This window comes from Halichoerus grypus, chromosome 3, assembly GCF_964656455.1.
Source record: "Halichoerus grypus chromosome 3, mHalGry1.hap1.1, whole genome shotgun sequence".
Taxonomy (NCBI): Eukaryota; Metazoa; Chordata; class Mammalia; order Carnivora; family Phocidae; genus Halichoerus; species Halichoerus grypus.
Genome location: NC_135714.1, coordinates 132,499,768 through 132,571,856, shown reverse-complemented (window position 1 = coordinate 132,571,856; position 72,089 = coordinate 132,499,768). Strand labels below are relative to the sequence as shown.

Sequence of the window (72,089 nt, the reverse complement as noted above, 5' to 3'; positions counted from 1 at the left end):
ATGGTCACATTTATATGGCACATCTACGAGAGGTGTATTAAACTGCTTCTGCTGCCATAACAAAATAGCATAGACTGGGTGACTTAAACAACAGAAATTTATTTCTCATGGTTCTGAAGGCTGGAAAGTCTAAGATCAAAGTGTCTGGTAAGAACTCTCTTCCTGGCTTATAGATGGTCACCCTCTCATTGTGTCATCACATGGGTAAGAAGGAGGGGGTAGGAAGAGAGGGGGGGAGGGGAGAAGTAAGAGAAGAGTCTTCTCGTGAGGCCACAATCTGATCAGAATAGAGCGCAGCTGTTATGACCTCACTTAATCTTAATTACCTCCTAAAGACCCTATCTCTATATACAGTCACTTTGGGGGTTAGGGCTTCAGTGTATGAATCTGAGGTCACAACTCAATCTGTATCTGATCTAACTGTATTCCCAGGAAGAAGAGGAAATGGGTTTGGTAAAAGGCTAGGCAGACTCTACCACAGTTCACCCTTCTGCTCATCAAATATCCTTTCCACCCTTCTTTCCCACACTAAGAACACCCCTACCTTCTCCCTAAGGGATAGAAGCCAAAGTCCCTCCCAGTAACTGCATCCAGCAAAAAGTCCAGAGTCCTGGATGATGCATGTTTCTCTCAAGTATAAAAATGTCTTTTCATGGTCCAGGGACTTATAACCTAAAAATATATAAGTTGTCTGCCTCCCCGATCTCCCCTTCCACACATGCACATAGACTCACTCACATCTAATATATAAGTTCTAGCAAGGACAAGATAGCCACAATACATTTTGATTATAAAAAGGAAAGAATTGGAAAAATAGTCACTGATCCATAGCAATGACGAAATTCTTCCAGACAGGAATTGAGAAATCTCTGTCCTGTCCTGGCAGTGGGGGGTGGCGTGGGGGATTTCCCTGCTTCTGCTCTCTGGAGGGAATTCCCTTGTCCATGGTCTCTGTATTCCCTGGGCCTCATCAAAACTAAAACGTGTACTCTATGAAAACTCAATGAAAAGGACAAAAAAGACAAGTCACAGTTTGGGAGAAAATTATTAACAAACCACCTATCTAAATGTATAAAGTTCTCTCAATCCTGTTCAACAATGAAAAAGATCAAACAGTAAAATTAGAAAATGGGCAGAAGACATGAACAGACATTTCACCAAAGAGGAGCTACAGATAGCAAATAAGAGAATGAAAAAATGCACACCGTTAGCCATTAAGGAAGTGCAAATTAAAATCCAAATGAGATTATCACTACCCTCCTAGCAGAATGGCTAAGATAAAAAAGAGTGACAACTCCAAATGCTGGTGAGGATGCCCAGAAATTAGATCAAACATACCCTGTTGATGGAAATGTGAAATGGTACAGCCACTCTGGAAAACGGTTGGGCAGTTTCTTTAAAAAACTAAACATACAACTATCATATGACCCAGCAATTACACTCCAGAGTATTTATCCCAAAGAAGTGAAAACTTATGAGGTGCCTGGGTGGCTCAGTTGGTTAAGCATCCGGTTCTTGATTTTGGCTCAGGTCATTCATGATCTCAGGGTCCTGAGATCAAGCCCCACATCAGGTTCCATGCTCAGCGGGGAGTCTGCTTCAGGATTCTCTCTCCTTCTCCTTCTCCTTCTCCCTTTGCCCCTCCCCCTGACTTGGGCACATGCGAACTCTCTCTCTCTCTAAAATAAATATATCTAAAAAAAAGGAAATGAAAACTTATGTTCACAGAAAACCTGCATGTGGATGTTCACAGCAGCTTTATTTGTAATAGCCAAAATCTATACTCAGACCAAATATCATTCAACGGGTGAATGACTGAAGACGGCGGTACCTCCATACTATGGATACTACTCAGCAATTAAAGGAACTATCGATAACACAACAGCTTTGATAAATCTCTGGGAAATTATTTTGAGTGAAAAACGTCAATCCCAATAAGTTAGAAAAACTGCAGCAATGGAAGACAGATTAGTATTTGCCAGGAATTGGGGGAAGAGAGCAGAAGAGAATGGGTTTAATTATAAAAGCTACATAAGAGATGCTTGTGGCATTGTACAGTCCAGGATCTTTACTGTGGTCACACAAACACACACAGGTGAAAAACTTAATACACACATGCAAAAGAATGAATAATACTGGAGAAATCTGAATGAGTGAATTGTATCAATGTCAATATCCTAGTTGTGATATCTTATAATTTTACAAAATATTAATGATTGGGGGGCAACCGGGCAAAGGGTACAAAAAATTTCTCTGGTATTATTTCTTACAACTGCATGTGGGGATCTACAATTACCTCAATTAAAAAAAAAAAGATTATTAGGTTAAAAAAAGTTTCTCATTACAAATTACTGGGAGTTATAGTGGATAATAACTCTCCAAGATGAATGTGATTCATTTCTTATTTTCAAAATGTTCATAATATATTGCATATTATGGGAAGGAAAGGAGCTAGCCTCCATTCTTAATGAATAAATTCTTAGCATTGCATGCAAGATTCTCCTTACCTGATTCTAAAATACTTTCCCATCCCCTTCTTTTCCTACATTTTCTAATGCCGCCTACATTCCAGCCATGTCTGTTTCACAAACATTCCAAGCACTTTCAAGACCCTGTGCTCATGTCATTCTGTCAAGCTGAAATAAGTTTTCCCATCGTCTATTAAAATTCTTATCCTTTAAGGCCTATTAAGATGCCATGCCGCATCTGAAGCTCTCATTGGTCTGCCTCGTCTGAATCTCTGACTCCTTATTCTACCTTCTTACAGCAGTTCATCTTTTTACTTTGCATCTCCTTTTACACATTATCCGATATTTGATTAACCAGGCAAGCTTCTCTCCCTCCTACTATAAACAATATATTATAAACTCCTTGCAAAAAGAACTGAATCACATTCATCTTTGCAAATTATTACCCTCTATAACTCCCAATGCAGCCCTTTGCATGTAATTTAATATTCACCAAAATTTATTGAGTGCCTGCCATTGCCAAGCACTGTTCTAAATGCTTTCCATACATCAAAGAATGTAATCCTCAACATAAGGGAGGTCTTATCATTTCCATTTATAGGTGATAAAACTGAGGCCCAGAAAGCTTATGTACCTTGCCCAAAGTCATCAGTACTGCTGTGTGCACGTGGTCATGTTCACACTCTTCACCATCATGTGAATGCCACTTCTCATTAGCATTCAGGAATTGATTGATACAATTGAGGAAAGCTCTCTGAATAAGTTCTATCAACTTGTTTCCCGGCAAACTAGTACTGCTGATTGCTGGTTGTGAGCCAGGCACAGCGCTGGTCACTGTCACATCAGCTCGTGGAATCCTGGTGTTCCCGTTTGATAAATGTGGAAAACTAAAACCCAGAGATAGTACATAATTTAGTCTACATCGCCCAGCTGGGAAGTATTAGGGCTTTGTTGGCTTGTTGGTTTGTTTGTTTTTTACTAGATCAAGTGCAAGTAGGAACCACACAATGATTTGTGAAATCAGGTGAAACAAATTAAATGAGCTCTTTCTAATAAAGTAGTTAAACCCATGGTAACCACGACATCTTAGAAAACCTGCCCTCCGTTTGTATTTTTTACAAATTCTATTATCTAAATCTATTATTTGATCTGGCTCTTACATACAGTTTTCTTTCTGTATATTCTCAAGTTCTCAACGTTCTAATGAGCTACTGTCAGGTATAATGCTATAAATTAATCCATCTTATAAAATATTTTGGAGAGTAATTACATATATGAAGTTGATTTCCTCTGTCAGAGAATTTACTTAAAATACTAGATGGACTGTAAATCAACCAACACGTAATACTGGATCTGTTTCCTCCTGCCTCCTCCTACCCTGTGCCTAGGATTGTGTTGAGCAGAAAGAAAATCTAAAAAAGTATTCAACAGGTTCCTCTCCTTCAAGGACTTTTAAAATCCATTGAATAGACGTTATTTCAACTGTTAATGAAATACTTCACCCTGGTATGTGGTCTTTTCTGATGCAATTATATATATTTATATATATAATTATGTAAATAATTATAAATATTATATAAAAGTATAGAATACATAAAATTATATATGGATATGTGTATGTATAAAACCAGGTTCCGAAGAAATCTCAAGTTTTCTTTAAAAATCTGTAAAAACTATTAATTTAAAGAGAAGGGCATGGAGCTACAGAACTTTATACAAAATCGTTTTCCCTACAAGAATTTCGGTAACAAACATGGTTTTTAGAGCAGGACATTCTATATGGTGCATGTTACTGCAAGTTAAAAATAATAAATTGGTGGATTAAAATCTTTCTTCTCTCATCTGGAATCCACATATTCAGGAACCACTTCTCTTGATCACCTTTGGCCTTCACTTTGTCATTTTGCTTCTATCAAAGTCAAACTCCCCAAAGGTAAATAAGAGAACAAAAGAACAATGATAAACAAAACACCCCCAGAGGAAAGGGCTGAGGTGCCTGAGAGCAAAGCAGCAACACTGTCTACTCATTTGCAAAGGAGTGGCTCCCAGTTGCGATTGGCATTATCATCAACTGGGATCCCCTTAATGTGAATCTTGTTACTCAGTTAAGTTGTATCTCAGTCATGTAATGAACACTCTCAGGGAAATTCACATATGATCAAAAGCTTTTTTATGTGTGCTATGCATGAGCGCATTAAGAGCTCAGTGCAATGATGAGAAAGGGTTGAGTCAGCGAAGACTTCATGAGAACGTGGAATTTTTGAGCTGGGCTATGAAATAAAAATAAAAAGATGAAATGTTCTGCGAAATGTGTAGCTGAGAATGAACAGTAACTCAGCAGGAAACTATACTTATGAGAAGAGTTTGAAAAGGAGAAATGAACCTGGAATGGGTGTGGTACCAGACTCATGCAGCCGATATGGCCATTTATAATGAGAATTTTACGGACGATATCTGTAGCCACCAATAGGTAAGGGCAATTAGATGGGAGGCCCTAGGGAGCCTCCACAATCTCACTACCACTTTCCAGAAAAGTAACTCTCAAATGAATTTGTCTATACCTGCAAACATTTATTAGCAAACAAACAAATAAATAGAAACCTGTTTTTTTAATTTTATTTATTTATTTATTTATTTATTTATTTATTTATTTATTATTTATTCGAGAGAGAGAGAGACAGCATGAGTGGGGGAGGGGGAGCAGAGGGAGAGAGACAAGCAGACTCCCTGCTGAGCATGGAGCCCAATTCAAGGCTTGATCTCAAGACCGTGAGATCATGACCTGCGCCGAAATCGAAAGTCAGCTGTGGGCACCTGGGTGGCTCAGTTGGTTAAGCGTCTGCCTTTGGCTCAGGTCATGATCTCAGAGTCCTGGGATTAAGCCCTGCGGTGGGCTCTCTGCTCGGTTGGGAGTCTCTTTCTCCCTTTTACTTTCTCTCTCTCTCTCTCAAATAAGTAAATAAAATCTTTTAAAAAGGGGGAGACAAACCATGAGACTATGGACTCTGAGAAACAAACTGAGGGTTCTACAGGGGAGGGAGGTACGGGGATGGGTTAGCCTGGTGATGGGTATTAAAGAGGGCACGTACTGAATGGAGCACTGGGTGTTATGCACAGTGAATCATGGAACACACCATCAAAAATGAATGATGTAATGCATGGTGATTAACATAACATAATAATAATTAAAAAAAGAGTCAGATGCTTAACCGAAGGGCCCCAAAACCTGTTTTATGAGGTCAGGTCCCCGCTGTCTCTTTAGGTGCTCTAAACAAAACTAACTGACATGAAAGGGTCACTAGAGAGGAAACTAATCATTTTTCAAAGGCGGGGTCAATGAACCTTCTGTTTAGCCTGAGACAACCAGACTTTTCTGAATAGGAAGCTGCCCACAGGCAACATTTGGGAATCAAATGGGCACCATACCAAAGGGTGGAGGCTATTGGGCCTGCTGGATTCTTATCCTCTGTCCATATTATCTGGCTAATTCGCACATCTAGCACACAATTCATTTCGCTAACAAAAACTAATTGCTAACATTCATTTTGCTAATCAACAAAACGCCTAGTGTTGATTAGAGCTAAAGATAATTGGAAGAGCCGCTAGGAGCTCTCTGCTCTGCAAGTGCCCTTTTGATGAAATGCCACCTCGCCGTCGCTGAAGTGTATGCCTCTTCGAGCAACTAAGCGCTGTCCATGTGGCTTAAAGAGAATTGACACACTTCTACATATCGCACAGTCTCTGATGAAGGATTTGAAAAAGTAGGTCACCCCCGACACAGCAGGCGGGAAACAGCAATAAGCCCTTTAGTGAAGCACAGTGTTTGGGAGGCAGAGAGAATGTTGGCTGATGCAGCAGAGGACAGGGCGAAGCCAGAGGATGGAAAGTGCTGACTGGCAAGAGAAGGACATTTCACAGGCTGCAGGGAACCTTTGAACAGGAGACTCAAATCCTCATCTGCTAGGAGGGTAGCATTGGAGAGCACGGGCTCTAGAGGAGGACCACTGCTGAGGATGCGAACTCTGCCATTTACTAGCCACGTGCACTTGGGGAAATTGTCTCTGTGCCTCCATAAAAAAGGGGATCATTAAAATATCTAATTCATCATATTGCTGAGAAGAGTTAATATTATATATATATATATATACATAACATATAAAGTGCTTATAACAGTATCTGACACTAGTGGGTGAACAAATATCAGCTACTCCTAGAAGGACGTAAGGGTGTGAATAGATGGAGGAATGCAAACTAAACAGCACTGAACTGCCCCCAACTGGGAATGTACACGGGGCGTGATTCCCTGCCATCCAGGCAAGAATAGTGGTCACTTGTTTGCTTCCCTCCCCGCTTTTCCCCAATATTCCTGATTCTATGTGAAATCCAATTTGCAGGATTGAATTCACCCCGGGGCCTAGTGGCAGCACAGCAATCCCAGAAACGGAGCCCTCATCATGAGAGGCGATGGCGGACCTGTCAGAACCAGCGGGCGGCAGCTCTGCGGAGTCAACAAAGCACAGAGCGCAAAATCTTCTCTTAGGCACAGAAACGTGGGATGACATGTTCCCATTGTGAGCATAATGTGTGGTGAGATTGTGGGCTGCAATAGCGTGGAATAGTCATTAACCTTGCAAGTGACAATTTCTTTTTTCCTTAGCCAAAGCGAGTAGCAGTTCATACAGGGAAGTAGAAAAGAAATTCGGGCTTCACTCATTTTGCTGTTTGAATACCTTTCCTGAAAAAATATACTCAGGTTTTCAAAATAGAATATACTTTTAGGGTTCCTTGTGTCAAAATGTTCAATTGTTCATCTAAATAGAATTAAATCAAATTATTCTGTAATAACGTGGCAGATTATTCATTTATTTAACCATTATCTACTGAGCCCCCACTGTAGGTACTAAAGCTACTTCAGTTAATAAAACAGACATAAATCCCTACCTGAATGGACCTTCTATTCTAGTGGGAAGAGACAGACATAAACCATAACCGTGATAAGTAACTCACATAGCATGGTGGCAGATGGTAAGTGCAGCGGAAACTAGAGAGAGATAAAGGGGATCAGGCATATGGGGGTGGGAAGAATGTGCGGTTTTAAATGGAATGATCCATCTTCAAGAAGACAGCTTGAGGATTGTGCTGAGGAAGGTGATGAAAGCCACCAGAGACGTTTAAAATTAAGAAAGAACACCTCAGGGAAACTAAAATAAATGATGGAAGACATTGTAATATACAAAATTCTGACCTACAAACAAATTTCAGAATTATCCATTGCAATCAAAGGATATAATGATGCCCAAAGACTGCTTTATGGCTGGAGAGAATAGAATCCAACATACATCAGTGTGAAAAATGAGCCACTTCTTTTTTTTATCTTATTTCATTTAAATTCAATTAATTAACATATAGTGTATCACTAGTTTCAGATGTAGAGTTCAGTGATTCAGCAATTGCCTATAACACCCAGTGCTCATTATATCATGTGCCCTCCTTAATGCCCATCACCCAGTTACCCCATCTCCCCACCCCTTTCTCTCCAGCAACCCTCAGTTTGTTTCCTATAGTCTCTTGTCTCTCTCTCTGATTTTGTCTTATTTTTCCCTCCCTTTCCCTATGATCCTCTGTTTTGTTTCTTAAATTCCACATATGAGTGAAACCATATGATAATTATCTTTCTCTGATTGACTTATTTCGCTTAGCATGATACCTTCCAGTTCCATCCGTGTTGTTGCAAATAGTAAGATTTCATCTTTTTTTATGGCTGAGTAATAGAAAAATGAGCCATTTCTTAATGGCTCAAAGAATGGCTTCAGTCAGGAACTTCAAACTTCAGGCCAAACTTAACATCTTTATCCAAAAATTGAAGAGGGCTCTCTTCTTTCACATTAAGTTTAATTTTTTTAATTCCTTTGAAACACCACAGTATTTGGTCTACTTACATCATTTCTAATCAATCAAAGACTATTTATTTATTGAGCTTCTACAATGTCCCTGGACTTGTTTGTAAAGATATTCTATGAAAAACAATCCACATTGTCTGAGTTAACCATCTGTTGGGATAGGAATTACAAGCTTTAAAGGAATTCATATAAAACCTAGGACCATGGAAAAAATTCAAGTATAAGGCTTTGGATTTGCTAATTCTATTTTTTATTTTTTTAAGCATTTTATTTATTTATCTGAGAGAGAGTGAGAGAAAGCACGAGAAAGGGGAGGGTCAGAGGGAGAAGCAAACTCCCCATTGAGTCGGGAGCCTGATGCAAGACTTGATCCTGGGACTCTGGGATCATGACCTGAGCCGAAGGCAGATGCTTAACCAACTGAGCCACCCAGGTGCCCTGGATTTGCTCATTTTAAAATGATCTCAAGAACTAAAAAGTTATTGCTGAATTCCTTGGGTGGAAAATAACTACGAAAATAACTTTAAATCGCATCCATTGTGAGTATTTGTCAATGGTTATAATTTTGACATGATAGATCAGAGACCCCAACATAGAATGGCTTAAGATAGATTATTATTTCCCTACCAATTATAGTCTAGCTGCTCTGGGCTGGCAAGACCTCTCTGCTCCACATGGGCATTCTGAGATCTATGTGTCTGCCAGGTGCTTGGTCATGCATAAAGGCATTGTCCTTGTCTTCAAGGTCATAGGTCTGGCATGTCTGTGTTCCAGTTCCTGCAGGGGGAAAAAGAACCATTGGGAAAAGTAACTAGTCCTTAAGTTGAAGAAAAGATGTAAGTTGAAAATGTCACTTATTCTTCCTAGATCTCCTTGGTCCAATGTTAGACACATGGCCACAGCTATCTGCAGGAAAGACTGAGAAATGTGGTCTCTATATAAATTACCGCATATCCAGGAAGAAAGAGACAATGTGCATTCAGCTGTGGTCTGCTCCTCTGTCCACCCAAAAATACTACACACACCATTCTACCCACACAGGCAACACACTACCCTTTTCCTAAAATACTCAAAGTCCCATCCAGTTACTGTGGCCAGATCAAAATTCAGGATCCCTGAGTGATGGGCAACTTTTCCATCCGGTCCAGAGTGGCTCCTTATGTCCAGAAAGGTATAAATGAGAAAGCAGCTTATGTATGTTATCTACATCCTTCCCAATATGCACACAATCTACAATGGGGACCAAATTCTAGCCTGAGCATATCTCTTTCTTATAATACTTTGCTAACAGCATCAGAGGGTCATAGGAGTGCATGTCTTCAAATTATGCAAATCTCTGAGCACCTGAGATCACTGATATTGACTTCCTGGGAAGCTGCAGGCTGAGGGAATGGTCATTGGCTTCTTGAAGGTTCCTGCAATTTTCAGCTGCCTACAGGTGAGCTCTGAAGCAGTGCTGGGTTAGATTAGCAATAACAACTTCCCGGCTCTTCACTTCCCTACTCTTCCCAATGGTAGGGAAGCCTCTAATTCTCTGTATTAAAATATTTCATTCTTGGAATACTGATTGACTTTTATTTTCCTGATCAGACCCAAACTGTTACACCATATTTCATCAAACCTAAGTCATCATCAAATGTAAGATCCACCATTAATATAATCAACACAAAAAAGAAAGACTATATAAGCTAAGTAAACTATGACATGGCATTGATGGTGAAAACATCCTGATTTCAGAGAAAGATATTTGAATGTTTCAGATGTGTCTCTTAGAATCGATAAAATATGGGAAGAGGTTAATCCCCTTGGAATTGTTTCTTAAGTATGGGATGAAGTAGGATCAAGTTTCATGTTTTTCCACATGGATACCAAATTGTCTCAGCATCATTTATTATAAACTATGTCCTTTCTCCACTGATCTATAATGCTGCTTCTGTCAAATATCAAATACCCTTCTGTGTGGAGATATGCTTCTGGGCTTTCTAGTCCATTTCACTGATTTGTCTATCTTCATTCTAAACCCATGTTGCCTAAGTTACTATGTTGTCAAAAACAAAAAAAAAGTTTTGGGCTGTAAGCAAATCTTACCAACTTGTTCTTCTTTAGGGCAATCTTGGCCTTTTGTGTACTACATAAATTTTAGACTTAGCTTGCCAAGTTATACACAAAGCCTTCTGCACTTTGTGATTCAGATGGCACTGACCCTCTAAATTAATAGGCATGTCCATATAGTACTGAGTCTTCCAATTTATGAGCATAGTACATAACTCTCCATTTTTATATTATTCTTTCAATAAAGTCTTTTCAGATTATTTGTAGGAGGTTGGCACATAGTTTGTTGGATTTATTGCAAAGTGCTCCATACTTTTGATGTTTTTGTGTATGATATCTGTACAGTTCATTCATGTCTGTTGTTTTTGCAAACACTCACCAAACTCAGAATAATGACAGTTTTGTTTCTTCCTTCTAATCCTTGTACCTTTTATTTCTTTTCTAGTTTTATTGAACTCACTGGGATCTCGAGTAAAGTGTTGAATGGAAGTGGTGAGAGCAGACATGCTTGTCTTCTTGATCACAAAGGGAAAGAATTCAACATTTCACCATCAAGTGTGATGTTAGCTATAGTTATTTTGGAGAATAAGAATGCTACCTTCTCTTTTATTCCTAGTTTTTTTAAAGAGATTTTATTTAAAAATAGGCAGTTTTAGGGGGTGGGAGGGATGGGGTGGCTGGGTGATAGACATTGGGGAAGGTGTGTGCTATGGTGAGTGCTGTGAATTGTGTAAGACTGTTGAATCACAGATCTGTACCTCTGAAACAAATAATACATTATATGTTAAAAAAAAAAAAAGAAGAAGATAGCAGGAAGGGAAAAATGAAGGGGGGGGGAATCGGAGTGGGAGATGAACCATAAGAGACTATGGACTCGGAGAAACAAACTGAGGGTTCTGGAGGGGAGGGAGGTGGGGGGATGGGTTCGCCTGGTGATGGGTATTTAAGAGGGCACGTACTGAATGGAGCACTGGGTGTTATACGCGAACAATGAGTCATGGAACACTACATCAAAAACTAATGATGTAATGTATGGTGATGAACATAACATAATAAAAAAATAAATAAAAATAGGCAGTTTTACCACATGTTTCATTATGTGATGAAAAATGGCCAGTGGCACTCCAGACTACAATACCTATTTCCTCGTCACCTGCCACTCATCTGCTAAGACGTAACATATCATCATTTTTTGTCATGACAATACACCATTCCAAGGTACCTACCTCTAAATTTGTTAAGGTAAAGGCTAAACTAGTCTAACAAAGTTAACCCTTCCCATAGCAGTTCAGATGAAATGTTTTCTTGGGTACCTAGCAGTCTGACCATCTACTCTCACAAGGATGCTCTCTTCAGTGTTGTCATGCACTTGAGATTCTTTTGAATACACTAAAGCTTTACTCCCTAAAGAAAAGAAAACGGTATAGAACTGTGTTGAGGAATTTCAATACGAAAACCACTGATGCTGCTTAAAATGGTCATGCCAAACATATCCCTTCAAAGTCTGTTCTTCCCACACACCTGGCTGCCCAGAAAACGACTGCAATTCTAAGTCTCCATTGCAACCAGGTGTTGACGTGTGACAGCTTGAGCCAATGAGAGGTGAAGGAAAGGGTTCAGCTCCAGCGTCAGCTCCTTTTTCTAGACAAGCTGCCTTTCCAGGACTTTGGCTCTTTTTTCTTTCCCTGCAAACCCGAGAGCAGAGATGCCAGCAGTCCATTTTGAATAAGCAGATAAAGATAAGGGCTTGGAGAGGAGCAGAGTAACTGGCAGAAACTTTACCTATTCTTAAATTGCCTCCTCCACTCCATTAGCATAAACACCTTCTGGAAAAGACATTTTATCATCAATCAGTAAAATCCGATTTAAAAAATTAATTGCAAAGTTTCTTATTTCAGTATCTCCATTAGAAGATAATAAAGTGTTCAATTATCTAGGAAAAGATGGCTAGAAATAGATTTTTTAAAACCAAACCAACTGTTCACACATTTTCTTATTTGACATTCTCAATCACTAACTTCAAGCCTAACAAATATCTATCGAGTGCCTAGACTCTGTTCTAGCATTGTTGGAGGTCCTGGGAAACAATAATCAATAAGACAGCCACTGACTGCATGACAATAACAAATAAAAAGACACTGACACACATTTTTCCCTCTATGTCTCTCTCCACTTTCCCCCTTGCCTGAAATTTGGCTAATGGATGCAGGTAGCCACGAAAGAGTGCATTTTACCCTATTTGGTGGATATGGGACAGAACTCAACTTCAAACTAAATCAAAACCTTTGAGCTGTCTTCAAACAGATACCACATAGTTATTGCTGCAGCACAAAGGAAAATTATCACTGTGGTAGGTTGCCCTGGTTCTACTATTCTGAAGAAACTCGAAAATGAGAGAACAAGCTACACTGTAAAAAGTCAGTTGTCTGCTGATCCTTTTTTTAAGGAGTTGTTAATACTAAACCTTAGTCATATTTGAAGCTTACAACTAAGGAATAATATGACCTAATATTAGTACCTTACATGTATTAAGTGATTCAATCCTCACACAAAAACTCCATGAGATAGCTATTACTAATGTCCTCATTTTACAGATAAGAAAAACAAAAGCCCGGAGGGGTTGAGTAACTTGCTCAACCAACACAGTATTCAAGTGCACGAGGCTTGGATCATTAGTATATTCTCTTTGTTCGAAGTCACTGTCCTGGTGTCATTTGACTTCCTCCTGGCCTTCTCTTCCTTTGCCTCATTTCCTCATCTATTTAAAATGTATTTCATAGGGTCCATTGTATGAATCAATAAGGACTGTCTAAAACTTCTTTAGAACTAAGCAGTGTGTAGAAAAGTTAAATAATCACTCAAGTTCTATACCTCTTTCTGTGATGTAAAGTTTTCTTTTTAATTTTTGGATGATGTTTAATTTATGTGTAATTTACACAATTATTTTATTTAAATGGTTTTAGTTACTATAAAAATATAGTAATAATTTTTAACTTGCTAGAGGACACTGACCAAGTCAAAACAGAAGTTCTCCCTTGTTAGTAATATATTTTATAACCCAATGTATGCAGATATCAATGAGCCACAAATGTTTTCTGTATGTTAAGAATGAGGCAAAATAGCATTTGTCATCATTTTAGGGTTTTTGGGGTACAATCCTGTAGCAGTCTGCAAACCACAAATGCAACTGTGTGTAAAGTCACGTATTTTATGCATCCCAAGAATCAGTCATAAAAACAAGAATCAACCAGGCTAAAAGAAAGATTGAATTTTCTTTCTTATATCTCTATAAAAATTATATTAAATTGTTGTCATATAAACAGGCAATCAAAGATTATACTGCCAGAAACATAGGGAAGATGTCCTACAGATATGTATCAGGTAGTTCATTAATAAAACTATAGTTAACTTCCTAGTTTTGGAGATGATTACAGTATTTATAATCTTTTTAAAGTTTTTAATTTGTTGTGACTTCTTTCCTCATTCCAAATAAATGTTTTCTTACATAATTTGGTTCTTTTTCGTACTGAGTACCCCCAAAATTACATAAGCTTTAGTCTCCATCAGAAAAGCTAGATGGAGGTTTCCTCCTCTGCCTCTATACTTTTTGCTCATATTACATGATTGTCATGAGGATAAAATGAAATAATGCATTTTAAAGACCTTGGAAAAGCAAAAAGTACTATTTTACTGAAAAGTGTTAGTATTATATTGCTTTGGCTATGACTCATTTTCACCTAAATCTTTCACACATGGTAGAGAGACTTCCATAAATGGGTTTTCAGTTCCAGCTCAAAACAGAATGCGGTTTCCTATGTATAATATTCAGGTGTGAAGCACAACTGCTAAATTATGTGATATCTCAGAAATTTAAGATACATTCTCTGCACTGAAGAGGTTTAGAAATTCCTGAGCTACTTCTTCATTTGCTTGTTCAGCCATACCATAAGCCAGACAATATGTTATACAGTAAGATGAGTCAGAAACAGAGCCTGCTTTGAAGATAGTCTCAGTGATGGTGTTAACCCATTGAGAATGCGTGTGGTTTTTGAAAAATCCAAAGGTCATTTGGAGGTAATGGGATGGATGATTTGAACAAATTTGAATAATCATGTTTGAGGCTATAAATAAGAAATGAGTGAAATAATGAGGTTAATTATTCTTGTATGGCTCATAAGTGGATTTGAATACAACTTTTGAACTATTTGTTTATAGAGACACATAGGTGGTTCAATTGGTTGAGTGTTCAACTCTTGATTTCAACTCAGGTCATGATCTCAGGGTCCTGAGATCAAGCCCTATGTCGGGCATCCATGCTGAGTGGGGAGTCTGCTTGAGGATTCTCTCTCACTCTCCCTCTGCCCCTCCCCGCCCCCGCTCGCATGCACTCGCGCTCTCTCTCTCAAATAAATAAATAAATCTTTAAAAAATAAAATGAAATATTTGTTTATAATAATCATTCATGACTTCATTGCCACATTTTGTACACACTGTGATTTGGAGGCCTGCTTGTACACATGCCTTCAGTAAAGAGAAAGCCAATGCAGCTATATGTTTACAAGTTAAACTTCTTCAAGAGTGATTTATTCACTAAAGCAGATTTTACTTAAAAAACAAACCATAAAATTAATCAATTTGTGAAATTACGTATGCACAAACATAAGCCCGCAAGAGCACTACTTTCACTGAGGCAAAGCATCTGCTTGTATTGACATAATTATTAATCGCTATTAAATAATTAAAGCTTCATTCGTGTGTATGAAAAATGGCTGTTGGTTTGGAATTTCAGATCAACTGACAGGATTTCTTTTGCTTTTTGAAGAAAAAATTTAACTTATAAGAAGGTATATAGAAGAAACACATGTTAATCAAATGTCAAATCAATGAATTTTTTTTATCTGCCTACTGGAGCCCAATAACATCACTAAATTTATGTGCAAACTTGAACCTCCTTAAGGATCTATTCCTTTTGCATAGAATGAATTTAATTTTACTTATTATGGAAATCAGTCAAGCTTAATTCCTGCATTGCTCATCTGTAATGGATGTGTGAGTTTCTATCACCCTCACAGCTGTAAGAAGAACGAGGCTCAGGGTGACATATTCAGAAATTTAGCCAGCATGAGTTTGGCTCATTCAGAAACTTGAAAGCAGAGTCCTACACGACGCTGCTAGCACAATCCTTACAGTTTACTGAACTTCATTACCCATACAGCAGGCCTCCCTTTCCTTCTGAAGACTTCTCAAGACACATTCTGAACACTAAGAGTCTATTCCTACAGTTGGGAGAATCTAGTACCAATCATTTTCCTTTATAATTGCCCCCTTTCACAGAGCTCCATATGTAATAGAGAAGTTGTGCATATTCATCATCTATTTTAAGAAGCTACCTTTAAAAATGTATGTGTACCCTGCCTCATTCCACAAAAGTTGAGAAAATTTACCAAAATCAATGTATTACAGCTGGACAAGATAAACATAAAACTAAAACATCAAGGCCACAAGGAAAAGGCAATCATGCAGGTACTAATAATGGACCTTGCAAAACATGCAGAATCATGTATTAGCAAAGACTGCGAAGCACACTGGGAAGGACCAGGACTTCGAGTCTGTTCACAAGTCCACTACGACACCAATTTTTCAGCGGGGGATTTGGGTCACTTTCCAATTAAATAAATAAATCCTTCTTAAGCACTTTCTGGGTATGAGGGGCTGTGCTCAGCAATGGAAGATGCAGAACTTTATGATTCCTGCTTTCAGTTTAGTGAAGACAGTCATGTTCACAGCTGGCTCCATATCGAGGAGGAAGAGTTAAGTAGTAAGATAGACATGCACACAATGAATTGAGGAGAGATACCAATTCCAACTTGGAATCAGGAAGTGTTTTCAGAGAAAGTAATAATTGAGGTGAGCTTTCAGAGATAGAATTTTGACAGGAAGGTAAGGAAGGCCAAGAGTACTCCATGCTGAGGAGGTAACCTGACCCTCTTCTCGCCCACAGTGCTGTGTAATCCCATAATCCCTGCACCACACACCTGATGACCCTTGCTTCTCCCCATGTTCATCCCCAACGCCAAGGCTGGAACCCTGTGCAGTACCCACCTCACCTTGCATCCTTCAACTCTTCCAGCTCCTCTTAATCTACACAATCTCCGGGTCATTATGCCTGTTACCATTTTTGTTTTATTAGCTAAAAACAGAGGCCCAGGCTCAGCTTTAACAATGGTTTCACTGGGCCACAAAGCCTCCCTCACATGGAGGGCAGGGATCTTGTCTGCTATTTTGACAAGCCTCATCCACAATGACTTAACACGGGCTTTCTAGTGAAAAGTTACTTAACTAATAAATGTTAGCAATTTTTTTATTTATAAAAATATAATTTATTATCTATGAAGCACCTACAGCATTGATATATATTTATAATTTTAAATGTTTATTTACTTATATATTTCTTTACTTTAGCAACTATGAAGTAAATGTTAATTTAGGTAAGTTAACGTTAAATAAAATAATAAATAAAAGTTACCTAATAAAATCCTCCCTTTCCAATTATTCTCCAGACTATAGTAAGGAATAATTTGGTGAAAACAAACAAAGCCTTCTTTTGTGTCCCACCCACTTTGGGTGATACCCCAAACTTAGTCTGGTTTAGGAAGCCCTGCGTCATCTACCTGTGTTAGCAATCATGCCCTGTGACTCGTCATCCTACAGTCATACTCTACACTCCAGCTCTCAAGTGCCTCAAACTGTATTTTTTTATCTCCAGGTCTCTTCTGTTTTTAGAGACTGTTCACATTGTCTGAAATCTCCTTCCAGCCTAAAGCCCTTTTCCATTCTCTTACTGAAAAAGTACAGAAATAGAGGTGATAAGAGGTTAATTTTTAAGATAATCATTAGAGGGTAACCCTCTATAGGAAGAGGAGGCAAGTGAACATAATTTGGATGACAATCTTTTGACACTCAGGTCTGAATTCCTCTCAGGGCATCTGCATAGAGGGATCCACAGAGAAATTGACCTTAAAGAGACACCTGACAAGCAAGCCCAAAGCAGATTTATATTGGCTTCTGCCACATTGAAATAAAGCAAGGTTGAGATTTCCAGAGTTAGAAAACCCCTAGAAGTTTCAAGGCCATGCCTTGGTGAGCAGGAGTTTGAGGAGCAGAGTCTCTGAGGGACACAGTGAGGTTTGCAATTATGGTTGAGCAGTGACCTCAATAGCAGTGAGGCCCAGCCCTGCAGCCCAGGAGAAACTTCCTAATACTGCCCTGTCCCTGATTCCACCCACCCCACAACTTCCCTTGCTTGACCACCTGCCACCCCTTCTTCACATTTCAGCTTAAGCCCCATCATCCAGTATCTAGAGACCACCCTAGTAGCAAGTTCACAACATCTTCTGGGTTCCTCGCCAAGGTGTTAAACCTTGTATCATAAAAGAATACCCACACACCAATATACTCTCCACTAATCAAGCACCTCAGAACCCAGTCTCATTCATACTCTCCCAACGCCTGCCAATGTGTGTTGTCACAGCACATCTGAGGTACATTCTCTTTCCTCCTTTACCAGGCCCATCCTGCTGCATGGTGTTGAGACTTAATTCTGGATGCAGGCCCTGTGCCCAGGAGGAGAGACAAGGGAAGAGCCCAAGGGGGTGCCTCTGCATCACCTTCAACAAAGGGAGAACGCTAGCTATTAATAGGGGGAGAGGACAGTTCAGGCTCAGAGAGTTCAGGGGACTCTGGGAACTCAAGAGTTGGGGATCAGGCAAATGGGATTTATTCCCAGGATGCATGGGTGGCTCAATATTCACAAATCAATCAATGCAATACATCACACCAATAAGAGAAAAGATAAAAACCATAATTTCATTTCAACAGATGCAGAAAAAGCATTTGACACAGTACAACATCCATTCATGATAAAAACCCTCAACAAAGTAGGTTTGGAGAGAACATACCTCACCAAAACAAAGGCTATTTATGAAAAACCCACAGCTAACATCATACTCAATTGTGAAAAACTGAGAGCTTTTACCCTATGGTCAGCAATAACACACGGATGTTCACTCTCACCACTTTTATTCAAATAGTAGTAGAATTCCTAGCCACAGCAATCAGACAAGAAAAAGGAATAAAAAGCAGGCAAATTGGTAAGGAAGAAGTAAAACTTTCACTATTTGCAGATGACATGACAGTAGTATATATAGAAAACCCTGAGAACTCCACCATAAAACTACTAAAACTGATAAATGAATTCAGTAAAGTTGCAGGGTACAAAACCAATGTACAGAAATCCACCACATTTCTGTACACTAATAATGAAGCTGCAGAAAGAGAAATTAAGAAAATGATCTCATTTACAATTGCACCAATAATGATAAAATATCCAGGAACAAATTTAACCAAGGAGGTGAAAGACCTGTGCTCTGAAAACTATAAAACATTAATGAAAGAAACTGAAGATGCCAAAAAAAAAAAAAAAAAATGGAAAGATATTCCCCCTCATGGATTGGAAGAAAAAATATTGTTAAAATATCTATAGTCCCCAAAGCAACATATAGATTTAATGCAATCCATATCAAAATACTAATAGCATTTTTCCAGGACTAGAACAAACAATCCTAAAATTTGTATGGACCCACAAAAGACCCCAAATAGCTAAAGCAATCTTGAAAAAGAAAAATAAGGCCAGAGGTATCACAATTCCAGATTTCAAATTATACTAAAAAGCTGCAGTAATCAAAATAGTATGGCACTGACATTAAAATAGACACATAGATAAGAGAACAAGATAGAAAGCCCAGAAACAAACCCATGATTATATGGTCACTTAATATTCGACAAAGGAGACAGGAATATGCAATGGGGAAAAGACAGTCTCTTCAACAAATGGTGTTAGGAAAACTGGACAGCTACATGCAGAAGAATGAAACTGAGCCACTTTCTTACACCATACACATAAATAAACTCAAAATGGATTAAGGACCTAAACATGAGACCTGAAACCATAAAAAGCCTAGAAGAAAGCATAGGCAGTGATTTTTCTGACATTTCTAGATATGTCTCCTGAGGCAAAGGAAACAAAAGTAAAAATAAACTATTGAGACTACATCAAAATAAAAAGCTTCTGCACAGCAAAGGAAACAACCAACAAAACTGAAAGGCAAACTATGGAATGGGAGAAGATATTTGCAAATATGAAAACATGAAAAGATGCTCAATATCACTCATCATCAGGGAAATGCAAATCAAAACCACAATGAGGTATCACCCTGTACCTGTCAGAATGGCTAAAATCAAAAACTCAAAAAAACAACAAGTGTTGGCAGTGAGTGATCTAGCTCCAAAACCCATCCTTTTTATAAAAAGAAACTTTTTCCAGAGGCGGAGTAAGATGGTGAAGGAGTAGGAGACCTGGATTTCGTCTGGTCTCAGGAATTCAGCTGGATAGGGATCAAACCATTCTGAACACCTACAAACCCAACAGAAGATCAAAGAAAAGAATAGCAACAACTCTCTGAACAGAGAAGCAGCCATTTTCTGGAAGGTAGGACGTGTGGAGAAGTGAATCCGAGGCGATATTTGGGAGGATAGATGGCTGGGGAGGGGGCCTCTGTCGGCCGCTTCTGGCAAGTGATAGAGCCGCAGAGCACAAAATCGGAACTTTTAGAAGTCGGCTCCGCTGAGGGACGTCGCTCCAGTGGCTAAGCGGGGGGTGGAACCCTCGCTGGGACAGTGTGGTCTCAGGACCCTCGGGGTCACAGAAAGTATGGGGGTGCCTGAGTGCAGCAGAGCTCCCAGGTATCGGAGCGGGGAAGCCGGCTGCAGAGACGGAGCCAAGGAGTGGGCTCTCAGCTCAGGGTTGCCATAAACTGTGATCCCCGGCACAGTCGGGCCACTGCTCCTCCAGCAGGGACCCAACAAGCGGCAGATCCAGGGACACTCCCCTTCCTCCCCCGGGAGGAGCGGCACGGGAGCGCACCGCAGGGATCTGCTGGGTTTGGAGACTCCACACGGGGTCATGTGCCAGAGATAGAAATGCTCGGTCACAGGCTGGGTGAGCATGGAGTGCGGCTGGAGACTGAGGAGATGGGAGTGATTGACTGCTTTTCTCTGGGGGCACACTGAGGAGCGGGGCCCCAAGTTCTCGGCTCCTCCAGGGCAGAGATTGGGAGGCCGCCATTTTCACTCTCGTCCTCCAAGGCTGTACAGAAAGCTTGCAGGGAACAAAAGCTCCCAAGAGCAAACCCCAGCAGGTTACTTAGCCCAGACTGGGCAAGGGTGGGGCAATTCCGCCTCCGGCAAAGACATTTGGGAACCACAGCAACGGGCCCCTCCCCCAGAAGATCAGCAAGACCAGCCAGCCAAGACCAAGTTTACCGATCAATGAGAACGGCAGAACTCCAGCGCTAGGGGAATACTGCACATAGAATCCGTGGCTTTTTTACCATGATTCTTTAGTCTTTCAAAGTTAATTTTTTTAACTTTTTTTTTTAATTTTCTTTTTCCCTTTTTCAACCAACATCTTATCAATCCCTTTTTTAAAAACACGTTTTTATTTTTCATTTTTAGAGTCATATTCTATCCCTTTATAGTAGTTACCCTTATTTTTGGCATATATATATAAGTTGTTCTCTCTTTAAAATTTTGAGATAGTTTCTTCTAACAGATCAAAATATACCCTAAATCTCTAGTGTATGGTTTTGTTCTACTCTCCTGCCTGATCACATTCTCTCCCTTTGTTTTTCTTTTTTTTTAAATCCTCTTCTTTCTTTTTTCAAACAACTTCTTATCAATTCCTTTTACACAATTTTTTATAATTTTCATCTTTGCAGTCATATTCCATCCCTTCATCATATCAACCCTTATTTTTGTATATATATAAGTTCTTCTTTCTTTAAAATTTTGGGAGGCACTTTCTTCTAACAGACCAAAATACACCCAAAATCTAGTGTGCGGCACTGATCTATGCACCAGCCTGATCATATTTGATCATATTCTGTTTTTTTTTTTGTTTTGTTCTGTTTTTGTTTGTTTTTATCTTTATCTTTTTCTTTTTTCTTTCTTTGCCTTTCTTTTCCCCCGGTTTCAGGTCTTTTCTGATTTGTTTAGAGTATATTTTCTGGGGACATTGTTACCCTGTTAGCATTTTGTTCTCTCAATCTATTCTCCTCTGGACAAAATGACAAGATGGAAAAAATCACCTCAACAAAAAGAACAAGAGGTAGTACCAACTGCCAGGGACCTACTCAAAACGGACATTAGTATGATGTCAGATCTAGAGTTCAGAATCATCACTTTAAAGATACTAGCTGGGCTTGAAAAAAGCATGGAAGTTATTAGAGAAACCCTTTCTGGAGAAATAAAAGAACTAAAATCTAACCCAAGTCAAAATCAAAAAGGCTATTAATGAGGTGCAATAAAAAATGGGGGTGCTAACTGCTAGGATAAATGAGGCAGAAGAGAGAATCAGTGATATAGAAGACCAAATGATGGAAAATAAAGAAGCTGAGAAAAAGAGAGATAAACAACTACTGGATCACCAGGGCAGAATTCAAGAGATAAGTGATACCATAAGACGAAACAACATTAGAATAATTGGGATCCCAGAAGAAGAAGAAAGAGAGAGAGGGGCAGAAGGTATATTGGAGCAAATTATAGCAGAGAACTTCCCTAATTTGGGGAAGGAAACAGGCATCAAAATCCAGGAGGCACAGAGAACCCCTCTCAAAATCAATAAAAATAGGTCAACACCCCGACATCTAATAGTAAAACTTATGAGTCTCAAAGACAAAGAGAAAATCCTGAAAGCAGCTCGGGAGAAGAGATATGTAACCTAAAATGGTAGAAACATTAGATTGGCAGCAGACTTATCCACAGAGACCTGGCAGGCCAGAAAGGACTGGCATGATATATTCAGAGAACTAAATGAGAAATATATGCAGCCAAGAATACTATATCCAGCTAGGCTGTCACTGAAAATAGAAGGAGAGATAAAAAGCTTCCAGGACAAACAAAAACTAAAGGAATTTGCAAACACGAAACCAGCCCTACAAGAAATATTGAAAGGGGTCCTCTAAGCAAAGAGAGAGCCTAAAAGCAACATTGACCAGAAAGGAACAGAGACAATACACAGTAACAGTCACCTTACAGGCAATACAATGGCACTAAATTGATATCTTTCAATAGTGACCCTGAGTGTAAATGGGCTAAATGCCCCAATCAAAAGACACAGGCTATCAGATTGGATTAAAAAACAAGACCCATCGATATGCTGTCTACAAGAGACTCATTTTAGATCCAAAGACACCTCCAGATTGAAAGTGAGGGGGTGGAAAACCATTTACCATGCTAATGGACACCAAAAGAAAGCTGGGGTGGCAATCCTTATATCAGACAAATTAGATTTTAAACCAAAGACTGTAATAAGAGATGAGAAAGGACACTATATCCTACTTAAAGGGTCTATGCAACAAGAAGATCTAACAATTGTAAATATCTATGCCCCTAACATGGGAGCAGCCAATTATATAAGGCAATTAATAACAAAAGCAAAGAAACACATTGACAACAATAGAATAATAGTACAGGACTTTAACACCTCCCTCACTGAAATGGACAGATCATCTAAGCAAAAGATGAACAAGGAAATAAAGACTTTAAATGACACACTGGACCAAATGGACTTCACAGACATATTCAGAACATTCCATCCCAAAGCAATGGAGTACACATTCTTCTCGAGTGCCCATGGAACATTCTCCAGAATCAATCACATCCTAGGTCATAAATCAGGTCTCAACCGGTACCAGAAGATTGGAATCATTCCCTGCCTATTTTCAGACCACAATGCTTTGAAACTAGAACTCAATCACAAGAGGAAAGTCGGAAAGAACTCAAATACATGGAGGCTAAAGAGCATCCTACTAAAGAATGAATGGGTCAACCAGGAAATTAAAGAAGAATTAAAAAAATTCATGGAAACAAATGAAAATGAAAACACAACTGTTCAAAATCTTTAGGATGCAGCAAAAGCAGTCCTAAGAGGCAAGTATATAGCAATACAAGCCTTTCTCAAGAAACAAGAAAGGTCTCAAATACACAACCTAACCCTACACCTAAAGAAGCTGGAGAAAGAACAGCAAATAAAGCCTAAACCCAGCAGGAGAAGAGAAATAATAAAGATCAGAGCAGAAATCAATGAAATAGAAACCAAAAGAACAGTAGAACAGATCAACGAAACTAGGAGCTGGTTTTTGGAAAGGATTAACAAGATTGATAAACCCCTGGCCAGACTTATCAAAAAGAAAAGAGAAATGACCCAAATCAACAAAATCATAAATGAAAGAGGAGAGATCACAACCAACACCAAAGAAATACAAACAATTATAAGAACATATTATGAGCAACTCTATGCCAGTAAATTAGATAACCTGGAAGAAATGGAAGCATTCCTAGAGATGTATCAACAACCAAAACTGAACCAGGAAGAAATAGAAAACCTGAATAGACCTATAACCACTAAGGAAATTGAAGCAGTCATCAAAAATCTCCCAACAAACAAAAGCCCAGGGCCAATGGCTTCCCAGGGGAATTCTACCAAACATTTAAAGAAGAATTAATACCTATTCTTCTCAAACTTCTATTTTCCTTCCAAAAAATAGAAGTGGAAGGAAAACTTCCAAACTCATTTTATGAGGCCACCATTACCTTGATCCCAAAACCAGACAAAGACCCCATCAAAAAGGAGAATTACCAATATCCCTGATGAACATGGATGCAAAAATTCTCACCAAAATACTAGCCAATAGGATCCAACAGCACATTAAAAGGATTATTCACCAGAACCAAGTGGGATTTTTCCCCAGGCTGCAAGGTTGGTTCAACATCCGCAAATCAATCAACATGATACAATACATTAACAAAAGAAAGAACAAGAATCATATGATCCTCTCAATAGATGCAGAAAAAGCATTTGACAAAAGCATCCTTTCTTGATCAAAACTCTTCAGAGTATAGGGATAGAGGGTACATACCTCAATATCATAAAAGCCATCTATGAAAAACCTACAGTGAATATCATTCTCAATGGGGAAAAATTGAGAGCTTTCCCCCTAAGGTCAGGAACATGGCAGGGATGTCCACTATCACCACTGCTATTCAACAGAGTATTAGAAGTCCTAGCCACAGCAATCAGACAACAAAAAGAAATCAAAGGCATCCGAATCGGCAAAGAAGAAGTCAAACTCTCACTCTTTGCAGATGATATGATACTTTATGTGGAAAACCCAAAAGAATCCACCCCAAAACTGCTAGAACTCATACAGGAATTCAGTAAAGCAGCAGGATATAAAATCAATGCACAGAAATCAGTGGCATTCCTATACACCAACAACAAGACAGAAGAAAGAGAAATTAAGGAGTCGATCCCATTTACAATTGCACCCAAAATCATAAGATACCTAGGAATAAATCTAACCAAAGAGGCAAAGGATCTGTACTCAGAAAACTATAAAATACTCATGAAACAAATTGAGGAAGACACAAAGAAATGGAAAAACGTCCCATGCTCATAGATTGGAAGAACGAATATTGTGAAGATGTCAATGCTACCTAGAGCAATCTACACATTCAATGCAATCCCCATCAAAATATCATCCACTTTTTTCAAAGAAATGGAACAAATAATCCTAAAATTTGTATGGAACCAGAAAAGACCCCGAATAGCCAGAGGAATGTTGAAAAAGAAAAGCAAAGCTGGCGGCATCACAATTCTGGACTTCAAGCTCTATTACAAAGCTGTCATCATCAAGACAGTATGGTACTGGCACAATAGATCAATGGAACAGAATAGAGAGCCCAGAAATGGACCCTCAACTCTATGGTCAGCTCATCTTCAACAAAGCAGGAAAGAATGTCCAATGGCAAAAAGACAGTCTCTTCCACAAATGGTTTTGGGAAAATTGGACAGCCACCTGCAGAAGAATGAAACTGGACCATTTCCTTACACCACACACAAAAATAGACTCAAAATGGTTGAAAGACCTAAATGTGAGACAGGAGTCCATCAAAATCCTAGAGGAGAACACAGGCAGCAACCTCTTCAACCTCAGCCGCAGCAACTTCTTCCTAAAAACATCGCCAAAGGCAAGGGAAGCAAGGGCAAAAATGAACTATTGGGACTTCATCAAGATAAAAAGCTTTTGCACAGCAAAGGAAACAGTCAACAAAACCAAAAGACAGCCGACAGAATGGGAGAAGAGATTTGTAAATGACATATCAGATAAAGGGCTAGTATCCGAAATCTATAAAGAACTTATCAAACTCAACACCCAAAGAACAAATGATCCAGTCAAGAAATGGGCAGAAGACATGAACAGACATTTCTGCAGAGAAGACATCCAAATGGCCAATAGACACATGAAAGACTGCTCAACATCACTTGCCATCAGGGAAATACAAATCAAAACCTCAATGAGATACCACCTCACACCAGCCAGAATGGCTAAAATTAACAAGTCAGGAAACGACAGAAGTTCGCGGGGATGCGGAGAAAGGGGAACCCTCCTACACTGTTGGTGGGAATGCAAGCTGGTGCAACCACTCTGGAAAACGGTATGGGGGTTCCTCAAAAAGTTGAAAGTAGAGCTACCATATGATCCAGCAATTGCACTACTGGGTATTTACCCCAAAGATACAAATGTAGGGATCCGAAGGGGTACATACACCCCGATGTTTACAGCAGCAATGTCCACAATAGCCAAACTATGGAAAGAGCCAAGATGTCCATTGACAGATGAATGGATAAAGAAGACGTGGTATATATATACAATGGAATATTATGCAGCCATCAAAAGGAATGAGATCTTGCCATTTGCAACGACGTGGATGGAACTGGAGGATGTTATGCTGAGTGAAATAAGTCAATCAGAGAAAGACATGTATCATATGACCTCACTGATATGAGGAATTCTTAATCTCAGGAAACAAACTGAGGGTTGCTGGAGCGGGGGGTGGGGTGGGAGGGATGGGGTGGCTGGGTGATAGACACTGGGGAGGGTATGTGCTATGGTGAGCGCTGTGAATTGTGCAAGACTGTTGAATCACAGATCTGTACCTCTGAAACAAATAATGCAATATATGTTAAGAAAAAAAAAAAGAAGAAGAAGATAGCAGGAGGGGAAGAATGAAGGGGGAGAAATCGGAGGGGGAGAAGAACCATGAGAGACGATGGACTCTGAAAAACAAACTGAGGGTTCTAGAGGGGAGGGGGGTGGGAGAATGGGTTAGCCTGGTGGTGGGTATTAAAGAGGGCACGTACTGCATGGAGCACTGGGTGTTATGCACAAAGAATGAATCATGGAACACTACATCAAAAACTAATGATGTAATGTATGGTGATTAACATAACAATAAAAAAATTAAAAAAATAAAAAGAAACTTTTTCCAAGTTTTTCAGAAATAATTGACCTACATTGTAAGGTATACAGCACAATGGTTTGATTTACATATAATGGGAAATGATTGCAATAAGTTCAGTGTTCCGTCTATCTTCTCATATAGATGCAATAAAAAGAGAGAAAATAAAAACAAAATTCTCCTTGTGACGAGACTCTTGATTTTGGCTGGGGTTGTGTTCTCAGGGTCTGGGATCAAGCCCCTCGACAGGCTCCACGCTCAGGACAGGGTCTGCCTTCTGGTCCTCCACCGACTTGCGTGCTTTCCCTCTCTCTCTCCCTCATTAAAATAAATAAGTAAATAAATAAATAAATAAATAAATAAATAAAATCTTAAAAAAAAAAAATGGCCTCAAGTGCCACAGGAAAGTCAAAGCAAGGGAGGATCTGGCAAAGGCCTCCCGGGTGCTGCCATTTGGTGGTGGAAAATCAGGTGAAGTATGAGGAGAGTAAAAGTGACCTCTCCTCTCGAGGCCCAAAGATAAAGTGAGAGGACGAGGACAATGATGTGCCCCACTGATCTCTCTGAAAAGCAAATATTTTTAAAATCAGATTGAAAGAAATCTTTAAAATGCTTTTTTGCCAAACATTAATTTCTTTCTCTTTAAACCCAAGGTCAGAAACGTTATTTTTCTCTTCTGTATCCCTAGCACATAGCACAATGCCTCACACATGAGAGGGAGTCAGTAAGTTTTGACTGACGAAATGCACGAGGAATGGTGATCCCCACTATACTCCTTCCGGAATATCTCATTCCTTCTGCCTTTTCCTCTGTCCTCTGTCCTGGTAGCTCTGGAACCAGCTCTTCACACAAACAAATTATAGCAGGTGGTCAGTTATGCTTTTAGATTATGTGGGCCCTCCAAGCACTGTGTGTACAATAAATATTACACATATGGTCAACCGAGATTGACTTAAAAGAACACACATTCTTTTAAAGTCCTTTTTTATTAAAAAAAAAAATGAGGATGTAATTATCCTTCATCCAAGAACTATAGACTAAGAATCAAGCAAATGCATTTGCAACTTTCGATTTTCAAAAAGCACTGGCAATCCTTAGCAAGCCAGAGGGCTGATACTGCACGGTTTCATTCTTCTGTCCTCATAAACTGGAGGATGTTGCCCCCTGCAGGAAACCTTAGGTAAGAAAACTGTTCTAGAAAGATAACCTCCTGAAAGGATCCTTACTTTCGCTGGGGAGAAATCACTGGCCTGGCAAGGGCTTCTGAGAAAAGGCAACTTGGAGACAGTGACCCCTGAAATGCAGTATTTTGCGTAAATTTCGACAAATCTAGGTGAAAAGGAAAAGCTCGTTGTTTTCTCCTTGCCCTAAGCCTCCAACCAAAAGCAGCGAGAAACAGGAAATGTCCTCTTTCTGCTTTGCCACGAGAATAGCCACGGGTTCTCTGACTGTTCCAGAGCAAGAATATGTAAGGAGATGGCTTCCATAGGAGAAGGTAAGGGAGCTTGGACCGTTTCCTATAATGCTCTGACGTTCTGAGGCTCGCTTTATGCCTGGGACTATTCGCCCCTCTCGGGGTGTACATGTGCATGTGTTCAACTTTTAACATTCGTTCATCCGTCTGGGGTTTTCGTTTTGATAATTCATGCAAGGTAAGGATATAATGGTATTTCTTTTCCAAATTTTTAAGCATTTGTCCTAGATATAGTTGACATTTCATCTACATTGAACTACACAGCCTTCGCTCTTACAGCTCACTTTTGCACAAAGGTTTTCAAAATTTCAGACCGCTCGGTGAGTGATGAAGGTTGCCCGCAACTTGGTGGAGATGGCTGCCCCGCACCGAAGACAGGAAGGGAGGTACTTAGAAACAGAAGCCATTCTAGATACTTCCCGCAGAAAGGGAGTTAACACGGGAAACTGAGTGCTTACACGATTTGCTAGACTGAGCTCGAAGTCAGGAGCCACCACGGGACGGTTGAGATTTCCAAGTACCCGCCCCCGCCGCCCCCCGGAGCCGCAGTTCAGCCACCGCGCAGGTGCGGGCGCTACTCGGAGCACAGCCACCGCCTCCACAACTGCGATCTGCAAAGCGGACCGCGACGGGGGCATCTGCACTGGAAACACATACAGCTCCACCGTTCCTCCCCAGCACGCCGAACGGCAGGAGGACAGCCTCCACCTCACTTCCAAATCCCAGAGCTCCTGTGCTGACAGCTCGGTAGCAGAATCTAAATCAAGTCCGGAACTAGGGCTGCAAAAGAGCCTGGAAAATGTAGTTTCGAGCCTCCGCCCCTTACGATCCAGGAGAGAATAAAGCAGCACCCAGATGAAGCGAATTGCCAGCACACCACCTCACCTCGCCAAGGAGAAGAGCTTCGCCGGGGTTCGTCTCTCTTCCCCAACTTGTACATCCGGTCGTTTCATACATAGCCCTGGCGGTTGTCATCTGTCGCCCGGATTACTGGAATGGCTTCCTAACCGGGCTCTCCTTCTCAAGGCTCAACCAGCGTCAACTTGTCTCCTAAACTGCCTTTCTGATATGCGAATAAGCATTCCTTTCAACGTTCCAGGCTCTTTGGTAGCCGGTTTCCCCTGAGCCACAGAATAATGCACGAGCCCCTCAACACGACTCACAAGGCCCTTCGTGCCCTGCCAGCCACCTTCCTCTACAGGCTTACGCCAGGCGCGCTCCTCGTTCTCATCCCTCTGCCCATCCTGCGACGCATGCTCCAACCACTCCGAACTTCTCCTACCCTGCACGTGCTATGGCGCCTCGCAGTGCCCTCTTTACATACACTGTTTTGCTGACTGGAATACCATGCTCCCCTTCTCTGCTTAGAGAACGATTCTTCCTAGTTCACACGCCATATTTTCCAGATGTGATGCCTAAGATCATTACTCACTATGTACTATTTCAGTGCTTGTATTGGGGTATTTAAAAGGCCAGGCAGTAGATACTCAAGTGGCCCTAGGCAGCCAGTTCAAGAGTCAAAGATCCTTCGGTGGATGACAGTGTGGTTTGCATTCCTCTCTCCAATGTTCTCTGAAGGTTGCCTTTTAAGAATTACCTATTGTTGCAGAACATCCTACAGAGCCCTTTTGTAATGAGTACCTAATTACCTAATCAGAGCTGTGTTTCACCTTAACATTTGTGCTGTATAGGATTTTGTGCAATCCTGATGTTCACCTGATTTATTGAGGACTGGATATTGGTGTGGACACTGATGGTTCTCAGCAATATCTCTGTTATCAAGCAATCCAGAAGCTTTGACCTAGAGGGAGCTTTTACATATTGGCCAGTCAGTCCTGCCTATTATATTAGCTCTAAGAGAACACTGACGATGCATGTTCATCCAACACTAATTACAGGAATAGGTAGGCATAAAATATATATCTGCTGAATGAGGGAATATAAGGAGTCTACCTATTGAATACACGAGATCATCAAGGATGAACTCTTTTAAGTTAGGGGTGAGAGATGACACCATTTCTACTTGATAGCAGTGCTACTGTTTCTATCTTTCTGAGAGTGGCTTCTATTGCTGATTTTGGAATGTCAGTATCATGGTATAAAAGGTCACTCTGTTTAAATGCGGGGAGACACTTAGTTTATATAAACACCTTTTAAAACTTTATGTTGGTCTGACTTACCTTATCACCTATACTTATGACATATCAAACAAAAGAAGAACCCACCTGTCCCCAGAAACATTGCCTTTCCAAGGCTGCTTGTACAAACCAGAATTTATTTATTTTTATTGATTTATTTTTAGTATTTTCACTGTTGGGGTGGACTTCCTTGTTGGCTCACCCTTCGGCCCTCTACTCGTTTTCTTTTCTATGTAGTTTTCCAGACCCCCTCAGCACACCTCTTGCTCTCCACAAAGGGTTGCATCAAGAGCTCAAAAAATGACTCTCCTGGAATTCAATGCCCATATTTATTTTTACTTACAGCTATTTTGCAAATTGTATTGTTCTCTCGTTATGCTGAAGGTGTGGATCATATGTGGTCTTACTTGCTTTTGTTATTGTTCTGGATAGTTTCTAGAGGATGTGTAAAGAGATTTGGATTTTGGTGACTTCCATTATCCTTAGAATACTAGGTTCCCATTTTTTTTTTCCTCTTGGCCAACCGATTTTAGAAATACTCCATGGCACAAGAGATTAAGGGACGGCACCATAGCAAGAAGAATACTTTAGACTGTCGTACACCATTTCTGCTTGACAGCAGTGCTACTGGACAAGTTCAGCTTTATGAATTTGGTGATCAAGTAATAACCCAGTTCATAATAGTCTCTAACAGCTAAGAGCTGTTTCTCAGAAAGGCAAATTGTTTCAGAGAACCTGGCTTTGTTCCAAATCTTAGGGTCTTCTTCAGTATGTTTTTCCTATTAGAGATTATAAATGCTTCATAGTGACATATTTCAAGTACACTGGACCCATTGAGTCAAAAGCAGTGGCGTGCACAGCTGCTTGTATTGTTGCATTGTATTTACCACCTGGGCATATTTTACCTTGGATCCCTACTCAAAACCCAACTTCTGGTCAGTCAGTGATCAGTGATCAGTGTAGATTTTCTTAATGTATTTGTGTTCAGACGATGGTTCACTAGAGATCTTCATTTTGTTTCTGGAAACAGTTATATGTCTTTTTACTTTAAAAAAATATAGTTGATAGATTAGACACACATAGATGATAGATAGATAGATAGATAGATAGATAGATAGACAGACAGATAGATAGATAATCACACTGTGTCTGGAGTAAAGGGAAATTTTAAAGTGTGATCTTATCTGCTTTCTCATAATCACTTAATTTTTTGTATAGTCTTGCACTGGTTGGTGTGCAAATATAAGCACAAGTCTTCTTCCTCTTATTCCGAAATACAGCATATTACACACATACTTCTGAACCTTGCTCTTTTTCACTTAAAATTATCTCTTTCTATATAGGAATAAAGAGTGTCTCTTTTTGTACTTCTTAATATGCACCAATAAATGTATTATTTTAATCAATCCCCTAATGATGGGTATTTGGGCTATAAAAAATGTTTCAATGAATCACCAAAATATATCATTTTGCACACACATGCAAGTATATTCCAGAATTAGGATTGCAGGGTCAAAAGATTGAAGTATTTGTAATTTTTGACAATAGCTGCCAAATTGCTCTTTATGTGAATTATACCAATTTATAATCCCAGCGGTAATATATGAGAATGCTTGTTTCTTTAAAATCTTACCAAAACTTTATCAAACCTTTGAATTTCTTCAAATCTGAACTTTTCGTTTGCACTTCTGAGATAAGGCATCTTTTTACACATTTAAGGGCCATCTGTTATCTGCCTATTTTATCCATTTTTCTCTTGAGTGGATGGTATTTCTTTTAAAGATTTTTATTTAAGAGAGAGAGAGAGTGAGCATAAGTGGAGGGAGAGGGACAAGCAGACTCTGAGCACACAGCCTAACATGGGGCTAGACCCCACAACCTTGAGCTCATGACCTGAGCAGAAATCGAGTCAGATGCTTAACTGACTAAGCCACCTAGATAGACGCCCCTTGAGTGGATGTTCTTTTACTGATATTTTAAAATATTAGAGATTAGCCCTTTGTAAAAATAACTTGCAATTCTTGTTCATCATTTGTCTTTTGACATAAGGTATTTTCTTGCCATGCACACTTTTCTTTTCAAATTGGACTTAACAACCCATAATGGCTAACAATAATGGCTAACGATCTATAATGGCTACAAGATTTTAAGTCATAGTTAGAGAACTCTTTCCCACCGTAACACTATAAAAGAACTAAACTAGAGAAATAAGGGTAAGCTTTCTGCATAGCCTTCTGATCTGTTTACAAGGGGTTTTATGCAAAATAGATCATCACGGGGACACCTACGTGGCTCAGTCGGTTACGCATCTGCGTTCGGCTCAGGTCATGATCCCAGGGTCCTGGGATCAAGTCCCGCATCGGGCCCCATGCTCCGCGGGGAGCATCCTTCTCCCTCTGCCTCTGCCTCTCTGTCTCTCATGAATAAATAAAATCTTTAAAAAAAATAGATCATCACTACATAATAGGACCTACTCCACATCTCAGCCATGGTCTCTTGCACAAAGCTGCACAGAGAATTTGATAAAGGACTGTCTTAAGAATTGTTTCCTTGACCAATGAGCTATATCAAATAGCTAAGAGGCTTATCCATAATAGTTTTGTGATGAACTAACTAGGGAAGCCCGTATTTGAATCAAAGGCCTTATACAGCCTGTAAGGACTAAAGCATCAAGTAATTAGCAGCTATGTTCACAAGCCAAATGAAATTTCATGTGCAGTATGGACAAAATTAATTGCTCATTTATAATATATAAAGGGACAGTGTTTGACATGAATGTACTGATTTCTAGATTTCTGCTTGAAGGGAGAAGAGATGAAACACTGGTACAAATAAATGAATAGTGTATGATTTATATAGTTATATCCAAATAACATCAGCTACCATTTGAGTGCCTTCTACTTGCCAGGTATTTTTAACATTATAAGATGTATATCACCATTTTACAGATGGAAAAGTATGGCCCCGACAGATCAAAAACTGTCTTTAAGTTCAAAGAACTGTTACTTGGCAGAAGTGGTAATCCAATATGATAGCCAAAGCTTACATATTTTCCATCATATTACTATGGATCTCCAAATACAGTGTGTGGCTGGTAAGCTCTCTCAATTGTTTGTGGCTTTGTTTTTTAATGAAAAATGCTATGTGGGAACTTGTAATTATGATTATTTGGGCCATTACAAACATTCCTATGAAAAACTATATTAATGTGTTTTCTTTTGGTTTGGAATCTGAGTCACCTCCATATCCGAAGGGTATTAGCACAGTAGCTGACTAAACACTCTATGTGTTTGCCAAAGGAGTGACATGAACCTGTAAATCATGGTAATTAAACTGCAAGATCTACACAATCTATGTCAGGAAAAAAAATTAATTTTGGTTAAGTATAGTATCTATGCTCATTTAAATTAGAAAATCTAAGGCAGTAACCTGGAAAGTTAAGTACTGCATATGGTTATATGGAATGATCATTCTAGAGGGTGAAAAAAAATGAGACTACAGTTGACCCTTGAACAACAAACACAGAGGCTGGGGGCACCAACTCCCCCCCCCCGGCACCAACCCCCACATAGTCAAAAATCCACATATAACCTTAGACTCCCCCAAAACTTAACTACTAAGAGTCTGTTGATCTGAAGCCTTACCAGTGACATAAACAGTCTATTAACACATATTTTGTATGCTATATGTATTATATACTGTATTCTTACAATAAAACTAGAGAAAAGAATATGTTTATTAAGAAAATCATAAGGAAAATAGATTTACACTACTGAACAGTATAAAAAAATCCTTGTATAAATGAATCCGCCCAGTTCAAACCTGTGTTGTTCAAGGGTCAACTGTAATTTACTCTCCATACAACTTCTGCTAGAAACTTAAGCTAGAAGAAATATTTGCAACCATTTCATATTCTACGTATGCAAATCCCATGTCCTATGCTGCTACATAATGAGTTAATCAACAAAGTTAACGTCTGGTATCTAAGAGTGGAAAAATTTTTGTCCCTGATTATCAATTATGTAAACCATCATTAGAAATTCATCATAAATGTACATTACCAAACCATTAAACAGTCAAAATGGCTGGATTCACTAAGTATTCATAAATAAAAGAAGGAAACTTCACTGGCTTCATCAACAAAGTATTTCTATTGGCTCCTGAAAAGGATTTTGGTTACTATGTTTCACAAAACTAACAATTTTTTGTCTGCAATGTGCTTTGCTTTGGTCCCATGGACCATGACCAGAGGACCATGGCCTCTGAAGAGGTCAAGGTGACTGTGAGAGCTAACTTTTTTGTGCATACTAATAAACAAAAATAAAACACATGCATATTAGAAGCATCACATATTTAATGTCAAAGAATTTGAATTCAAGTACAAAAATTAAACAACACATGATTTCAACATTAAAAAACCGGAACACTTATTATTCAAACAACTATACAGTGAATATCAAAAACACAAAAGAAGCATAACTATAAAAACCTGAAATACATTAACAGCAAAATTAAAATTTATTTCTATAACAAATAATTAACTAAAATATTTATAGTTATTTTCAAGGACCACAATGGTAGACTGCTTTTCCTTTAGTACTGCATAAAATTTGTATCTTAATCTTTTTGCCCTTCATTTCTTTATACATAATAGTTAGATGCTTCTGGTTATATAACTGTTATAATCTCTAATACAGATAAGTGATCCTTGGTAATCAAATCTAGTATAACGATCGTCTGCAAGTGCTTAAATATTTGTGAAATGCTATTTGGCAAAGTTATTATGCAAAAATTTAACATAAACTATTGGGTTCTACTGCCCTCTCAGGAATTAGAAGTATTTAAAATCCCAAAAGTTTAAAAAGAAGAGTAGTTTGCTATACCTTTATCAAGAGAAACCACTGAATAACTTTTTAAACTTAGCATTTTTACAAGTTCTACAACTGTAGGTTATTCTCAATTATGGTTGATGTTTACTATGTTGAAATAAATATATATTTATCATTTTAAAACTAAATGTGCAAACCAATTCTAAAATAAAACAGTATTTTAATCTGCATGCTTTACAAAGAAACTTGCATACTCATGTTTACAATATCTTCTTCAGAAGAATGAGGCCTGATTGGAGATATATAGTCGCTGTCCAACATGGCTGCCATTAGCAAGTGATATTGTTGGTGACAAGGGATAGCTTGGATAAGAATAAGGCCTTGAAGTATAAGGAAGCACGCTGGGAGTCCCAGAAGAGAGAGTAGTACTAACAGGGGAAAGACTATTTATTGAGCTGCGACGGAAATTGTAGTCTGTAAATAAATACATGAACAATTATGCTGCACATCTTTATGGATACAAATTTAATTCAAAGAGACAAAGCATTAAAACTATAATCACAGTTTAACATAATGTTCTAACATTCAAAATCCTGCTAATATTATCTCGCTGGTAAAGACTATTTCAACATTCACAGCATTGCAAATCCTGATAGTTTTATCAGTCAGTCCTGTTCCTTTCACTGACACAACACTTCAGAGATCTTACTAGAATGCATTCTTGGATATCTTTTACTTGCATATCTATTAATTGTTTTGTGTGTTTTTGATCACAGAAAAAAGAGAACCTCTGATTTCTCTTGTTCCACAATGCAGCTCCTTTTAAATTTGGTTCTGATGCTAAGGCGTAGTCCATGAAGAAAAGATAAAAAACAGCGAATTCATATTTGCTTATTTTTTTAACTGTATTAGGCATCAAACCAGCAGAAACATCCTCCCCTGGACTGCAAAAACATTTGGTGTAAACTAACTGTCCAATATTTCATTATTTTATTTATTTAATTTAACATCTGTATAACTCAATACACCAATTTAACATTAGTGTTCCTATTTGTACCATAAAACAGTAAAATGAATGTTTATAAAATAAACTTCAAGAAACCATTATCAACTTATAGTACTGAAAAATCCAAAAATTAAAACCAAATTATTTTTTTAAAAACCAGTTATATTTGAAATATTACTATTTCACAATAAACATTCATCTTATGCACCAATAATCTCCTGCTTCATTAATTGTAATGTTTATATGTGTGTATGAATATTAAAGACCAAAATTGTAAATCCTGTACTTTCCAAAAACTCAACTATGTTCTTTTGGGTAGAATAAGCCAAGGGTCTAACAATGACTATAAAATGACTATTTATAAAAGTTACGGTGTTTTTAGGAATGGAAGAAAAGGAATTAGGTAATCTAATGTACAAGTCAAGTTTTTTCTATATTTTCCTGGTTTTATAGATGAGGCCTAAAACATATGAGCATCAACTTAATGTTGTCCTGGGACTTAATATTTAGCCAACAGGAATGAGATCAACTGCAGGAGAATAAGCTCAAGCAACATCAGTAAGGACCTAGTTAAGAAAAAAAATGGAAAAAATAAAAATCAGTTAAATATAGGTTTAATTTCTAGCACTGCAAAACTCTAACTTGATTAATTTTATAATCTTTTTATTTTTATTAATGGTACCATAAAATCAATAAAAGCAGTCTGTTCCAAGAAGACAAATACATTTAAGATATCCAGTTCAAAATATTTTCAGTATTTTGAAATTGGATAAGGAATTACTTTGATACCATTTGCTTTTCTAATATCCAAAGTAGGATAAATAGATTATCACAGAATTGTTTTTCTTTTTTTTTTTAAAGATTTTATTTATTTATTTGAGAGAGAGAGAATGAGAGAGAGCACATGAGAGGGGGGAGGGTCAGAGGGAGAAGCAGACTCCCCGCCGAGCAGGGAGCCCGACACGGGACTCGATCCAGGGACTCCAGGATCATGACCTGAGCCGAAGGCAGTCGCTTAACCAACTGAGCCACCCAGGCGCCTGAATTGTTTTTCTTCTCTTAAAGGATCCACTATGCCTAAAGGGTATGGTATTTAGTATTAACAGAAACCTTAGTGCTCCTATAATTCAAATTAATTGCTTAAAAAAAAAGTTCTGATCCTCTCCTCTTAAAGAATATTACACAAATACAGTCAATTCCTTATTAGACATGTATGTATGATACAACTAGCTCTTTCAATTTTTAACAATGTGGTCATAGACTATATGATTCAGAGGAGCAGATCTTTAGTTACACTTCTGTAGGTGGGGAAAATGTAGTTTTCAGAGAAATCACTTTCATTTTGGGTTTATATCCATGCGACAGTTAATGCAGCCTATTCACTGAAATGTAGATAAAAGAGATATATATCTTCAGGGAATGATTTCACAAAGAAGATAGCCAGACAATTGGCTACTGGCATAATACTTGGGTCTGAAAATGGGCATTTTAAATAGTCTCCTACTGTAAACCTTTAATTTAAAAATACACTAATCAATTGTCGTCTTCTCACATTTCTAAGGAAACTAAATTAAAATACAAAATTAAAAGTTGACTTTGATGACCTCATTCACACAGGATAAATCAAGAGAAAACAATTTCCCCCTAGTACTACAAAGGTTAGGAAATGAAAAGCTTCAATGTTCATAAGATTTTACAAGCATTTCAGAAAAAATTTTATTATAATATAAGAATCTAAATATATTCAGAAAAAATCTGGGTAATTAGAAAATATAATACATATCAAACTTAAGATAGTAATTACTGGCATAAACCTAGATGAATTATGTTTTCCTTAGATCTAACATATATCACAGAAAATAAAAATCAGAAAGCATCACTGATTTTTATGAAATAAATGAATAAGTGAGTCAGAATTCCTAGCATATACTTACTTGCCCACCCCTGGTTTTTCTTCCCAATGAATATCCTTAGCTCTTCAATCCCACTGTTTCTGTCTCAGACTTGGATCTGTCCTCCCCTTTCCCCTTCTTAAGGGAATGATAGAGCCAATTTCAGAATTTAAGTTTTACACTGATAATTATTCAACTGTCTTAATACTTTTTAAACTGAGGTAAAATTTACATACAGTGAAATGCATATGTCCTATGTGTTCATTTCAATGAGTTCTGATAACTCTATAAACCTATGCAACCAACACCTAAAACAAGATAGAAAACATATCCATCAATCCAGAAGAAGCTCCTTGTGCTCCTTTCCAGTTAATAGCCCTTCTGTTGGAGGCAACCACTTTCTGATTTCTCACTATAGCTTAGATTTGTCTGTTCTGGGACTCCATATAAAATGAATTTTTTAAGAAATTTTAAGCCTAGCTTCTTTCTCTCAATATAATTTCTAAGACTCATTATGTTGTGTATGTCAGTTTACTCCTTTTTATTGTTCAGCAGTATTCTGTTGTATGTATACACTGTAACATTTTTTTATCCATTTAACTGTTGACAGATAAATGTGTTAGTTGTTTCTAACTTTTGACTATTATGAATAAAGCTGTTACGAACATTCTTATACAAGTCTTTTTTGTTTTGATATGTTTTCATTTCTTTTGGGTAAATAACTAGGAGAGAAACTGCTGGGTCATAGGGCAGACAGATACTGCTCAACAGTTCCCCAGTGTGACCATCCTACATCCACACCAGTAAACTATCAGAGTTCTGGCTGTTCCACATCCTCACCAACATTCGGTATTGCCAGTGTTTTGAATCATAACCTATTCCAGTGATGTGAAATGGTATCTCATTTTGGTTTTAATTTGGATTTCTCTCATGACTAATAATGTGTTTAGTCGCCCATTTGAACATGTTCTTTAGTAAAGTATGTATTCAAGCCTTTTGCTCATTTTTATTGGTTTGACTTTTTATTGTTGATATTAATAAAATTTTTAACTAATCAAATTCTCTAATTCAAAATCATAAACCCGGGATAGGTTGGTCCTCATAAGTCTCTAATTCCAACCACCTCTTTCACTAAAGAATGACACAGACAAAAGATGGTTGATTAAGTGACTGCTGGATACTCTCACAGTTAAATGAAGAAAAATGAATTAAAAATTAGGTCTCCTAATTCCTAGGAAAGTATTATTTCTACTTGACCAAGCTTTTGCACTCTGGCAATCTTCTCAAAACTGGGTTGAGGAAAGTGTCTCAAGACGTTGCTACAGACAGGGAGTAGAAATACAATAGATGGTGCTCTAAGCTATCTGGCTGCTGCTTGCACCTACCCACCCCCACATTTTCCATTTCGACCCACAGAGCTCTGCATTCCCGTTTTATATGCTAAATGTTATCTAAGAATGCCACTTGAAGAAAAGACCCTTTTGCAAAAAAAAAAATACTACTAATAATAAAACGACTTGCTCTAATGTAATGATTAGAGATAGCATTTTGATCAAATCGTATAGAATTTCATATTTATAACATGAATGAATACAAACATTTTCAGAGAATAACTTTGGTCTATATAGCAAATAGGCTTAACCTTAAGTGCCAATTCTCATCAAGCAGTAATGGCTCAAAGGACCCCAGATTCCCAAGGATTCAGAAGCTGTGGCTAGGACAAGCAGAGTAACTGTTGGGCCACTGACCTGGGAGCGAGGGCAGAGACTGGCAGCACATTCACCACCTGTTTGTCAGTCCCACTTTTGTAAGTGATAATTCGGTCTACTACCTTTCTCTGTCTGACACAAGAGATAAACACCACCAGGATGCTCCTCAGTGAACATCTAAGCAATGGATATACACTACTTTACTCCATTTGTGTCTCATTTGTTTGTTTCTAATTCTCCTACACATCTTGGCCAAACACCATGGATTCTCAAACTGCTTTTCTGCTTCATGTGAAGAGGGAGGAAACCCTTAATGGAGACTTTAAATTGAGTTCAAAGTGTCTTCTTATGCTTATTTTGGCTATCTTTTTCTTCTGGTTTGTTTCTGACCGTATTCATTAATTTTCCATTAATAAGTACATTCCTCATAATTCTCGTTAACTATTTTTTTCTTCTCCTTAACTATTTCAGTTCTACCTTCACATCCTCTCCCTCTTTTTGATGTACGCTTAAGTGTACAATTCAGTGGTTTTTAATAGATTCACAAAGTTGTGCAACCAATATCACTATCCAGAACATTTTTATCACCCTAAACAGAAACTCTGTACCTATTAGCAGTCACTCCCCTCCCTCTCCCCCAGGTCCAGCAACCACTAATTTTTGTTTCTATTGATTTGCCTGTTCTGGGTTTTTGATATAAATGGAATCATACAATTTATGTTGTCTTTTTTAACTAGTTCCTTAGCATTTGTTTTCAAGGTTTACCCATGTTGTAGTATATATCAGAACTTCATTCCTCTTTAGATCCCTTGCGTGAAAACACCACATTTTGTTTATACACTCATCAGTCAATGGACAGTTAGGTTGTTTCTACCTGTTGGCTGTTATGAATAATGCTGCTAAGGAGTAATGTGTACAAAATTTCATGTGGACATATGCTTTCAATTCTCTGGAGTAAATACCTAGAAATCGACATGCTGGGTCATAAGGTAGTCTTATGTTTAACTTTTTGAGGCGACTATACTGTTTTCCAAGACAGCTATACGGTTTTCCCCTCCCAAAAGCAGTGTATAAGAATGAAGCCCCTGATATTCTGATCTATGAAATACATTTCCCATACCTGTAATACATATTCCATACCTTTAATACATATTATAAGTACTTCTTTAGATTTCTATAGGATCTTTATTAAAATTTTTGAAAAAATACCATTTCGCCATTTTATTATTTCAATTTCTAACATTCAAACAGGCCACGACTGAAATAACTCAGTAACTTTCTTTCACTGAACTCCATCTGCCAAAGTGTTAACACTTGTTAACACAGCATTGTATATACACAGAACATAAAACATGGCTGGGTTCAAAGAGAGATTTAAAAAATCTATATTATAGTGTAAATGACATTTATCATTTATTTTATACTTTCCATACTAGTAAAGAATTGTCAAGAACTAACGGTAAAGCAGAGGAAGGAATTTTCAAAATTGCTAATTATTAAACAACTCATAACCTATGACATATTTAAAAATCATTAACTAGAAATTTTTAAGTGATATTTTTGGCTACAACAAATTAGTTATTATCAAATTTACTGGCATTTTTATCTCCTTTACTTTCCCTATTACAAAATTAAATTAAATTTTGACCAAAACAAGGTATTTTTACCCTCTACTTAATTTTTGCTATAGGCAACTGATAGCAAAGAGCAAGAAGTAGACATGAAATGACCAATGTTTTCTTCTAAGACTAGGCTCACAGAGTAGCTTAGGACAGTTTTTCTGTTTTAAGATGATTTTTAGGAGGTATGTTAATCTTAGTAATGATGGCTTACATTAAGAGTGAAAGTTATTATCTCTAACTCCTTTTTTATAAAGTTCTAGTTGGTTAGTTCTCTGTTTTTACTAGAGTAATTATATTTTTCAGATTCAGTTTTGGGGAAAAAATCATCTGCTTTTGTTTTTAATTAAAGTATTTTCTAAATTTACAATATATTTTCTATATAACTTTGAAAGAGTGATTTGAGTTTCAAATTCTTACTGTGAAACTTTGACAGTATATAACAATTTTCATAAATGTAATTGTCAGATACCTGTACTTTTATTTTTAAGAAATTACTACTGTTTCATTCTAAGTTATCTAAAGACTATAATTTAAGCTTTCAAAAACAAAGGTTTGAAATTCTAGGAAAAGCAAACTAATCTATAGTAATAGCAATCAGATCGGTGGTTGCCTGGAAAAGAAGAGAGAAGGAGGAACAGGTTACTGCAGGGGTGACAGAAATATTTGTTTTCTTGATTGTGATATCATTTCACAGATGTATATATAAACCCAACTGACCAAAGTGTACACTTTAAGTGTGTACTTTATTGTATTTCAATTATACTTCAATAAGGTTATAAACAAAACCCAAGTGTTTGAGGGGCGCCTGGGTGGCTCAGTCTGTTAAGCGTCTGCCTTCGGCTCAGGTCATGATCCCAGGGTCCTGGGATCGAGCCCTGCATTGGGCTCCCTGCTCGGCGGGAAGCCTGCTTCTCCCTCCAACCCTCCCCTGCTTGTGTTCCCTCTCTTGCTGTCTCTCTCTGTCAATTAAATAAATAAATAAATAAATAAACAAACAAACAAACCCAAGTGTTTGAGTTGGTTTCAGTGTTTCCCAACCTATATCCCCGTACAATTCAAGTACCTCAAAACAAGAATCCCTTAGCCAAATAAAATCTTGAAAAAAATTTAGTAAAACTGGATTTAACACTTACACAGGTTGCTACTACAATGATTTTCAATATGCTAATAAGCATTATGATTTTTCCTAGGGCAGTATATAGTACACAACTTTTCCCAAACTCGTTTGACCTTAGGAACAGTTATTTCACTGACCAACTTTGCAAATCACTTTGGGAAGAATTTTAATGGGGCTAATATGTAATAGGGAAACATTAAAAACAAAACAGAAATATTCTTGAACTATGTTAAACACAGTGATTACAAATTCAAGTGCCCTCAGAGGCTAACATGTAACAAACAAATGAAAAAAGAACTCAAAGAGGACCAAATGTAAAACAGGTGTCTAGCTATTTGTACTGAAATTAAATCTAGTTGCTTTCCTTTCAAAAAAACAAAGAGACCAAACAGACCATATCTAGAGCTTCCAGTTTGCTACCTTTGTTTAATAGATTATATCAAATTCCTTTTAAAGATAGTTTCTAAACCATTTGGAAGAGATTAATAGAAAGGCAACCTATAAGAGAGGAAAATTACGATCTGAGTGCTACAGTTTATCTAAGCTTCAGTATGACTCAAAAATTGCAGCTCACTAAAAAAATTATCTGGGCAAAAGTGAAGAGAAGATAAAGGTCTTAGGAAAGATAGCAACTCTTTCAAATTTCATTTCTATCAGTAAAATTAGTCCTCATAATTCAAAATTTGAACTATAGAATCTTGTAAGAAAAGGTATTTCTGAGAATAGCATCACATATTCGAATTTTTAATGTTAAGATTAAGATCTACAAAATAAAGTTATAAGCCTCAAGCATAATAAATACATTTCCTTGTATCTGAAGTATGAGTTCTATTACTGAGTTAATATTTATTGAGTACTTATTAAGTGCCAAAAATAACTATACAACATCAGCACTACTTAATCCTTATAAAAGCCTTACAAAACAAATAGTATTATTTTCCTCTTTAACAACAAGGAAATTGAGGCACAGAAAGATGAAGTTTTAGCTTCCTTAAGAATACAGAACTAAAACATGGATTCTACCCAGGGAACCACAACATTTCTTTTTGCCTCAACACGTGAAAAGGAATTTGAATGAAAGTAATCTTTATTCAAACTATAAACTACCTTTAACATTCTACTAAAACTTATCCTCTCAGTACCATGTTGGAAAAACTAGAGTGAATCCTGGTAAATAACTTTTATTCTAAATTGTATCAACAATAACTGTGGTTTTATTTGTTCAAAAAAACAGATAAGAAATTTTCAGATAAGCTTGAGAAATGCTGAATAATCTACATATAACACACTCACTCCAACATCTACATTAAAATACTGTTTGCCATCTGCGGTGGTTCACAACATACACTAGTATGTTATAAGCTTTGAGAAGAACCTGAAATATGGAAACCAGTTTAATTTCTTAGAACTTTGCTTAATGAATCTATGATTAACAAAGCTATTATAACCAAATATTTCACAAGCTTCTTTAGACAATTTTAAATATTTCTTCTTATAATCATAAGAAGAATAATTTATAACTGGCTTTCTGAAAACTAAATATATCACTTAATATTCCTAAAAGACTTTTTCTTACCTGTTTATTTTCTCCAAATTCTTCTACATAGGTCCAGGCTGAAGAGATTGTGTTCCCTGTCTGTAAGCAGTGAAGACAGAAAAGAATTGAGTCTTTAGATTGATGTTATCCCTAATCTTGGAAGTCCATGGAATCCTTGATAACTTTAAAAACCTTCTGATCAGTAAATAGGAAAATAAACTTAAAGAACAAAAGAAACAAGTGACAAATAATTATCATTTCTGAATCTCGGCAAAGATGAACAAAGAGAACAGTACTTTGATATATGAATGAAAAGTATGAGTTAATACATAATCAAAAAAAAAAATCTTTCTATACCAATTAAGTCCTTATTAGTTGGTTTTTCCAAGAAGTACTAATAAAATAAAGGACTTTAAAAACAAATAAGATTGCCCAATTTCTGATAAGCAGACAGCCCAAAGAATCTAAACAAATTTGAAAAATATCAAATATCCTTTCCTTCTGTCATAAAAAGAGATAGATGGCCAAAATAATACTAAGCTTAAAAAAACATGTTGCTTATTAACAGCTAAACTTTATCTACTTGAAGCCTAATATAAACATATATAGTACAACTTTGGACATCCATACATTTTAGTGGTTAACTTTATATCCCTTAAAGCTTTCTGGTAGGGATGTACATCCAACCCTATGCTAAGATATTGTGCAAAAAAGTATGAACAAATGAAAATGTTTGATGATCCACATAGAACTACAGATTTTTAAATAGCCATCTTAAAGATTTTAACTCAGTAGAAAAAATAGTCACAATATTTTCTTGATATGTACATAATGAAATTAGGTAACCTCAATCAACCCTCCTGGTGAGAATTAGAAAATGCAGGTAATTATTAAAAAGCAAAAGTACTTATCAAAAAGCACTGAGAAGGACCAAGGAAGACAGTGAAGAATTATGGCACCATGATTTCGGATAAGAAGGAAACCCAAAATAGTTTTCACATCTTTTGGAGGTGTGTTTCCCCTAGAAGGACTGACCAATTCTGAAGACGGATCTGACAGTCAACGGAAGATAACAAGAGACAAATTTCTGAGGATAAAAGGACAAAATCAGAACTGAGGAGCTAGTGATAAGGCATGCCTGGAACCTGAATAAAACTGAACTAGAAGTAGACCAACTTTAAAAGAAACTAAATTCAACTTTAACTCTTACCAATCCCTGCCTGGATTAATAAGGCAATCTGTGATTGCCAGTCCCTTGGCCATCTTTCTGAAGCAAAATAAATCTTCCCTGAAATAAACATAACAGCATACTAGCTTTCAAACTGTCCCTATATTTTTCATAGACAATATCTGACATTCAATCAAAAATAACCAGTCATACAAAGATAAAACAATGTGACCTAAAACCAAGAGAAACAACAGTCAACAGTAACTGATCTACAGGGAACTTAGATAAAGTTTTCAGAACTGGATATTAAAATAACTATGCCTAATATGCTCAAGGAAATAAAAGACTAAAATTTTTTAAGGAAAAATGTAAATCATAAAAGAGTCAAATGAAATTCTAGAACTAAGAAATAAATCCAAATAAATGGTTTTATCAGCATGTTAGACACAGATTTAAAAAAAAAAAAAAAAGAACCAGACAAAAGGCCTGAAGAAAATACACAGACTAAACATATAAAAAAGTGGAAAATGCTAGGGCGTCTGGGTGGCTCAGATGGTTAAGCGTCTGCCTTCAGCTCAGGTCATGGTCCCAGGGTCCTGGGATCGAGCCCCGCATCCAGCTCCCTGCTTAGCGGGAAGCCTGCTTCTCCCTCTCCCACTCCCCCTACTTGTGTTCCCTCTCTCGCTGTGTATCTCTCTGTCAAATAAATAAATAAAATCTTAAAAAAAAAAAAAAGTGGAAAATGCAGAAAGAACATAATAGATACATGGAATACAGTAAAGAGGTCTAACATAGGTGTAACTGGAGTACCATATAAAAAGGAAGAAAAAAATGAGACAAAAGCAGTATTTGAAAACAGAATAACTTAGAACTTTCTACCACAAGTGAATAACATTGATCCACAGATTTTAGAAGTGGTGAAAAGTCTCAATTAACATAAAAAACCAAGAAAATAGTATGTAAGCCCATCATAGTGACACTCCCAACAATCACAGATAATGAGAAAACATTAAAACTCCCTACAGGGGTGACGAGAATTTATGTTCAAAGGAACAATAAGTAAATTACAGCTGACTTCTCGGCAGAAACAATGGAAACCAGAAGACAGTGAGTGGAATTATAACTTCAAAGGACTGAAGGAAAATAACTGCTGATCTAAATATATATATATAAATATATATATCCTTTCAAAAGGCAGGTGAATCAAAGACATATTCAGGTAAACAAAACTGAAGTAATCTGTCATAAGCATATCCACACCAAAGGAAATACAAATGAATGTTCTTTGGGCAGAATATAATCATAGTGGAAACTTGGAGATGTAACAGGAAATGAAGAGCAAAGGAAATGGTAAATATGTAAATGGTAAATGAATACAAATGTGTATGAACAAAAAACTATTATAATTAGGTATGTGGGGGTTAAAATATACAAGTTTAAAACTTTGGAAATACCAGGGTGTAACTGGGTGGCTCAGCCAGTTAAGTGTCCGACTCTTGATCTCAGCTCAGGTCTCGATCTCAGGGTCATGAGTTCGAGCCTTGCATTGGGCTCCATGCTGGGTGTGGAGCCTACTTATAAAAAAAAAAAGATAAAACATACGGTAATACCAAGACACTATGGAAATTGGAAGAAATAAAGTGTACAAAGGTTCTTACACTGTTTAGAAATGTGATAAAAGCATTAATATTAGACTTCAATAAGTTAAGAATCCAAGTTGGGAGTCTACAAGGTAATCACTAAAAGAATAGTAAAGACTCTACAGCTAATACAGCTAAAAGAAGAGAAAGGGGCCAAGTAATCGTCTATCTAAAGAAGGTCAGAAAAGAGAACAGGGCAATAGAACAAGGAATGGAAAGCAAATGGCAAGATGAGAGATTCTAAGCAAATCAATAAGTACATTAAATGCAAGCTGACCAAACACTCAAAGAACAGACTTTCAACAAAAACAACAGCAACAAGAACAACAACAACAGAACCTAACTATATATTGGTCTCATCTTACGGCTAAGATACAGGAAAAGTAACAGTTACAAAATGGAAAAATATATAATATGTAAACTAACCAAAAGACAGTTTATAAGCTTATGTTAACATCAGAGGAAGTACAGTACACTTTAAGGCAGGAATGCATGATAGAGCTAGAGTGACAGTATAATGATAAAAGGTACACTTCACCAGAAAAATATAACAATTCTAGATTTCTATGCACCTAATATATAACCTCAAAATATAAGAAGCAAAAACTGACAGAACCAAAGGAGAAATAAAAATAGACCCATAATCACAGTGGGTGGTTTTTATAACCCTCTCTCAATTACAGAATGAGCAGACAAAAAAATCATGAAACAAAAAGAAATTTAAATATGACTAACAAACTTGACCTAACTGAATTGTGTGCCCCAAAAAGATATGCTGAAGTCCCAAATGCTCACACCTCTGAATGTGACCTTATTCGGAAATACAGCCATTGCAAATGTAATTAGTTAAGATGAGGTCATAGTGGAGTATGATAGAGCCTTAATCTAATATGATTGGTATCCCTACAGGAGTAGAGAAAACAGAAAGGAAACTGCCTTGTGAAGACAAAGACACACAGAGAAGACAATATTACAACAGAGAAAGTGACTAGAGTTATGTATCTGTAAGCCAACAACTCGAGGACTGCTGACAACAGAAGCTAAAATAGGCAAGGAAATTCTCTCCTACTGGCTTGAACGGGAACATGGCCCTGCCAACACCTCGATTTTTGACTTAATTTAGCCTTCAGAATTGTGGGCGAATAAATTTCTGTTGCTTAAGTCACCCAGATTGTGGTACTTTGCCACAGCGATCCTCTTAAATACACCGCAATTAACAACTGCAAACACATTCTTTTTAAGCAGGCATGGAATATGTACATTAATTGGTTGATAAAAATCAAAAGGACTGAAATCATACTTTCTGATCATAGTAAAAAATATATATAAGTAACTACAAAAATTCCCGTATGTTTAGAATTTAGAATTTCTCATGTTCAAGAAGAAATCAAAACAAAATATTTTGAAATAAATTATAAAAATAAAATACAGCAAAACATAAGTGTTGCAGCTATAACCATACTTTAGGAGGGAAATTTGTAGCCTGAATATGCATTATTATAGTAAAAGAAAGGCTGAAAACTCTAAACTAAAGATGGTTTCCTAGATGATATTTCACATATTCAAAAAATATATCACACCAATTGTATAAAAACTCTTCCACAGAACAAAGAGAAAAAACTTCCTGTTTTTAGGAGGAAAGGTAGGGGCCAATCTCACTAATGAACACAAGTGTAAAATCCTAAAGAAAATATCAAAAACCAAATTTAGCAACACATAAAAAGGATAATGCATGATGACCAAATTGCACCTGTTACAGAAATACAAGGTTGATGTCACATTGAAACACCAATGCAATTCACCACATTAAAAGAATAAAAGATGAAAATTATGTAATTATCTAAGTATATACAAAAAAAGCATTTGATAAAATTCATCACCCAACTCATTCTTGGTAAAAACTCTTAGCAAACTAGGAATAGAAGGATATGTCCTTAATGTGACAAAGGGCTTCTATAATAAAAGCTACAACAAACATCACACCTTAATGGAGAAATAGTGAAAGTTTAAAAGGATGCCTTTTATCATCATTTGTATTCAATGCTGGATTACAGGGCAGTAAGGCCTATAATATATCCAGCAGTATAGCCAGTGCAGTAAGGCAAGAGAAAAAAGAAAAGTATAAGGATAGAAAGGAAGGAAAAAGCTCCTTATTTGCAGTTTACATGACTGTGTAGGTAGAAAATTTAAAACAACGTAGGATCAAACCATTAGAATCAAATAAATAGTTTTATTCAATACATAAAAAATAAATTGTATTTATATAAACAGGAACAATCAGAAATCAAAATTAAAAGGCACTTTTACAATGGCATTGAACAACATTAAATACCTACAAATCAATCTAATAAAAGATGTAGGAGAAATTTACACAGTAAACTACTGAGTATTTGGAAAAATTAAAGAAAGCCTAAATAAATGGAGATCTATAATGTTCATGGATCAGAAGTTCCAATATTATAAAATGTCATTTCTTTGCAAATTGATCTGCAGATACAATTCAATTTTAATCAAAGTTTCCAGTAGGACTTCTTTTTGGTATAAATTTGGTATAAATTTATAATCTAATTGTAAAATTCATATGGAAATGTAAGGGCTGAGAAGAGCCAAGATAATTAAGAAAAAACATGTAAATATGTTCTCTACTAAATATTAAGACTTTTCAAAGTTATGTAATTAAGACAATGTAGTAAATTAAATTAGATCAATGGAATAAAGAATCCAGAATAAGGCATGTATGTGCATATAGGTGTGCATGTGTGTACATTTACATCCATACTCGATTTACATTAAAGGTGGCACTTCAGAATCATGGGAAAAGGGTAGTCTTTTCAATAAATAGTACTATGTAAATGATTATACATACTGAAGGTAAAATAAAACTTGAACATGTACTTCACACCCTCACTAAATTTAAAAGATAAAAAAATTTCTAAAATATAATATAGGAGAATATTTCATGACTTTGAGGTAAGCAATGATTTCTTAAGCAGGACACAAACAAGACTAACTTTAAAAGATTGATAAATTGAATCATACTAAAATTAAGAACTTCTCTATTTTTCAAAGTGTACCATGAACAGAGTAGAAATAAAGTAGAGTAGTAAGCCACACAGTAGAAGAAGGTATTTGTAGAAAATATACCCAACAAGGGGCTTGTATCTTAATAAAGGCAAAAACAAGCAACGCACAACAATAAAGAGACAAGAAACTTAAAACAAGAAAGACATTTCATCAAGAGTGAATGAATAAAATCTTTTTAAAAAAAAGAGGGTATCTTAATGCCCTATAATCCAATTAAAGATGTTTGATATCATTAGTAAACAATGATATAAAAGTTATAATCTCGGGGCGCCTGGGTGGCTCAGTTGGTTAAGTGACTGCCTTTGGCTCAGGTCATGATCCTGGAGTCCCGGGATCGAGTCCCGCATCGGGCTCCCTGCTCAGCAGGGAGTCTGCTTCTCCCTCTGACCTTCCCCCCTCTCATGCACTCTCTATCTCATTCTCTCTCTCAAATAAATATTTCAATAAAATCTTTAAAAAAAAAAGTTATAATCTCAATGAGATAGCAATATATACTAACCAGAATGTTCAAAATTTTCAAAGGTTAATAATACCCAAGTGTTGGCAGGAATTTGGAACAACCAAAACCCATATGCTGCTCATGAAGTGTAAATTTATATAATCACTTTGAAAAACTGGCATTATTTACTGAAGTTTTAAAAATATGACCCACTTTTATTCTCATGTATTCAACAGGAATGCATGCAAGAATATTCACAGCATCATTATTTGAACAACACAAACTGAAAGCACCTCAAATTTCTATCAACAATAGAAAACAGCAAATAAATCCTAACATTCTGTTGGAATATTACTATCAGAGAGAGTGAATGAACCATACTGCCACATCCAACAACATGGACCAATCTTTATTCATAAGCATAATGTTAAAAGAAGCCAGACAAAAGTATATAAAATGCTGTATAAATTTCAAAAACACAGAAGTCAGAAGGATGGTTTGGGAAGAAAGAAGGTAATATGTGCGTCAGGGTACAAACGAACAAGCTTTTTGGAGTGTTGATACTTTATGTCTTCACCTGGTAGTTAAACAGATGCAGTCCCTCTGTAGTAATTCACAAAGCTTACAGTCATGATTTGTGGACTTTTCTGTCTGTATGTAATGTAATAACTTACTAAGTTAAAAAAAAAGTGGGGAATTACAATAGCTACCATAGTGATATACATAAATAAGAACCTGATCATTTATAATTATGATTAAAAAATAAAACTATTCATAACACAGTTATCAAAATAAAATAAAAATGATTCAGAGTAATTTTAAAACTATAATGGTGATTTTCAGTAAAGACGCTAACTGAAATTACTATTAAATATGGAACGAGTCGTCCTTCCATAAGGCCTTCACATACTATGACCTGGAGTTTTACAATTAATTTTTTGTTAATCTTTAGTTAAGTTTAAGAGGAAAAAATGCTGGCATTTAAATTATCAGTCTAGAACAATTACATTTCTGTTAATGTACAGAAGAGATGATGACAATCTTCAAAGGAAAAGTAAAAACCATCAGCAGAATCTCAAGTAAATGTCAAACACAAGGTTACTACTGGTGCTTTGTCATTTGTTAGCGTCATTCCTTTTAAAAAGTACAGACTGTTAATAAATTTAGTCTAAGAAATTATTTCAAAAGAATTTTTTTTTTTTTTAGTTTCAGGTATACAACATAATGATTATTCAGTAAGGGATTATTCAGTAATCCAGACACAAGGGAAAAGCTAGAGAAAAGAAAAGCATGTCAAAAAGTCAAGAATAAGAATAGGATACATTAAACTTCAAAGATCAGAAACAGGATCTTGTTTTCTATAAAACTACAATCATTAGATACAGTATTTTTAGTCTTCTGTTATGTAGGAATAAAAGCCAAAAAAAAAAGATAAACTAGGTAAAATTCTTACTAATTAGGGTATTTATTTTCATTATATCCACTAAGACCTAACATTGTAGATATGAATTGTTCTATAAACAACACTACATCAAAAACTAATGATGTAATGTATGGTGACTAACATAATAAAATAAAATTTAAAAAAAATTTTTAAAAGTCACTTAAAAATAATTGTATAAGCATACTGTGTATCTTTGAAGATTTCACTGGTTTTCAGTTTGAAGAAGAATTCCATATAAATTTTTAAGTAACTGGTACAAAAAATGAAGAACTGTGTTTCAGACTTTGGGTATGGCATACTGCTCTTTCTTCTTTTCAAAACAGAAAATAACTGAATGCACAGGATTCCAGTATATTCCAACTTCTATATTAGCAACCTGAATTTTCAGGGTTTTTCCTGCCTTTAGAAAACTAAACTGAAAGAACTCCATCTTCTTAGTCTATACCTGTTTAGAAGAATGAAGAAGAAATGCAAGCTAGTATAGTAAGTTTAGAAATAACATACAATAAATAAGCTATTGCCAATTATTTTCCATTTGTGAAGTCTTAACAAATGTTATAGATGGCACTAAATGTAACTATGGCTTATGTAATAAACTTAAGAAGTTATCATAATGGTTAATAAAATTATAAAACTGTAGTAATATGATCTATTATATTCCATACTACTACAATCAAAATCTCCTATTCTTCCACTCTCCAAATTTCATTTATAAATACATATATATAACATATACATCTTTAATATAAAATAATCCATGACTCAAGTCTATATTTCAAGGATTTCACTATTTTGAAATACTCATTTCATCAGCATTTTAAAAACTATATACTTGTAATTTCTACTTAATTGAACTATAAGTATATATCATCCTGTTAACCACCATTCATAATGTAATTGTTCTGTGTTTATACCTACCAACTCCATATCTCAGATATTTCTTTTCCAATATCACTTTTTTTCACTTCCTGCTCAAAGCATAGTCTTTATCTTTCCTAAGAATCTTTATCTTTTAATCTTAGAGCATGTTGATAATTTTCAATTATTTGAAAAGCACTATATGCTAAATATTAAAGGAGACAGTACTAAACTATATAAACGCAGTAAATAATAACAATTAAAAAAAAAAAAACACGTACAAAGTCCCTTGGCTTTACAATCCTGAGGGATCAAAAATTTTATAATAGTAAATAAACAGTAATCTAAAAATTACTATATTGTTGAGTAATACTATAAAGAACAAGTCATCCTCAGCAGTTACTATGTCTAAGAAAAGCTTAATATAAGAGGTTAAGTAAATGAAAGTAAGTAGAAGAATATTCCAAGCAGAGTGAACAACACTAAGAAAAGCCTGGAAGTGCCAATGAGCATGATAAATTCAGATGATCAAAACAAGAGGTATTTGTCTATGGTTAGGTAAGATGGGGAAAACCAGGAGAACATTCTGAACAAGAGAATGTGGATTTCAGAGGACCTGATCATACCACAATAGCAAGCCACTGCTGGTTCCTGAACAAGGAAATAACAATGAAAAAACATAGATACAACTGGAGTGAAAGTTTATATGGTTGAATTATGTGTTTTGAGTATAATTAGGTGTTTTGAGTATAATCAGAGAGCAAATGAGAGTACCAAACAACAAGAGACCATGAAATAGATACAAACAAACTCTGCCTATTTGAAATTCTGTCTAGCATCTGATAGAGTTTTATAAAACATCATCTGCCCCCTTGACACATATGCTACTGGTTGTCAGTGTTCATCCTAAACTTAAAAATCCCAAAGTTACCTTGTAAACAAAATATGTTCACAAGATCTCTGTAATTTAGAATGATTCATTTAGGTTTGAGACAGATGTCCTAGGTCCACACTACACTGAAGTGGTCTGATATATGGGCTTGTAGGACTGGTAAAGATAAACTGTCTCTGAAAAGGATGTAAAGCATGGAACAAAGACCCATCTCCTTCTATTTTAATTTTTAGAAGAATAACTGGCCAATAATATCCTACAAGTTCACAGTTTGTTATCAAATGTTTAACATTAGACTCAAGTCAGTTTTTCACTTGAATCACGTGATATTACAAAGACCAGCAGCTAAGAGCATACGGCCTCTTAGCTAACTGGGGGATCCTGGACAAACGATTTAATTTCCTAAAGGCTCAGTTTCTTCATTTGTTACCAAAAAAAAGTGTAGACATTAAAGTAATATTTACCTCAAGGAAGTGTCAGAATAATGTATTATAGAAAGGCATTTAGCATAGTACCTATATAAGTGTTCAAAGAATCTTAACTATTATTATTACTAATAATATTCATTATTATAAATGATTAGAAACTGTTTTCTTAGATTTGTTTTCTGAGTAAATGTTATTTTTCAATACTTATATGGCACATTTTTATATACAAAAGGCACTATTGTGGGCCTTTTAACATTTTAACTCATTTAATATGTACCATTACCCTACGAGATAAATACTGTTAACATTCCCATTTCACAGATGAGGAAACTAAAGAACAAAGAGGTTAAAATAACTTTTCCAAATAAGTAATGAAGCTGGGATATGAACTCAGGAAATCTGGCTCTAAATGCCATGCCCTTTTAGTCTAGGAAGCCTATATGCTATACTAAATTTAAAGTATTGAATTTCATTTTGCTGAAATTCTTTCTAAATGTAATGTACTATTTCCTGACCCTGACCCTCTCATCTCAGATTAGGTCAGGTCATCCAGTTACATATTCTCAGACACCCTGTACCTCTTCAGAGTGTTTATCAGAACTGTAACTGAGTATCTTCCTCATAGAAGGTAAACCCTATGAAGGTAGCAACTGGATCTGATTCACTAGAGATCCTCAGGACTTTATAGACAAAGTACAGTGTTCAGTAAGTATTTATTGAATGAACACACATATTAACAAGGATTAACAATCAATCAGTTGCCAGTTAATAAACCAAAAAGGAGAACAGAAAGCCTAAAGGAGTGAATAATAAACAAAAGGGTTATTCATATGAGAATAAAAATGCCAAAACCAAACTTTCTTACGTTAAAGTTTCGAAAAGCACATTTTTCAGAAGGCTTCAAAACTGCAACGCTAATCTACTCTAAGTGATGTTATGGAAGATAATTCGGAGTTATAATAGTATAGTAAATAAAGGAAATAGTCTTTCCTTTCCCCATACATTTCTTTAACAGTATAAACAGATTTAAAACAAAGGTTATTTTTTTTTTTCTTTTTTAACTGAGTACAACAGAGCTTTTAGTACTTTAAACACTTACATGGTTCTGGGTTGTATTAAATCATAATATGCCCCCCCCCCGAAATTTTCCTCTATTAGACCTAATTCTAACCCCTGGACTTCATATTAAAGTCTTTTTCCTATGTGCCAGCTCTTCAAACACTTGAAGGCAGCAATCATATTTCCCCTGTAAATATTAGTATTTATGGACTAAAAAGCCCCAAATTCTTCAGTTGCTCACTGTCCTACTTCGCATTAGAGTTTCCAAGTCCTCCCTAGTTGTCAAGAATTAAACAAACCCTAGTGCTCAAAAGAAAACAAAACATTTCACATATAGTCTGAGCAGGATAAAAATATTTGGTCTGGAAACAACACAACTTTCCTATATTACTCTTAATTATATGAATTTGAGAATCTCTAGAGTACAACTCACTCTAATTTTGATAAAATAATTCAAGTTCTTAACTCTTGGCTGGTTGGCTAACTTTCATTCATTTTTTGCCAGCTTATTTACTTAATCGTAAAAGAATGTTATACAAAAAGAAAAATATATAAAATATAAATGTACAGTTACATTATTTACAAAATAAAAATATGTACTCACCCCCCAGGCTTAGAAACAGAAAATTATCAATAACTTAGAAGTCTCTCTTGCATCCTTTCCAATTTCTCCTTCTAACCCTTAAAGTAATCATGATCCTATTTTTTAAGTGTTAATCATTCCCTTGCTTTTCTCTATGGTTTTGCCACATATTCATATACCCCTAAACAATAAATTGTTTAGTTTTGCTTGGCTTTATTTTCCTACTCATAATTTCCCATTGCTTCAATTCTTTCAATTTAAAATTTGAATCTTGGGGTGTTCTGGATGGCTCAGTCGGTTTAGCATCTGACTCTTGATTTCAGCTCAGGTCAGGATCTCAGGATCTCAGGATCTCAGGATCTCAGGGTCATGGGATCAAGCCCCAAATCAGGCTCCCTGCTAACTGGGGAGTCTGCTTGAGATTCTCTCTTCTCCAACTCTGCCCCTCCCTAGCTCGTGTGTGCTCTCTCTCTCTAAAATAAATAAATAAATCTTTAAAATTTGAATCCTTTCGTATTTTATACATTTTTAATAATCCACTTCACATCTTTCATAAAATGAAGTAAGGATTAAAGTGAATAACCTGTCCATTACCAGCAAAAAAAAAGAGATAAGACAGAGGGACGATGAATATTCTACTTAAGTCTGTGCACTCCACCAGCATGAGAAAATGCCATCCTCCCCAACAGGAAACTGAGCTGAGGAGAAGTTTCCAACTTTTCCTAAGTTGGGTTTTATAACAGGGCTTTAGAATGTATGTAAAGTCCCTGAATTGATGAACCATACATGTAAACAGCATCCTGGGATAAATAAATATAATTAAATAAATAAGCCAATTATACTTGGATTATTAAGTTTTGGTTTATTCATACCTCATATCTAAACATAAATATTTGAGAGTTGACTATAGAATTTTTGTCGTAGAAACGAAAATGAAATTTTTCTTGTCATTGAAGGAAATGAAAATAAAAATTACCTTAAAATTCATTTAAAATCTTAAGGCAATGGAATCATTCCCTTAGTTACCAATTCAAATGAAAGAGTGCCTGACATCACCAACCTACTTTCTGAAGTCTTAGAGGACTGATGAAAAAGCTTGTCCCATCTCCCTCCCCAAGTCATGTTCACTAATGTAGCAACTCCTTCTTGTTTGCACATGAACTACAATAAATACAAATAAATAAATAAGTAAAAATAAAGTACAAAGGTTTTTAAAAACCAACAGAAGTGAAGTTTTTTAAAAAACACTGGTACATAAATAAAAGTAGATGATTGCAAAAAGAACAGAAAAAGCACAGATATCCTAGCTGCATTGCAATACAAGAAGCTAAAAAATCTTGTCTACTACTAAGTAAATCATAGGATAAAAATTTAAGAAATGAAAAAGGAAAAACAATTATGACTATTTCATATTTGTAAGTCCCCCTCAGAAGCTAGGAGAGTGCTTTCATGGGGCAAGTAATCCTATTTTTGCTTAGTATCTCCTTTTTCCCTCTAGTTCTTAAGAGAAAAGGAATAAGCTTTCCAATGCTCTAGTATCATCACTATTTCCGTACTTGATAAAGCTAAGTTTCATATCAAGGAATCCCTAAGGGATTCTTAATCACTCAAGGAAACTTGATTTGTGAGAGCTCAAGGAAACATGGAGACATAATACACACAGGTAAGAATCATTTAAATTAATAAACATGTCCCTGCTTGAATTAGTTTTTTACTTTTGGTAAAAATTATTAACTTTAGTTAGTGCAAAATATAACTTTAAACCTTTTTTTCCAAAGATTCATAATGGCTCACTTGGAGTCTTATAAACTCTGTGCCCAAAATAATCTATAATTTTCATAAATTCGTAACTACTGATTTGGTCATTCTTGAACCAAAAATTAACACAGCAGTGGAAGGAAAAAAAAAAGCCATACACATATATGGCACAAAAGCTGCAAACTGAATTGTTTATCCCATGACCTAGCCAGTGACTGAAAAACGTATTATGAAAACAAAGGTAACAAGAAAAAATACTAAGTTAATTGTATTAACTTAGTTATACAATAAAAGTTGCACTGCAGTCTTACAAAAATCTACATACAAAACAGGATTACAAGGGCGCCTGGGTGGCTCAGTCATTAAGCATCTGCCTTTGGCTCAGGTCATGATCCCAGGGTCTTGCAATGGAGCTGCACATTGGGCTCCTGGCTCAGCGGGGAGCCTGCTTCTCCCTCTCCCACTCCCCTTGCTTGTGTTCCCTCTCTCGCTGTGTCTCCCTCTGTCAAATAAATAAATAAAATCTTAAAAAAAAAAACTGGATTACAAAAAAAAAGTTAAAAAAGTAAAGTATTTCTAGTAATATCCTTTCTAGGAAACATAATGAAAGAAAATCAAAATGTGCAAGAGAAAAAGTGACAGTCAACATAGATATCTACTGTATAAGGAAGCTGGAATTGTACATCCTAGTTTACACTTTTTTTGTTTACTCAAGTTTATTCAAATGCAAATCCCTTGAGTTAATCTGCATATAAAAATCAAGCTATGCTGTTTAAACACAAAACAAAAGAGACATTTCAGAGTACACTCACCAAATTATCAGGCAATACAACAGACTGTTTTCTAATGATTGCATTCCTATTTACTTTTTAACCTAAAGTTATAGATACAATTATAGTAGAATTCATTATCAGTATGGTATACAGATGATATTTACCGAATCAGAACAATGCAGGAAGGTATATAAACAAATCACTTTCTTAAAATTTGAACTATATTATATATATAAAAACCTACATACAGGTCATTTTTATAGCTCAAATGTCACTTACTATGAGATAAATAATGGCTCACATGTAACTAGCATATCTTTAGGCAAATACTACAAATTTAGGGAGCAAGGAAATCAGAGTACTTATTAATATTCTGGTGATTTAAAACTTCTAATTAGATGGGGGGACTAAAGTTTTTTATCTTGTTTTCTTTTGTTTTGAATCCCCAGAAGTAAGAGCACCATTCTTGGAGGTAGTACACTACCATGTCTTACATAGAGGATGTATTACTCTAGAACAGAGGAAATTGCTCTACAGTAGATGATATATCTGAAATTAACTAATAAAAGTAGATACTATATTTAATCTATCCAAATGGCCTGGAAGCAACTGACACTGAATAATTTTAAAGTAGTTAAAAGCACAGATAATTACTTGAATAAAATCATCACAGTAAAACCATCTTTCCAAAACATTTTGTCTCCATTCACTAGTCCACTCACTAAATTATATTGCTATAGCATAAGTAATTATTGTCTACTAAATTTTAAATAGGAAACAGAAATAAGGGCATGACAGGCAGAAGACTAATGCAGCTTTTCATACAGATTTTGCTAATTCTAACCACCCCCCCAAAAAAATAAGCCATAAAGGAGAGAAATATCAATATAACATTGAAATTCCTTTCAAAGCCACACTAAAAAAATATATTTAGAGGACATCATGTGGCAAAATTATAAACTGCTGCTGACATCCAAGAATGGAGTATACATGCAAAATTTATTGTGGCATTTGATACAAGAGGGGAAAATTTACAAACCATTATTTTTTAAATATTAAATGACAAAATCAGATATTAAATTTAAAAATAAAGCAGTAGCTACTGTTAAAATGTGTATTAGAATGAGTATTTTAGGAATGTATTAACCAAAGATACGAAAGAAAAAAGGATCAAACATGATTAAATATATAAAGCAAATGAAATCACAGATCACATTAGCCAGTTAATAACATAACTATGGAATAAATACTGGTCACATGATATGTTTTAATACATATCATTATTTTCCTAGATTCTCTGTTATAAAAGAAAACAAATTTCCAAACTTTTAAGTAATTAAGCTGTTTTATAAAATCTTAGTTTTGATTATATTTAACTGAAAAAATTCAGGGAAGGAAATAACCAAAAAGCAATTACTTGTCTTCATGCAGATAAAATAGGTGACTCTCCTTTTTTTTACCAACTGCTCTGCCGTGAAGTAGACAGATAAAAGCTTTCAATTATATAAAGAAAGGGATATTAAACTGATAATCAATTCCTATAAAAGCAGCTCTTGGTTTTAAACTATTTGAATTCAAATATATGTTTTGGTATATATAAAAAATTCAAATATTATTTCTGGTCCTTCATAAGATTTTTTACTGTATTTTAAACAAAACCGTAAGTTGGGGGGATAGAGGAATCCTTAAAGCTCACCAAGTAAAAACCCTGATATTTTAGAGGTGAAGGCATGGAGGTGCACAAAGAGTGAATGATTTATTTGCCATCCAAGGTCACGGTTTGTTGGTGGTTGAGGCTACAGGTCCTTATATTTTCACTCAATACTCTGTGTTAATAAGCTGCTTCTCTCACATTCTAACTCCATGATAATTATGGTTCATTAATACAAAAGTATTAATAAGAATTATGAGTAATACCAGATGATGATATTGCAGGAAAAAATAGTATGTTTCAAGAGGAACAAAAATACATTTTCATTAGCACTGGGCCCTCTGGAGGGTCAAAGACACATAGTTGAGTTAATGGAATTTTCATTTCATTATTTGGTCATATGAAAACAAATTAATGTACACATGTTGATGCTATTCCTACTTCTTATTTAACTAGGCGAATTTTAAAGCAAATTCAGCAAATTATTTTTCTTTAAAACATCAATTTGAAATAGTATCATCGAAGTTAGGTCTGTAATTAAAACTGGAAAAAATAACTTTCTAAAAGCATTATTTTTCTTTTAATTATTTATAATAAATTTCGTTATGATACAACCATTATATATATTTAGTTTGTCTCCCAAAATTATTTCCTAAATTAAAAAAAAAAGTTTCTCTGTTTCAAAGCAATTTTTAGCAAATTTTTTAAATCAAAATTTTATTTTTGCATTTCTGCCCATCAATCTGGAAATAATGATAGCTCGTAAGAAAAAAAGCACCAATTATTTTTCAGATTAAAACTTCCCAGAAGTTTTACTTTCATCCTATTGTGTCTTCTATTTTATAACTTTCAACCAAATTACAAGTGGTAGCAAAAATCAAAACCTAATTTTAATGATATTAAAGGGATAGCAAAGATAATGGCTATCATGCTTAGAATATATATCTAAATATTTTACCACTCTATGACCAGAAAATATTAAAAATTCTAATGAGTATGTCATTACAAAGTCAAATATGAGAAGCAATATGCAAGTCAGCCACAAAATGAATACTTTTCAAGTACAGGAGATAGTAGAAAGATGACACATAAAATAGTCCACACAAGTTAGAATGGATTCATCCAGAAAAAATCACTTGCTCACAGAAGAAAAGCAACTAAAGCCAACATAGTTGTACTAAAAAAACTTGCAAAGTTTTAAAAAGCAAAACTGATGAAATTTCAATTAACTAATGTCCACATCTTTTCAATTTCTAATCCTTAAAATCCAACTGAAATCACCAAAGCAAACACTATACACAACTGTTTGCCATCAACCCCCCAACATGCTATTTTTCTAGCAGGTATTTGCTCATATTGTGCCCCTCTGCCCATAAACTCTCCTCAAGATTTACAACTCAAATCAGGTGGGAGGTGTGCCCTTTCTTTGTACTCTCAAAACTTCTGCAGAGTTTGTCTCTGCCTTCTTCAATAGATGATGACTCCTTAAGACCAAAAACAAAGTTTCATTTATATTTAACCCCTGAATGCTACAAAAGTATACTTAGCACATAAGAGGCATTCAAGGAAATTTGTTCTTTAACAAACTTCATCAGTCATAGCCAAAACAATAGTATACAAGTCAGATGAAATTAAATCAATGGCACAAGCTGGTCTGTGACAGAGGTTCTTTACTCCTGTTTGAAAGCTTTGTGTGGTTCATACAAGTAACAAGCTGCCACTTGTGTCAGTATTACACAAACACAGAAATAAGAAGAGAAATGCCTTGCCTTCAATTAGTTATTAATAAATTATATAACAAGGTGAACTGTCAATACACACTTGAGGCTACCTTCCTCCTTCCAGTAAGTATTCTCCAGGACTTTCTTTCTTCAAAACTATAATTCTCCAGGACCCTCCTTTATCTCCTTGATTTTGCTTATCCCACTCCTACGTGGTGAAGAATCCTCCAGGGGAAAGCAGTGGCAAAATTGGAAGGCCCATACTCAAAACAGAGGCAAATTTTAGGAAAAGCAAGATTATTCACACTGATTGTCTGATCCATTATTAAACAAATACAAAATTATGAAACAGAAAATACTTAAAGAGATATGATACTGAATGACCCATGATATCTCCATACATCAAATACTTAGCATAGAACCTATCTATCTCTTAGCCCACAAGTATGTATTCTACGTAGTAAGCCCACTATGTATCCCACATATTATAGGTGCCTCAATATAAACAGGTGACATTTCTTATCCCGTTGTTGGGTGATCAGTTTCCAGTGAGGTTAGGGAGATCATTCTCAGACATTATGAAAATGAAGACAGTCTCCAACTTTGAAGTTAAAAAAAAAAAAAAAAAGAGGGTTCAATTTTGGCATTAATCCCAGCTTTTAGCTTCTTCTATTAGGGATATTTTGCTTAAAATAGAGTTCACTTTAAATAGGACCAAAAAACCCAAATTTTTTAAAAATTGATTTTAAAGTACTACCCACCAAGAACTTTTGAGGTTCTGCTAAGAGCATTAAATGGTCACTAGAAGTAAACTCTCTGATCTCTAGTACTCGTTTAGGTACCTACTATAATCCCTTTATAAGAAAACTATTTTCCTCATAACACCAATGATAATCCTTTAACTGAAGTCTAACTTTTTCTCTTTTATTTTACAAACTCAAAAAAGGGGCATGGTAACACCAAAACAACGTGGATATTAAAAGTACATTCTTAAAGGACTCTGAAATAAAAAGGTAAATGACTGTATTACATGTAATAGTCAAAGATCATCAAGGTAAGACTGGATAATAATGCTCAAAATAGCATCAAACTGAAAGGGTTAACAGAAGAGTATCAAAACAAACTTAAAAAAGAAAAAAATTATTACACCCAAAGAAAACATCTTAAAACCATAGTTAAATTCACTATCTAGAGAGGTACATTCAAAATCTTTAGAAAACAGAGACAAAAGATGATTTGATATTTAATGAACTCTATTTGAGAGACTCCAGGAACCAATAACAACCTCTCAAGATCTCAGAAAAATCCAATGCTTGCAACATGTAAATATTTAGCAGGATAGGAAGAACACACCACTAAGAATACACCACTACCACCCACTGATCTCAACCCTTAAACCACCGAATAAAACCTTGCAACCTTTAGATCTGCACCTAAAAAGGCATCAACTCTTTAAAGCCCAGAGACTCCAATATTAACAGAAGTAAAAAGCAAACCAGAATACTGCCACAACAATATTCAATCTATATATACCTTAATCTCCCATATAGCAACATGTAACCTCCTGGCTATCTATAGTTCCTGCCCTACTTTAATAACCTCCAAAGGTCAGGCATCTGTTTTCTGATCAAAGATTTCTAGACCCCTGATTTCTGATTCTTCTATTTCCTTAAAATCTATCCCTCCTTCTCCTCAGCTGCCTCTACTCAACCTTCACTCACATTTCTAGTCAATTGCAGTAAGGATTTTTATGTTACTTCCCGTAGACAAGGCCTCAAGCCTCGTGTAGTGCATCCAAACAAGCCCTAGTGTTTAATTAAAATTTTTGGCTTATATTTGGATCTTAGGTATTCTCTCTGATGGTAATTAGAAACTGAGAAAATATATGAAACACAAATTGTCCATTGTTTTATTATAAGGAGCTTTTTATATAAGGTTGATAAAATCTGAAATAGATGACTAAAGCAAACTGTGCCCTCTAAGTATTTCATTTATTGAAGCTAATTTCATCCCTAAATAACAAAATCAAGTTGGGAATACTATACCTGAACAGGGGTTCTCTTTGGGAACTATAAGGTCAATACAAATTAACTATGGTCCTAGGACTCAAGTAAAAACCATCTTAATAATGGAATTAAAAGCTGATGAAAAACCTCTGGTTCCATATAACATCTGATCTTCTTTATGGGATAACCAGATGGGCATATCATGTCTAAATAGAAAATCTGACATAAACTAAGACTGTATTTTAAGAATCTTGGGAATTTAAGCCAAGTTAAATTTGTAAGGAAACTGAGTAGGGATAGAAATATGTTTCAGCATTACTATGTTAGATCAGATACAAGTATCTTGAGAAAATCTTGCTCAGCAACTAATTACCTGTATTCCACTCCAAAAAAATAATTTGATCCATTTTTTTCTAAGAGCCCTAATTTGAATTATTTGCTGTTATTATAATTTTTCTTTAACTTAATTGTCTTTATTTAAAGAAAAAAATAGAAGGCTTCTATTTCGTGCATTAATGAAAATCATACTTAAGAATTTATTAATTTCAATGACTGTAAAATTCCCAAATGTTTCCAACTAATAATTGAAGATACTACCGAAAAGTTTTTTTGAAAGAAACCCTACCTTCAGGCCTAAAATTCTAAAAATATGCATACTGTGGGAGTGGTTATGATGGATAAGCACTGTATAAAATACATCTATACAATGTATAAAATTCCCTCTCCGCTTGACAATGGTTTTCCTTTTAGACTGCCTTCTTTTTAACAAATTTGAGAGTATCAATTTTAAATAGACATAAGCTTCAGTAGTATGGTTCTGCAACCATATAACAAATCATCAATGTTAAGCTAAGAGTTTGACAATTATAATTAAGAAACAATTATAATCCTTCTTGGGGACTCTTCCTTTTTATTGTTTTTTTCAAGAAACCACTATTCTTCTAATAACTATCATTTGGGGCACAAAATAATCACCAACTGCTATTTATAGCTGCGTTAAAAAAACAGAAAAAGTGGTGGGGGGGGAGGCTAACATAATAAAAAACAAAAGAAATATCAGAGTGATATTGCATCTCTTCCTTCACAATGCAAACTCTTTTGTTACCAAAGCCTTTTTAACTATCCCTCAAAGGCATTAGAGAAACTTACTTTTTTAAAAGCATGAAATTAAAGAAGAGAATGGTCATAAACATCTCTTAGTGATGCTTTTTGTCTTTTATGAGTAATAATGACAAATTTCCAGATTGGTGAGCATAAGGCTGTGTCTACACATAACCCATCTGAAATACCTCTGATTTTACCAACTCCCTACCGCTGTCCCCCAAAATGATTACCGTGTAGACTTCACCAAAGATGCAGGGACACTCTTACAAATTGGTTCAAGTAACATCCTATAACTTACATAGAAATTATTAAATGAGGATTAGTCATTACAAAAACAATAAATTAATGAAATAAGATCATGTACTCTGTAAGAGTAAATCAAAACAAAATTTTCCCCTAAGTAATGTTTAAAAAGCTAAATATAGGAAGATTATACGAGAGAAAAGTCTCAACAAAATTTACCATGAATTCATAAAATTGAGGTAACATTTATGTTAAATACCACGAATTCAAAGTAATTTATAATAACTGTATTTCCTAGTTTCATATTCTACAATAATTATTTAAAGTATTTTTAAACTTACCCAAATGAAGTAATGTAAACTGGGCTGCCAGTTCCTTTGCATCTTCTAACGTAGTACAGAGCTTGTCTGGCATAAAGTAACTCTGGGATCCATTTGCAATAGCAGGAATAACAATTTTATATACCAAGAGTACTTTCCCATCTTGACTTGTTGTTGAATATAAATAATATTCTGGTGGTGCCCAATTATTTTTGTTGCAGTAATAATCCAAATGCATTACTGCAGAATTGAAATGATTGGATTTTAAAGAATACATACTAATTGGAGTAAGCTTTGTTCCAGGAAAAAATGGGTAAGTGCATCTTTCAATTTCAGGGGGGCTTGGGCTATGCTGACCATTGAGACGAGCTGGAAGAGTTGGCGGTTTGCCTAGAGTTTTTGGGTGGCTCTCTTCCTTGTTAGCAAACACAATCAGGTTTTCAGAATTAGGGCTAATCTGACCATTAAGATTCTGTCTCCAAGTGTTTTCTTTATTTACTGGTTTTGCCAGTGTTACCTCAATACTTGCTCCATCAATGCATTTTCCATTCATAACAGACATAGCAGCCACTGCATCTTCTCGGTTGAAAAAGTGAACAAAAGCATAATCTCTAAGTTTCTTTACTCGTTCAACTGCACCAGGTTTGAATTTGTTGAATTCTGCTTTAATAGTTTCCTCGGTAGTTGAGATCATTAAATTTCTTACATAGAGAACTTTAACTCTCTGCATGGTTTCCTCATCAACCTCTTTCTCCGGGTCAGCCCAATCTACCTGAATGGTATGGCCCCATAGTTGGAATGTACCTGTAAAAAAATAAATTAACCTGAAGACAATTAAAACAACTAAAAGTCAAAAACTATTAAGTAAAACTTTCTCCAAAGAAGCAAGAACTCAAATACCTATCAGTGTATTTGGTTAAACACTAGTTTTTCACATGAAAACTTCCATGAAAGTTTTTACTAAGGCAAACCCAGCCAGAACTTACAGTGGAATTCATTTCAAGAATCAAGAGAACAAATACATTTCAAAAATAGACTTTTATCAGGGTGCCTGGGTGGCTCAGTCAGTTAAGCATCTGCCTTTGGCTCAGGTCATGTTCTCAGGGTCTTGGGATGGAGCCCTGCATCGGTGGGGAGCCTGCTTCTCCTTCTCCCTCTGCCCCTCTCCTTCCCTCGCCCCCTGTTCATGATGTCTCTCTCTCTCTGAAATGGGTTAGAGCTTAAAAAAAAAAAAGACCTTTATCAAAAGAATCAGGTACTGTCCTTTGGATTTTTTATCAAACAACACCACCACAATAAAAGCGTATATATTCAGTAAATTAGTATATTATTACAGATAATGACTCATTTTATAGGAACAACTTCTTGTCTTTTTAGAACCCTTTATTTTACTTCCTTAGTCAAAAAATCTCTATACCTCTTTAAGGGCATTATATATTTTCAAAATATTGATCTATGAGGTGCCATCATTTTTCCATATTTACAATAAGGTTAATATGAAAAAATAAACTTTAGAAGGACAAGTTTACCTGGAATTAGTTTTCTCCTAGCCATAGCAGCAGCTCTGTGAGATTCATATTCAACAAATGCAAAACCACGATTTTTGGTCTTATCAGTTGCACTTGGATAAACAATGACATCTACAACTCCTTCTGTAACTTTCTTCATTTCATCCAAAATTTCTTCTTTCTTCTTTTCCTTAGGAATAGCTCCAATAAATAATCTGCAATTATCCAAGCTTACACACACACCAATAAACTTCCCTGGTCGAATCTCATAATTATTAAGAATTCTGATGGCTAATTGGGCCTCTTCTTTTGTAGTGTACATCACAAAAGCATACCCTCGATTTTCACCACTAAATTCCATCATAAGTCGAAATTCATATATCTTTCCAGCTCTTTCAAATACAGGAACTAACTCATCTTCATACATATCACGAGGTATTTTTCCTACAAAAACTTCACAGCCTCTAGGTGGAGGTGGACCTTCCCAACCTGAAAGACAAAAATAAACAAATTCTAGTAAGATATTTATATGCACTATTCAATGACTCATTCATTCCACAAATTTACTGTGCCTTCTATGTGCTGTGCACTATTCTAGATGTTGAGGATACAGCAGTGAACAAAACAGAAGACCCTTCCCTCATAAGGCTTATATTCAATAGAGAAAAGAGACAATGATTGATAAGTGCTATGAAGAAAAAGCCACAGAAGAGTTGGTATTTTTGGTAGTCAGGTAAACCTTCTCTGAGCATATGAGGTTGAAGCGGAGACCTGAAAGAAAAATGAGGGAATAAACTTTCACAATATATCATTAAGAAAGAGCAAGTGTTTTATACGTTAGGACAACATACAGCGCGCAGACCTGTACAGCTAACACATACCTGAGGCAGTATTAAAGTGGTGGTCAGTGTTGCCATCCCTGTGGCCAGAGGTCAAGATTTTATTTTACGTCTAGTAGAAAGTTAATTGGAGGGTTCTGAGCAAATCAATTACACCCACTACTAGTAGAAAGGCAAGACATCATATTTATATAGCGGTTTCCATCTGGTTTGCCTCTAGTATAAACACCACTCCTCTCTACTCACTGCTTTCAAAATCCTCCCCAAAACAACCTCCCCTTTAATAGCTAAAGTACTCTCTTCCCCAGTGACCCAATCCTGACTTCTTTATAAACCCAACTAGAAAACCTGAAAGACTCCAACAAAAGTTGCTAGAACTAATACACAAATTCAGCCAAGTCGCAAGATATAAAATCAATGTACAGAAATCTGTTGCATTTCTATACACTGATAATAAAGCAGCAGAAAAAGAAATCAAGGAATTTATCCCATTTACAACTGCACCAAAAACCATAGGATACCTAGGAATAAACCTAACCAAAGAGGTAAAAGATCTACACTCTGAAAACTATAGAATGCTCATGGAAGAAAATGAAGAGGACACAAAGAAATGGAAAAACATTCCATGCTCATGGATTGTTAGAACAAATAATGTTAAAATGTCTATACTACCTGAAGCAAGCTACACATTTAATGTAATCCCTATCAAAATACCACCAGCATTTTTCTTTTTTTAAAAGATTTTATTTATTTATTTGAGAGAGAGAGAGCACGAGACGGGGGAGGGTCAGAGGGAGAAGCAGACTCCCCACTGAGCAGGGAGCCCAACATGGGGTTTCATCCTGGGACTCTGGGATCACGTCCTAAGCCAAAGGCAGACACTTAACCAACTGAACCACTAAGGTATTCCATCCACCAGCATTTTTCACAGAGCTAGAATAAACAATCCTAAAATTTGTATGGAACCAACCACAAAAGACCCCAAACAGCCAAAGCAATCTTGAAAAAGAAAAAGCTGAAGGCATCACAATTCTGGACTTCGAGCTATATTACAAAGCTATAATCATCAAGACAGTATGGTACTGGCACAAAAATAAACACATAGATCAATGGAACAGAACAGAAAACCCAGAAATGGACCCACAACTATATGGTCAACTAATCTTTGACAAAGCAGGAAAGAATATCCAATGGAAAAAAAGACAGTCTCTTCAGCAAATGGTGTTGGGAAAACTGGACAACAACATTCAGAAGAATGCAACTGGACCCCTTTCTTTTACCACACACAAAAATAAATTCAAAATGCATGAAAGACCTAAGTGTGAGAAAGGAAAACACCAAAATCCTAGAAGTGAACATGGCAGCAACCTCTTTGACCTCAGCCATAGCAACTTTTTTTTTAATATTTTTATTTATTTATTTATTTATTTATTTATTTATTTGGAGAGAGAGAGAGCACGCATGCAAGCATAAGCAGGGGGAGGGGCAAAGGGAGAGGGAGAATCTCAAGCAGACTCCCCATTGAGTACGGAGCCCAATGTGGGGCTTGATCTCATGACCCTGATCATGATCTGAGCTGAAATCAAGAGTCAGATGCCTAACCAACTGAGCCACTCAAGTATCCCAGCTGTAGCAACTTCTTACTAGACACATCTCCAGAGGCAAGGAAAACAAAAGCAAAAATGAACTACTGAGATTTCATCAAGATAAAAAGCTTCTGCACAGTGAAGGAAACAATCAACAAAACTAAAAGTCAGCCTACAGAATGGGAAAAGATATTTAAATGACATATCTGATAAAGGGTTAGTATCCAAAATCTATAAAGAACTTATCAAACTCAACACCCCCCAAAAAACAAATAATCCAGTCAAGAAATGGGCAGAAGACATGAATAGACATTTTTCCAAAGAAGACATCCATATGGCCAATAGACATGAAAAGATGCTCAATATCACTAATCATCAGGATACCACTTCACACCTGTCAGAATGGCTGAAATTAACAACACAAGAAAGAACAAATGTTGGCAAGGATGCCAAGAAAGGGGAACCCTCTTACACTGTTGGTGGTAATGCAAACTTGTGCAGCCACTCTGGAAAACAGGAAGTTTCTCAAAAAATTAAAAATAGGACTACCATATGACCCAGCAATTGCCCTACTAGGTTATTTACCCAAAGGATACGAAAATACTGATTTGAAGGGGCACATACACCCCAGTATTTACAGCAGCATTATCAAAGATAGCCGAATTATGGAACGAGCCCAAATGTCCGTCAACTGATAAATGGATAAAGAAGATGTGGTGGTATACATATACATGGAATATTACTCAGCCATCAAAAAGAATGAAATCTTGCCATTTGCCACAACATGGATGGAGCTAGAATGTACTATGCTAAGTGAAATAAGTCAGTCAGAAAAAGACAAATACCATATGACTTCACTCATATGTGGAATTTAAGAAACAAAACAGATGAACATAGGGGAAGGGGAAAAAAAAAAAGAGAGGGAAGCAAACCATAAGAGACCATTAACTATAGAGAATAAACTGAGGGTTGCTGGAAGAGAGGTAGGCCGGACGGGGGGGTTTAAAGAGGTGATAGTTATTAAGGAGGGCACCTGTTGCGCTGAGCACTGGATATTATATGTAAGTGATGAATCACTAAATTCTACTCCTGAAACCAACATTACACTATGTTAACTAACTAGAATTTAATAAAAAATTGAAAAAAAAAAAAAACCAACTTCCTTACTATTTCTTAAACAAAGAGCAGAGTTGAAAAAAATGTAAGGGTCAAACATGCATAACACATATAATCTATCTCTTCTCCCTCACAACACTAAAAACGATTGCTAAGGTCTTAAAGCAGTTATAAGGAAAGAACTATTGTGTGGGGTATTTGTGGATATATATACATAATGTACATTAAAGAGTCAGTATTTTTTAAAATAAATCCATACCTGGAGGAGGACCACCAAATTTCCTTTGCCCATTTTCTTGAACCATGTTGTAACCAGTCTTTTCCATCAAAGCAAGTAATGCTGCTTCATTCTGAGTACCAGTTCTGACTTTACTGCAGCCATTTGTTCCATCTATGTTTTCTTCATTCATGGTTGCAGTTCCTGAAACAAAATTCAAAAACAGTGTTTATGACATGAAGCACCTGAGATCTATGAAGGATGTCTTTGCGTTTCAAGAAACCAAAAACAGTTGTGGCTGCTACATTTGGTGACCACTGTGGTCCTGCCCACAAAGTTCTGCTCCACAGTGGATGCTGGGAACTTCATTTAATGTCACTGATCAATTAAGTAGTACCTTTAGAAAGCCTTAGCTACAAGAAAGGGAGGCAAAATTTAAAGAGAGAAAAGAAAAACAAAAAAATATAAAACACAAATAAGTGAAAAGGAGTTAGCGAAGAAAAAAGCAGAAGTAACAAAGATACTGCCATAAATGATTATATGATCACTGCTGATCTACAGAGCACAAGGTTTAAATTATTTTTATCATATAGGCCAACTGGATTTTACTATGCCTTACACTTTTCAGATAAATGTAGCCTAATGCCAATATGGCTTATGTTGCCAGCAATCGTTAAGAGCTCCACCAGTTATCAGAAATTGAACAGATGCTTGGAGTAAGTAAACAGAACTTCAAACCAGCCCCTGCTCCTAGAAGAAGCTACTAGAGAAAGTAGGGATCAAAACCACTTCCTCTGAGCAGAAACAGGAACTACTGTGATTTCCAACTAGCAGCAGCTTAAGAAAATTACATCAGGGGCTCATCCGTGGCACAGTGAAGCATCTGACTCTTAGTTTGAGCCCCAGTGGTGATCTCAGGGTTGTGATATTGAGCCCCGTGCCTGGCTCCATGCTCAGCGCAAAGTCAGCTTGAGGTTCTCTCTCCCTCTCCCTCTGCCCCTCCTGCCCATGCTCTCTCACTCTCTCTCTCAAATAAATAAATCTTTAAAAAAAAAAAAAGAAAATTACATTAATGGGTAAGCAGGAGCTAGGAAGAACCTGAGATCTGTGTTGACCACTGTATATAAAAATGTGTTTTTAATTTTTTTAAATGAACTTAATTACCAAATCCTTAGGTTGTCAGAAAAATCGCATTGATCCTAAAGATTAATACTGTGATTTACTCTGTTTCTTAATTTTATTTTTCTCTCATTTGGTGCTATCATGAACAAATACAAAAATTAAAATCCACAGCAGTGCCTGGGTGGCTCAGTTGGTTAAGCATCTGCCTTCAGCTCAGGTCATGATCCCAGGGTCCTGGGATCGAGTCCCGCATTGGGCTCCCTGCTCTGGGTCTCCCTCTCCCTCTGCCTGCTGCTCTCCCTGCTTTTGCTCTCTGTCAAATAAATAAAATTTTTTTAAAAAAATTAAAATCCAGGACGCCTGGGTG

At 36.2% G+C, this 72,089-nt stretch overlaps 1 protein-coding gene across 2 annotated transcripts; it reads right to left on the bottom strand.

Annotated features, from left to right (window-relative positions):
* Positions 1-35,554: 35,554 nt before the first annotated feature.
* Positions 35,555-70,793, bottom strand: RBM46 (RNA binding motif protein 46). 2 transcript variants are annotated; one of them, XM_036086990.2, is made up of 4 exons: positions 70,643-70,793; positions 66,864-67,331; positions 65,356-66,138; positions 35,555-35,754 (listed from the first exon to the last, which is right to left on the bottom strand). In XM_036086990.2, exons 1-4 carry the CDS (start codon positions 70,791-70,793, stop codon positions 35,555-35,557), a joined length of 1,602 nt encoding a protein of 533 aa, XP_035942883.1. The 2 variants fall into 2 exon arrangements, with proteins under 2 accessions (XP_035942883.1, XP_035942885.1); XM_036086992.2 differs by lacking the exon at positions 35,555-35,754 and adding an exon at positions 44,207-44,262.
* Between the last annotated feature and the right edge of the window lie 1,296 nt (positions 70,794-72,089).

Bases quoted from the DNA above. Each gene is read 5' to 3' on its own strand.
- RBM46 (XM_036086990.2), bottom strand. From the start codon at position 70,793: ATGAATGAAGAAAACATAGATGGAACAAATGGCTGCAGTAAAGTCAGA. The intron at 67,332-70,642 runs GTATGGATTTAT...TTTGTCTTTCAG, and splicing joins ATTTGGTGGTCCTCCTCCAG to GTTGGGAAGGTCCACCTCCA. The intron at 35,755-65,355 runs GTAAGTTTAAAA...ATTTATTTACAG, and splicing joins GTTTACATTACTTCATTTGG to ACTACAATTTCCGTCGCAGC.